The following is a 72089-nucleotide window of genomic DNA, read 5'->3' on the forward strand; positions in this document are numbered from 1 at the left end:
AAACAAGAACTAGTGGGTAGATAGGTCTTAGGCCCAGAGGTTAGAGCACCTCTCAACTCTCATCAGAGACTAGATAACTAGATAGTTACTAACACAGACACCTATATGTAACTGGTTAAGGGTCAGAGACTAAGAGACTATGGCCTGCTCAATCCTAATGAGACATCTCTATCACACCCTCCTGACAAGGCTCAGGGACAACTGCAGAAGAGAGAATAGAAAATTTCTAATACTGGACAACCACAAGAAAACTACTGTGTTTTCTGACACAGTAGGGCAATTGCACAAACAAACTCACATCTGTTGTGACAGCAAGGATAAGATCTGAACAAGTTCAAACAAGATGGAGTCCCAACATAGAATGGGGAGATGAGCCTAGCATCCATCCCTGACTGAGGAGCCACTGACAATTGATAGCTTCCTGTAGCAGGAGAGTCAATTTTCTGTAAAGGTGTGACTCCTCATAGGACAAACACACTCCAGGGGCTGGGTCCATTTGCGAGAGTGTTTGAACAGCACAGATTAGACTCACTAAGAGGAGGAGAAGAAGAAGAGGAAGAAGAGGAGGAGGAGGAGGCAGAAAGATAAAAAAAATGTAGGGAGATAGGAGAGGACATAGGAAAAGGAGGGAAAGAAATTAATATGATCAAATATACATCCTTTTTCTTTCTCTCCCTTCTCTCCTTCTTATCTCCTCCCCTCCCTTCCTCTTTCCTTTCTTCCATTTTTCCTCTTCCCTTCCTTTCCCCCACCTCTCTATCTCCATCTCTTTCTATCTCTGTCTGTCTCTATCTGTCTCTGTCTGTGTTTGTCTCTCCCCATCTCTCTCTCTCTCTCTCTCTCTCTCTCTCTCTCTCTCTCTCTCTCTCTCTCTCTCTCAGTACATACCTCCATTTCAATTTACTAATGTAGCATTTTTACATTTGTAGCTTTAGTTATTTTTGTGTTGTCTAAGAATTTCCTTCCTGTCTCAAAATTATACATTCTTTTATATTTTCACATGCTTGTGATATTTTTTTGGATGCTGTTTGTATTATTGCCTGTAGATGTGCTGAATGCAAGTCTACCTGGTTTTATGTTCATTTTAATGTTCATTTTTCATTTCACATAACTGCCATCAGAATCCTTATGTGTTTAATTTAATGCTGTTTCCTCACCAGATTTCTCTTATGTCTTAAATATGGTAAATGTTTATTTTAAAAGTTAAATATGGGCTTGAAAGGATCTAGTTTCTATGAGTTAGTTAATATAAGTCAGTGTATACAAGTTGTATATTTGTAACATTTGCAGTTTAATATGTACATTAATGTAAACATACTTTATGTTATGCATTACCCATATGCCTCATATATTATTCACATGAATATGAGCAACCATAAATCTAAAGTTATATCTACATATCAACAGCAAATTATTCACATTTTTGTTTTTCTAATAATTTTTCTTTACTTGATCCATTGTGTGTGTGTGTCTATATCTGTCTGTCTGTCTGTCTGTCTGTCTGTATGTATGTATGTATGCATGTTTCTGTGAGTACACATGCGTGCCTATGTGTTAGGAGGTCAGTGGTCACCTTCATGTGCTATACCTCAGGTGGCACCCATCGTGGCTTATGAAATAAGCTCTCTCACTTTCCTAGAACTCACCAAGCAGGCTAGACTGCCTGGCCAGCCAGAACCATGGATCTGCCCATCAGGGCTGAGAATGTAAGTACACATCACTATGTGCAATTTTTCTACCTTATCAACTTAGTTGATCTATTCACACATTTCTAATAGGTGTTGTGTGGAATGTTCACATGAGACTGTAGATTTGATGCTTTGGCCTTATAAGTCTGTCAGATTTTTATTCTTATTGCTTTTTCTAAGCTTCATCTTAGAGGCATGCGATTCTGTATTTTCTTTGACTCTGGGAGTCATTCTTCTGTTCTGCTATGAAGTATCCACACTTACATTTCTTAATGATCAAAATATTGTCTCTAATATTGCTCAGCCAACCTTTTTACATAGATAAATGCTTTGTATATACTCTCAAAACTAACTTTTAACTACTATTTTATATCAAGTGAGTCTTTTGCCAGTAGTACAAAGAATTGACTTGGATCATACCTTGTTACTCCTTACAATTAGTTTAGCCCCATCTTTTTTTAATTCTCTCTCAAATGCCATCATTGAATCAACTCTGATTTCATGCATAGTAGTTGATAGCTAATTTTCATTTCACTTTTGCATAGTCATCTGTGGTGACTGTCCTTTGAGAGCACACATGCCATTGTTATTGTTTCGTTGTTTCCCTCACTGTGCTGCAGGTTTTACTACGTTAAGAAGACAGTGCTCATCACTTCCTGCTTGTCCTGTTAGCCTACTAACCTTGAGGAGGGATCTGTATCCTTAGCTTTGAATCTGAGCCAACAATTCTATGGGTGTCCTTAAATCAAGTGTGTGTGTGTGTGTGTGTGTGTGTGTGTGTGTGTGTAAGATATTAGATGTCATTGTAGCCTTAATTCAGAACTCACATATGCTTTTAATGCTAGCCTAGAGCACACTAATTCTATCTGGGCCATGGGATGTAAGTGGGCTGCTTTTTCTTCAAGGATAGTGAAAGTCCACTACCTACCTCAAGCTGTATCCTACTCTCCTCCACAACGTCCAACCTTTCCCCACAAGTATTCACAGTCCTCCATAGTCCTACACCCCTCCCGTTGCACAACACCTCTCACTATCCATCACCAGTCACCATTTCCCATCATCCCTCCCATCATCCCCCACCTGCTATGGACCTTTGCCTTCCATGATTTCCCCTAGGTGTCTTCTAGTGACACAGTGACACCTTCCTTCTTAACCTAAAATCTCTCCGGGAATGTGTCTGTTAATAGGGTGACTCTAAACAAAAATCAAATGTGAGAGTCCTGTGTCATCTTGCAATTGGAGAGATGATTTTGACGCTCCCACCACTATTCCCTGCATTCTCCACAGGATCCATGAAACCGAAGACGTACTTCTTGGAGGTGGCAGAAACACCTTATTATATCACAGTGGCGCGTGGTTCTCTAAAGAGCATTATTATATGCAAAGCGCATCTGTGCTATTAAACTTTCACAAGGCGGTACTTAGGAGGAAATTCCTTGAGAGTCTCCTTGAGGGTTTATAGTAATGAATAAAAGTGATTCAAGTTCTTAAAAAAAAAATAGGCCTCTTCACCCTCAATGATGGGGAATGAGAAGAAAGAGCAGTGTGGTAGGATAATGTGGCCTCAAAGGCATGTTAGGCAAATGGCATCCTGGGCTTTCAAGAATGCAGGTTCTCCATTCAGATTAGTCTGTCTTGAGAGCAGAGTTCCAGGAGTCCACGACAAGCAAAAAGCTTGGGGAAGGACTCAACTCTACTGGGGCATCTCTCAGAACAGATGGGACTGGTTGCATTTTATACCAAGATATGTCCTGACAAGAACCAGCATTGTCAGCAGGTCTGTCTGCCAAAGCTTTTCTGCTTGACTTTTGACTTCTTCCTTTGATACTGGCCAGTCCAGTGTAGATTAAACTTTGGGACGCGCCTAGCAAAGGGCTAGCCTTTCTGTTCCTGGTGGTTCACGTTCTTCAATGCTTCTAAGCCACGCTCTTTCTTTTACCTTCTTTGTAAGATTACAGCAACAACAGTTGTCAATTATCCAGTGTTCCCCAGGACAGAAGATTTTCAGTGTTAACATGGGGTATCCTTAAGAAAGGCTGGAAACTGGACCAGCCTACGTGAAGCCAATGTTCTATCTCTTTGATCTTCCACAGGTATGATAAACTGAGAGCCGTGAATCTTGCTCTTCATGACCACTACTCAGCTATTTATATGACTGACTTATCGCTGCTTGAAGTAGAGCATCTCCGCCCTGTCCTAGAGGACACACCCCAGCTGCAGAACTTTCGTGAAGGTTCCTGCTTTAGCAACACTCTTCAGTGACTGCATCAAAGCCTCTTAGAGCAGGAACAGGCACCCATATTTTTTATGCTACAATAGACATATATAGCCAAGGTGAAAAGTACTGGCTTAGAGCAACAGTGGTGCTTAGCAATCGGTCGTCATTTACTGATCCTAACTTAGAGGCACTGTAATTATATAACTCTATTTTTGTCTCTGTATTTTTAATTATTTATTTATTTATTAATTTATTCATATTACATCTCGATTGTTAGCCCTTCCCTTGTGGTTCAAAACATAGGCTCCAATAATAGGGCTGTGATTTCTACCTTCTGTCATTATTTTGTTAAACAGAGCCAGTAAGCCAAATTAAAATTTAAGGGATATTAAACATAAAAAGCTCTTCTTCTTCCTAGTGTCTAGAAGCCTGAGGTGCTGTCTTTTTTTTTCATTTAGTCCTTTAGACAGAATCATGGGAATAGGGATATATGGTTTGCAGTTGATTGAGTCAAGTTAGCATCTTGATTTAAGTCAACTCGTTATACCCACAAGGAAGAGTTGAGCAATATTCACATCTGGTAGAGCCTTCTGGGGCTGTGTGAGTAATCTCTAGTCATTTCCTCTTTACCTTCTCCTGTGGGTGGGATGCTGATCATGTGCAACTCCTGACACATGAAATATGTCTTAGAAAAGAATTAGTTTACAGCTGAAGTGCAGATGCATGAAAACATACTGATTCTGACAGTGGCTACAAAGACACCACTTGAGCATTTCACTGAAGCCAATTGCATAGTCTGAGCATCTTCCATAAAAATTAACCTTCTTAATAAATTTACTATAGTTTTTGTTATATAATAATTACTATTATTACGTAGTGACAGCCTAAAACAAATTAAAATGAAGTAACTTCAGCTCTCTAGTGTTGAAACACATGGGGAAGCTTCAGGTAGGGGACATTTTCAAATGCTTTAATTAAAGTCAATATACCAATGGGCTTTACATGGAAAAAATGATTTGTTTGCCTTCTTTGTTATATTTTTTTATTTTATTGAAAATATTTTTTCACACAATTCATATGTTCTTGCTATAGGTTTCCCTTCCCCTACTACTCCCAGTTCTGCTCTGCCTCCCCTCCCTTCCATATCCACAACTTTCAGTGTCTCATTAGAAAACAAACAAGAATCTAAGGAATAATAAAAAAAAATAACATAAAACAAGAACCAACAAATTGGAATAGAATAAAACAAACAAACAGAAGAAATAAAGCTAAAGGAAAATTCACATACACAGGAATCCCATTTTAAAAATTCCCAAACTGGAAGCCATAATATATATGCAAATGACATAGAAGACTAAAATAAAAAATGCCCTGACTCAACATTATAAAACTAGAAACTTCCAAAAATGCTATTAAGCTTATTTTATGTAAGCCATCTATTGCTGGGCATGGGGGCCTACCCTTAAACATGGCAGAGGCAGGTGGATCCATGTGAGTTCGAGGCCAGCCTGGTCTACAAAGGGAGTCCAGGACAGCCAAATTTTGTTTCAAAAAGAAAAAAAAGTGGTTTGTTTCCTTAGTGTCACTCCCTTGGAGGAAACTAATTTTTTATTTGCAAGTGGTTATCTACTGGCAGTAGATTATGGGTTAGGAATATTGGCATGTGTCCACTTTTCCTTTCAGCCCTAGGACCCTATTTGGTACAGACCCATGCAAGACCAGTGCATGTTCTTAAAGTCTCTGAGTACATATGTATGCCAGCCATGTTGTAGCTAGAAAGCCTTGTTTTCTTGGTGTTTTCCACTGCCCCTGAATCTTAACACTCTTTTTGCCTCCTCTTCCATAGATTCCCTGAGCTTTAAGGGGAGGGAATCAAAGGAAACATCCCATTTAGGGTTTAGTGTTCCAAGGCCTCTCATTCTCTGCATATTTTCTGGCTGTGGGTCTCTATTTCTTCCCATCTGATGCAGAAGGAAGCTTCTCTGATGATGGCTGAACGAAGCTGCTACCAGCATAGCACCATGTTAGGGATACATTTATTGCTACATTTGTTTAGCAAATTAGTAGTATTTGGTTTTCCCCTAAGTCTCTACTCTGTCTAGTCTTAGGTTCTTGGCCACAGCAGCAGGATTGGGTATTGACTCCATTTCATGTAGCGGGCCTTAAATCAAATCAGATATCGATTGGTTACTCCCACAAACTTTGTACCGTCATTGCACCATCATATCTTGAAAGCAGGCCACCATTGTAGACAGAAAGATTATATCTGGGCTTGTGTCCTAGTTAGGGTTACTATTGCAGTGATAAAACACCATGGCTAAAAGCAACTTGCAGAGGAAAAGTTTTATTTAGCTTACACTTCCATACTGCTATTCATCATCAAAGGAAGTTAGAGTAGGAACTAAAACACAGCACAAACCTGGAGGCAGGAGCTGATGCAGAGGCCATGGAGGGGTGCTGATTTTGGATTCTCATCATGCTTTGTTCAATTTGCTTTCCTATAGAACCCAGGACCACCAGCCCAGGGAGGTCACCACCCACAGTAGGCTGGCCTCTCCAAAATCAATCAATTAACAATTTAGAAATGTTTTAGGGGCCTGGTTACAACCTGATCTTATGTTGATATTTCTCAATTAAGATTTTCTTCTTTCAGCTTATGTCAAGTCAATATAAAATTAGTCAGAACAATTCAACTTAACACATACACACACACACACACATACCACTGTGAAGTCCCAACCTTTCTTGTCTTATCTTATCCCCAATATCACTTATTACTATAGATATCACAACATAAAACATTTTACAAACTGAAAAAAAACCCTTAAAAATTCAAGCAATTTATTTTATTTTTTTTAATTATTAATTCATTCATATTACATCTCAATTATTATCCCATCCCTTGTATCCTCCCATTGCTCCCTCGGTCCCACTCCAAGCACTTTAAAGGTATCTCTTTTTTTTTTAATCATCTCTTTCAAAATCCAAAGTCTCTGTAAAACTCAAAAAATCTCATTTTAAAAAATTTAAAGTCTCTCAGCTGTGCTTGCTTTCCCTCCTGTGATGAGATTCCACTTGAGAGATATTCAACCACTTAACTTCATTCTGGGATTTATCTCCAGTTTTCTGCTTGGTCTTATTTGATATGGACCAAAGGACTGGTCCTTTTATTTCAGAATCCTCATCTGTAACAATAAAGGAGAGAATATCTAAGTACAATGAAAGAAAGAAGTATACATCCAACTTCTGCTGATCAAGGACCATGAGAAAAATAGTCTAAGGTGAGGCAGAGGTGCCCTGTGTTGTCTCACCCTTAGCTAGGCCAGCATCCTGAAGAGAGTCAGAGCTAGTGAGGGCCTGAGCATAGCATAGCAGCAGTGTATAGCCTCTAGAAACTCAGGGCCACTATCCACTCAAGGGCCCAATTACACCTGTCAGCTGTGGAAGCAAAGGAGTGGGGTTAGATGAAGTGACCATTCAGTCGTGGTTTATGTAATTTTCCTCACAGAAATGGTTAGTTCTGTCAGTAGAAGCCATGTTGCCAATTGTAAGGTTGTGTTAAGCCTGTCCTATGACATCTCTTTACCATCAGAGCACACTAATTCTAGACTAAGATCAAGAACATCAAAGACAATGGAATGTGAACCCAGACTCTCTTTCACATGAGATATGCACAGGTAGGTGACGGGATAGTCTGCTAAAATATCAGAGGTGACACATAAAGATAATCAGGCTCAATGTCAACAGGAGCACTATACCCTAGAACAGAAACATGCCTCCAATTTCTCCTTAGAGGAGAAATCTGTATATTCACATACTACAAGGTCATTCTGGGCAGATGAGTGGAAAGGGGGTATATTTGAAAAGCCAAGAGATTATCTGAAAGAAAACAGAGACAGCTTCTTGACAGTTCTCCCAGGAATAGTTGAGAGATAGCATGGTCAGGTTAATGCACGTGACACAAAGTCTACCCCACACCAAGATCACTTTCATTCAAAACCCAGAGAGCTATGAGTAAAGCTAGGCCAGTCAGAAGAAACAGAATCTGCATCTTTCACAGCCCATGCAGAGAAGAAGTTCTCTACCTGTGTGACTTTCAGCAAATCGCTCTTATAATTCACAGATAGCCTGTTCCAACTACCACAGTGGAGTCGAGGGGATGAAGCACCTTAGACAGGGCTCTGATAGTCTTATGTCCCACAATTTCAAGCTTCTCCTCCAAATGCAGAGTCTTTGATTCATACATGTTTCTTGCTCCTTCTCTGCCTCAAAAATCACTTTTACTATCTAAGAAATGCAATGTTATGAAACACTGTGACTTTGAATATAGCAGCCCTTGGCCTCGAAATCAGAGCAGCTGTAACTACTCACCAGAGACCCTTAAGATGGGGCCCGCTGAGTCCTCAAGGTGGAAAGGGACTATTAAAATCTCACCTGAGGTTTCATCTACTCCCTGCTATCAGATGAACACTTGTTGCAGGAAAGATTGAAGTATGGCATAGTCAGGCACTGGGGGCAGGGGGCGGGTAGACACTCGCTCATGTCTCTGCAAGAAAAGCTCATGCAACATATATTACAACATTATGATAGAAAATGAGTGCAAGAATGTACATGACTAGAGCTGGCTAGGAATGGCTTTGGCCTAGAGGGAAAGCACATAAGATATATTTGTAGAAAGCAACCCTGAGCGAAGAGACCAATGTTGAGGGGGTTACCGCTCCAGACTTGAGGGTATAGGACAGAACCACAGTAATACAAACAGCATGGTGCTGGCACAAAAACAGAAACATAGCCCAGTGGAACATCCTATTATTTAACAAAGAACCTAAAAATATACACGAGAAAAGAGATAGCATCTTCTTGACAACTTGTGCCGGGAAAAACTGGATGTCCATATGTAGAAGAATGACACTAAACTCATGTCTATCACCTTTCACAGAAGCAAACTCTAAATGGATCAAATACCTAAACTTGAAACCTGAAACACTTAAACTGCTAGAGGAAAATATATCCAGCACCCTTCATAATATAAATCTAGAAATAAACCTTCTATACAGGGCTTCATTGTCTGAGAATTAAGGCCAACAATTGACAAATGGAAACTCATAAAACTAAAAAGCTTCTGCACAGCTAAAGAAACAATCAATTGAGTGTAGAAGAAGCTAATAAAATAGGAGAGGCTCTTTGCCAGCTATACATCTGACAGAAAATATCGTGAAAATATAAAGAACTCAAAAGGCAGTCAAAACTCAAAGCAACCAATTCAAGAAGGGGAGAGGGGAGCTACAAATTTTAACAGATTTCTTCAAAAGAAGAAATAAAACTAAGAAGTATCTTTAAAAATGTTTTTCATTCCTAACATTTAAGAAAAAGCAAGTCAAAACAACTTTGAGAATTCATCTTATGCAAGTCAGATGGCTAAGATCAACAAACAACCAATAACAAATGCTAGTGAGGTTATGGTGGGCAGTTGGTGGAATTGCAAAGTGGTCCAGCAACTCTGGAAATGAGTGTGGCAAACTCTCAAGAACCTAAAAATAAATTACTTCTTGTGCCCAAACAACCAGACAACCTCCTCCACAGATATTTGTTCAGCCACATTCACTGCTGCTCTATTCACAATGGGTAAGAAGTGGAAGCAATTTAAATGTCCTCCACCTGGCCAATGGATAGTACACATGCAGTACACATACACCACGCATTACTATCCAGCTATAAAGAACATACAACCAAGAAAACTGCAAGTTAATGCACGGAACCAGAAAATATTATATTGACTGAAGTAACCCAGACCAAGAAAGACAAATATTGCATGTTCTGGCTCATCTGTAAATCAGGAAAGTAAAAGAGCCACCACCGCAGGAAGCCCCAGAGGGAAACAGCGGAATACAGATGATATGAAGAGGAAAGTCGACAAAGTGTAGTGTGTGTTGTCTGGGGGTGGTGGTGATGTGCTTCAAATAGTGAGGAGGATGGAAGTCAATGCAGAAGGATAAGGAGAAAGAAAGCTAAAATACAGCTAAGGATATCTAAAAACATATAAGAAATCATATTATTAATTATTTGTTAAAACTACATATAATATGTAGATGCCTAGGTGTAATACATATACATGTAGAGTTTAAATGAAGTTATTCTACTTGGGCTGAAAATGCTCCCCCACAAGAGCCATAGACTGTCTAATAAAACAAAAAACAAAAATCTAATACCAGGAAGAAGAAGCCCCCTTTCAAGCTTCTCGTCAGGGGAGTCCAAAAAACTCCCAACTGAAGACATAGACAATGACCCAGGGTTAGCAAGGTCATGGCTCTTAGAAGAGTACCTAATGCTCTTACTTGAACTATCACAACGCTTAACTGTATCCTAAATACTTACACACATGTGTAAGTGCAGTTCTCAACCTTCATCAAAGCAACTTCTTTGCAACAGATGGAGACTATTACAAAAAATATCTCAATCAGCCAAAATGCAGAAATAAAGCAGTTTATACATCGCAAACACAACTCCTGCACCTAAGGCTCGGGGAACAGTGCAGAAAAGGGGCCAGAGAAACAGGAAGCCTTCTGTAAAACTGTCTCCCAAGATGATAAGCATACTCACGGTTCCTCAACAATATGGTTAGGTTACCTAAACAACACCTGAACAAAGACAATACCAACAGGCGTACAAACATAGAAGGGGGAAATGCCATGGGGTCGTACCAATAGAAAAAGTACCACAGACCAAAAGAGGAAGGGGATGCTGAGAGAGAGAATTGGTCTTCCCCAGGAATAATTTGTTATTCCACATCCAGTGGTCAGCCATGAAATTATATACACATGAGCCACACTAAACAAACTCATCAGGTTGAACAAGTTGTACTTATATATTTAGGCATGTTTGTGTGTGCATGTGTGTGTGTCTGTGTGTCTGTGTGTCTGTGTGTGTGTGACAACAATTTTTAAAAGTTCATGATTTTTAAAAAATTATTTAAGGGCTGGGAATTGAACTCAGGACCTCTGGAAGAGCAGACAGTGCTCTTAACCACCAAGCCATCTCTCCAGTCCCCAAGTATATGATTTCTAAAGAGACTAAAGTGGGGCACGTAGGACGTTTTGGAGGAAGGAAAAGAAAGCAAAACAAAAAACAAAACAAAAAAAAAACACAAAAAACCAATGTAATTGTATTTTAATTTTAAGAAGAATATTTTAAAAATAATAAAAAACCTAAATGCCTCAGATGATGAACTCAGACGCCAGCATGTCCATTCTCCAGAGAGTGATTTGCTCTTACTCCCTGGGACTGGAGTGTTTGCAACCTCCTCAGCACTGCTTGGCTGGCCTCACCCACCTTATGGGGTCTCTGTATTGTGAGCTGTTGTTTACATAATTGCTGTAAGACTCTTTAACTGCAAATGATTAGCAGTGCAAAGGTGAAGGCGCTGTGGTGTTTGCTTTCTGGAAGGCTGTGCCATCTCTCAGCTCCAGCTCCCCTTCTCTGCGTAAAATCTATGTGCACTGTCCCTCCAAAGGAGAACTGTGAACTAAATCCTAACTAGCATATTTCTTCACTCTCTATGGGAAAGTTCCATAGTCTGTTTGTCAATAGGGTGGTTTGTTGTTGTTTTTGTAGTTTTCAGGATCTATTCCATAATCCCAATCAGAAAATACAGAGAACTGAGATAGCCTCAAATACATTCCCTAAGTTGTGACTGACTGAACAAGCCTCATGTCCATCATGGGGCAAGCACAAGATCTCAAGTGCAGCAGCTCTCCAGGAAGGCTTTCATGTTGAGGTTAACTCTCACTTCCTGCTGTAGTGTGCAGGCATGTTTCTCCTGTTCCTCCTCTGTGGGTTCTTTCAGCTCCCTCCATTTCTATGAAGCATACATACCAGCACACCACTGTGTGCAGATACCAGTAAGTTCTTTGTAATTCTGGAAACACGCAGATCTGTGGGTACACTTCCTTTGTCAGGACAGACACTACTTAATGAGTCCAATCTAACAGATAAGAGGTTAAAAGCTTTACTGTCAGGCTAGAAAAAAGAAACCATGTCTTTAAAAATGACCATTTTGGGCATCTTACCAAAAGCAATCTAACAGATTCGGTGCAATCTCTGTCAAAATACCCACATGATTCTTGACAGACCTTGAAAGATCAATTCTCAACTTCATATGGAAAAACAAACAACAACCAAATAAACAGAATAGCTAAAATAATCCTGTACAATAAAAGATATGTCAAAGGAATCTCTATCCCAGATCTCAAGTTGTACTGTAGAGCAACAGTAATAAAAATGGCGTAGTACTGGCATAGAAATAGGCTGGATGAATAATGGAATCAAATTGAAGACCTAGAAATAAACCCACAACTACAGACACTTGAGTTTTGAAAAAGAAGTCAAGACCATACAATGGAAAAAAGACAAATGGTGCTGGTCTAACAGGATGTGTACATGTAGTAGATCCATATTTATCACTCTGCACTAAATTCAAGTCCAACTATCAAAGACCTCAACATAAAACTAGAAATACTGAATCTATTAGAAGAGAAAGCAAAAATCAGCCTTAAACTCATGGGTATAGGAGACAATTTCCTGAACAGAACACCAACATCTCAGGTTCTAAGATCAACAATTAATAAATGGGACCTATTAAAACTGAAGAGATTCTGTAAGGCAAAGGACATGGTCAACAGAACAAAATGTCAGCCTACAGACTGGGAAAAGATCTTCACCAACTCTACATCCTAAAGAGGGCTAATATCCAAAATATATAAAGAACTCAAGAAACTAAACACCAAAACCCCCAAATAATCCAATTTACAAACTGGGTACACAGCTAAACAGAATTCTCAACAGAGGAATATCAAATGGCTAAGAAATACTTAAAGAAATGCTCAAAGTCCCTAGTCATCAGGGAAATGCAAATCAACACAACTCTGATTCCATCTTACATTTGTAAGAATGGCTGAAATAAAACACAAATAACAGCATGTGATGGCAAGAATGTGGGGAAAAGGGGGAACACTCTTCCATTGATGGTGGGAAAGTAAATTTTTACTACTACTTTGGAAATCAATCTGGTGCTTTCTCAGAAAAATTGAGAATGGCTCTACTTCAAGATGCAGCTATAGTACTTTTGGGCATATACCCAAAAAATGCTTCACCATACAACAATGACACTGCTCAACTGTGTTCATAGCAGCTTTTTTCATAACAGACAGAATCTAGAAACAACCTAGATGTTCCTCAATCGAAGAATGGATAAAAAAAAAAACAACTGTGGTACATTTATACAATGGAATACTACTCAGCTATTAAAAACAAAGAAACCATGAAATTTTCAGGCAAGTAGAAGGAACTAGAAAAGATAATACTGAGTGAGGTAACAGACCCAGAAAGACACACATGGTATATAGTCACTAATAAGGAGATATTAGCCATATCGTAGAGGATAACCATGCTACATTTCACAGACCCAAAGAAGCTAAGTAACAAGGAAAGCCCATACAAGGATGTTTGAATCTCACTCGGAAGGGGAAGGCATCAGAAGCAGAAGCGGTTGAATAGAGAAAACAGAATAGGAAAGGGAGTGCTGAAGAAAATGAAGGTGGAGATCAGATGAGGGTAGAGCAGGGTTGGGAGGACAGAGATAAGAGAAACCATTGACAAGGGCATCGCTGAGGCAAACTGGTGGCCTATGACTTGGTAAGCTTCTGGGAAGATATGGGGTGACTCTAGCTGAGACCTCTAGTAGTGGGTGATACAGAGACTGAATAGGAACAGGACTCCTAATGGAAAGAGGGGTACTCCAACATACCCACAAAACCTTCGACCCAAAATTTACCGTGCCCACAAGATGTGCAGTGATAAAAACAGAGCAGAGATTAAGGGAATATCCAACCAACGCCTGGCCCAATCTAAGACACACTCCATGGGAGAGACCAACCCTGAAACTATTAAGGACACTCTGCTATGTTTGTTGACAGGAACCTCGCATAGCTGTCCTCTGAGAGCCTCCACCCAGCAGCAGATTGAAACAGATTCTGAGACTCACAGTCAAACACTGGATTGAGTGCAAGGGGGCCTTCTGGAAGTGTGGGGGGAAGGATAGAAGGCCTGGAGGGGACAGGAGCCCCACAAGACCAACAGAGTCATATAACCTGAGCCCAGTGGGGCTTGCAGAGACTGAAGCACCAACCAAGGACCATGCATGGAAGGTACATAGATCCCCTACACAGATGTAGCAGATGGGCAGCTCAGGCCTCGTATGGGTCACCTAATAAGGGGAATGAGGGCTGTCTTTGACAAGGACTCAGTTGCATGCTTTTCAATCACTTCCCCCTGGCTGGGCTGCTTTCCCAGGATACCGAGGAAAAGGATATACTCGGTTGTTATGTGATTCTGAAACAGCTGAAAGGAAGGCACAGCAGCCAGCCAGCCAAGCAATGAGACTTTTTTTAGCAGTGTTTTTTCTCACTTGTCTGAGATATGTTCTAGAAGAGACTCTTTCACAGTCTATAACCATGAAAATTCACAAAAATGAGCAGCAAATGTCTCTGAGATTGACATCTACCTGTGTAGGAGGGTACCCCAGGGGAAAGGGTCGGGAGGGGGGGCATCAGGCTGCATCCTGACTTGTGAACCTGCCATTCTGAAAGCCAAGCAAGATATTTGGTCCATGAAATTATTAGTTGAAGTTTACTTCCTAGGGGCCTAGGAACCCCACATGATATTGTACTGAATATATATCTTGTTGAAATCACAACAAGATTTGTTCTGAAAAGTCAGGAAAGATGGACCCTAATTGTCACATGATGTCCTAAGGAAAACCTTATGTATATTCTATGGAAAGATGTTTGTTAAGCTGATAAATTAGATAATAGTCTTGTATTCAGACAGGGAAAGAAAGTGTGAACATTAGTTCCTAGTAGCCTCTAGTGAGCTGGTCACCATGACCTCCAACTGTATTTGTGCCATAAAATCTTGAATTGCAGTGTTCTTGGGAAGCTCTAGTGTGTTACCTAAACTGGCCATTTAGTGCCTGAAGCCACGTGGTCTTTCTTGGAGTAACCGTTGTTCATTTTGTTGAAGATGGCAGGGGGAATCAGGAAAAGCCATCAGCCCAGTGCATATGGAAGCCATCCCAGGCACTACAGAGCCTATTGCTCACAGCACGAGTTCACTTCCCTTAATCATACTTTATGCTCTCCAAAAATAATGTGGGGGAAACATACATTATGTACTTAAAGATAGACCATCTGTTTTCTTTCTCTGCCAGGAGAGGAATTTCTTATTAAAATGAAAGCCTCGGGTCATCACAGGAAGCAGAAAGCTAAGATAAATGTCTTTCCCTTTCACCCTCCCCGCCAAAACCCCCATATGTACAGAATGTTTCCCATGGCCACTCAGTAGAACAGGTGGATACACTTAAAGTTCACACACAGGCCATTGACTGAATGCAAACCCACAACCAGGGAGTCCCTACCAGCAAGGTTGTATATCTGATGTAATGCTTACAACAAATGCTGAGATTTAGAAATCTCTGCCTTGGAGTATTGAATCCACAAGGACAAGAGGTAGGCTGTGTTCACCTCTGTTATCTCCTGAACTTCTCACTTCAGTCACAGACTGCTGCAATAAAGGCATCAAGCAGATGCAGCACTTACAAGGAACTATGTCTTCTCTGCAAAAACTTGGGGCAGTGGTGTCCACCGTTGCACCCTAAAGTCATCTAAGTGTGCTAAAAACATAAAGGTGCCCAGGATTCGCCCCTGATGCAAACCATTAGCTCCTGATAAAGTACCTTTCTGCATATTTAGCTCATATTGAAGATGGGTGTTTAAGAGTTAGAATTTTTAATAATCCATGCCTGTCTTAGTCCATTCATACAGCTATAGCGAAATAAAAATAGAGATCGAGTCATTTGTATATACAGTGGGTTGTATTTATTACAAATTCTGAGGGCAGGAGGCTCAGGGCCAGTCTCCAGCAGGCTCTGAGCCTGGTACAGGATCAATTTCTGTTTCCAAGATCTTGTGGCTGAGTCCTCCAAAGAATACTAGTGCTGGCACCTCACATGGTACACAACAGATGGGCAAAATGTCAGAGGCCAAATAGCACCTCCACACCTGTCTATGAGTATGCTGACCATGGTCCATTCACCCATCTTAAGGATACCCTGTTGGCGATGCAGCTTATAAGCTTATGAAGTGTATAAGGCACATTAAAACTACAATGATAGCTCTTCTAGTCTCTAGAATCCATACTAAGGAAGATTCTTGGTCAGGTAATAAAAATAAGACTCAATTGAAATCAATATCAAAATGGATGACAAATTTGGAAAATGGTTTTTTGAAGTTTAGGATTTTAAAACATTCTTTCCTAAATTAATTTTGTCAAAAGATTTCACAAAATGAATGAATGATCGGAATAATTGATTTATTTACAGCCCTTGCTGATTAGCAAACCCCAAGAAGAGATTGATATATCTATATACATACAGATAGATTATAGAAGATGGATAGATATAGATAGAGAGATCAATAGATAGATAGATAGATAGATAGATAGACAGACAGACAGACAGACAGACAGATAGAAAATGTGTGTAAGGTTTTCAGAACAAGCATGTTCTTAGAGATATTGTAGGCCTCCATATCAGCGGGCTCCATTCTGCTTCAAAATCAGTCTTTTAATGATACCACTAAGAGCAAGTGCTGGCTGGATACAAGACACAAAACATGCATATGTCAGAGCATCTCCTTTTCCCTTAGAATAACTGCGACTCCTGGCCATTGGTGCTACACCATGAGATGCACCAACTGAATGAGAACCTGCATTTTAACAAGATCCCAAGTCTTCCACATGCAGGCCAGCTCCGGAACCTGCAGCCATGGACCTGCACACCAGGAGGAATTGCAGCCTTGTTGAAGCCCAAGACAGCACTCAACTTGAAGCCCTTCAAAAACTCTTCGCACTTACAACACATATGGTTAGGAGTAAGTTTGCTAGAAGTGATTTCTAATCCCCCAAATACATCATATCTCTTTTTTAGAGAACAACAAAACAACAACAACAACAACAAAAAACCAACCCATCATATTTGACTTAGGAATGCTGGGATGGGTAAAGATGTAGCATGGTGAGTCAAGCTGAGTGACAGGCTGTGCTCCCAGATAGAGCATTGCAGAGAGTTTTGACTCTGACATGAATAGAGAGAGAACTCAATGCCTGGAGCCCTGTGGACAAAGAACAAGGAGGCTGGGGAAGAACTGACAAGTGCCAGGCATGGAAACATTTATCCATCTTGTTTAAACTGCACACTTGACTCCTGCAGATAGCTTCTCCCAGCATAGGCAGCCCAATCAAGAAGCAATTCCCCAGAGTTATCAAGTCAATAGGCACATCTATTCTTCTCCTCCTTGCCTTCAGTCCCACTCTATTTGCAGATTCAGAATGACCTCTCCTGCATAAACCACTTTCTCACCCACCTCCAAAACTCACTATAAAATTTTTAACAGCTCTCTGATACTTACAGAGCACGTGGTCAGCCCAGTTTTAGAATGTAGCCTGCAAGACATGTTATCATCTCACTGGCTTTGCTAAGGAACAGCTCGGAGCTAACAATAGGAACAGAACACTGGGAAAGTTCTATATTCCCAAATAGAAGATGAATTCATCCTTGCAATACACCCAATGGATCTCAAGAATGAATTCTTTCTGCTTATCTAGCTGTCCAGGTACTTGAAAGATGATTTCCTTAGCAATTCAGCCAGAGCAGAGAGAATCAGAAAACACACTCTGAATCTATAATATGTGGTTGTCTGTCACCCAGAAAAAGAATGTGTCTGTGCCTTAGAAAGTAAGCACCTTCATCTTAAGATACTTCAGTTCTGGAGAAAACTTTTCTTCCACTCTCCCTCTGATGTCTATTGGTTAATATCTGAGGAGAATTAATTAAGCCAGTGTCTTCTCTGGTCAAATCAATAGATGGATCCTCTTCTCCACCCTGCTCCCATATCAAATATGGAGGACTGAGAAGTTCCTCTAGGAAGGTGTTTTTAATAGACTGTGGAAAGAAAGAAGGGTTTGTGACTTTACAGAAGTAGTGGATGGCAGGATTCCAGGCTGAGTTGAGAAGAAGCAATTTCGAATAGCTATGGAAGTAAACAGAGATCAGGGAGAAACTATGTGGCTGAATGCACATAGAAACTTGCTAATACATTAGTCTTATGTGAAAAGAACATGTCTTTCTGAAGAAATCAAGCTATGCGGTACAACAAGGAATACCAGTGGATATTTCAAGCAATATATGAACTATTCTGAGTCTTTGTTTACACTGTGATATTTTGTGCTTGGAGATTTCCACTCCTTAAGGAAGTGGAGACCTTTCATCATCGCTGATCTGATGTTTACCACAGCAGATTTTCAGGTCATCTGGCTCGGAGCTTAAGACTTGGAAGTTCCAGGAATGATTGTTTCATCCAGCAGGTGTTCTTCACAAAGCCAGTCACCACTGTGGACAGCTGAAAACACAGTATGGAATAGAGCAAATACTGGGCCATCAGAGAGTAAGATCTTTCCCCGGGAGCGAGCCACTTAGAAACTTCTGATCTAAGTGTCCTGGCCCACCCCTATTGCAAACTGAGAAAGTCTGTGAGCAGTGTTTTTCTATTTTACATAGACATATACATGCATGTGTGTGTAATCTATATGTACATATAATAAGTCACATATATAATAAGCCTGAGGTCCCTCATTTGACAAAGATAAAAACACAGGATTATAGTCTACTTGACAGGGATGTCGGAGGACCCTTGGCTGAAATATTAAGATGGTGATTGCTGGCCAGTGTTAGGCTGTAGAGGGGGGAAACAGGGAATGTGGTCCCCCCGAAGCCAACTGTGCACGGCCCACTACTCCAACTGCATCCAATTGCCCACTAAGGATTCTGCCGTAATAGCTATTTTAAATAATGTTTCTCATACCTACCTCTGGACACTTTTAGAACTGATTTATTTCTATCAAAATCCATTTTTCTCACATCCTTTGGAGAAGGGAAACAAGAGGAAAGTAACAAATCCGTGCACTCACAGCGTCTCTCTCTCTCTGTCAGGAAGAGTCTCGCCTGTGGTTTCTATGTGCTCATCTGCAAATGGGTATTATAGGCAAGGAGGATGCTCATCTTCAGACAATGTTGCTGTTGAGAATACTTGATAGCTTCTGTCTTACTTCAGACCCTGAAACTTCCCTGAGTAGAAATGATAAATGCTTAGCATAGCAGTAGCTCTCTATGTTTTTGCAAACTATGTTCTCTCTTTTAGATAATCTTTCCATCCCCACTTGTTGTTGTTTTTTTTATAAAGACAGTGACACTCAGGGGAATACCCCAAACCACATAGGAGATGAGTAAGAAGGAAGGGGGTCGATATTCTAATCAGGATCGTTCTTTCACTATCAAATGTGCCTTCAAATGAACATCCTGGTATCATTGTTCAGGGGTCTTTCACAATGAGAAAGCTGAGGTTTTAAGTCTGGATCTTGTTTGGGGTTTTGTTGTTATTGTTGTTGTTATTGTTTTGGGGGGGTTGTGTGTGCGTGTGTGTGTCTGTGTTTGTCGTTGTTTACATTTTTAATAGATTTGCTATAGCACATTTTCTTTCAATGGGACAGCTGTCATTTCTTGTAGCTAGCAAAATGCTTCCTGTAAGCATCTACTGTCTCTTTGGTGGGTGTGTATGTATGTGGTGTGTGTTCATGTTCGCAGGTCAAAGGAAGATGTTGGGTTTCATCACCTTATGCCTTTAAGGCATGGTCTCTCACTGAACTTCAAGCAGGACTAGTGTTCCTAAAGCTCCAGCAAACCTGCTGTCTTCATCTGCCAATGTTGGGGTTACAGGCTCACATAGTCACATCTATCTGACTTATGTATGTGCTGGAGATTCGAACTCAAGTCCTCCTGTTTGCAGAGCAAGCACTCTTCTTTTTCAGAGCCATAGCCTTAGGCCCCAGTTCACTCTCACTAAAGTTATTTTTAAATCCCCGTGATTTAAAAACCTGTTCCACGGCAATTTTCAGAAATGTATAAAGAGTGACAGAGCTGAGGAGATGGAGCAGTGAGCTGAGGTTTCTGTTTAAATAAAGAGCACAGATAGGGGCTTTCTCTGGTGTCTTTTGGGAATGCTCGGGGTCTGTTTTCATCCCTTGGTGCTCAGAATAAATTAAACTACCAGATGGAAGAATCCCTCTGACCGGCTTGCCTTTGTTCCTGACACTTCTCTTTGAGAATCACTGGCTTAAGCATGGGCAGCATGTGTGGGTCACACATCAGTCTCCCTCGTGCCCGGCTAAGGATGCACCAGCTGCTAGTTCTTTCATTGATCCATTCATCACACATGTTTGAAGGTCTCTCTATATGTCAGGAATTATTTAAGATATAAAAATGGCAGAGATTCAGAAGAGACCCAGACCCTGACTGGCATCAAGTTACTGACAATTTGGAGGGGCTGTGAATATAACAACAAACTACAAAATCATAGGACGTGGTGCACTCCAGATCCTTCCAAAGGATGCTGTGATGCTTGCCTTCTCCTGCATCAGCCATAGTGGTTTTCAGGAACAAAGTGTCTGAGATAAGGCTCCAGCAGGAGCTGTCATACAAACAGACTGGAGGCAGCAGGGGGAACAGGGCCACGCCTGGGGAACGTCATTGCTGTAGAGAGCCCCATTAACACTGACTGCTGTGTTTGCAGATGCCTGAGGTGCAAATCCTAACACACTGGCCAATTTCAAGGTGTAAAGTTTTGAAGACACCACCTTGCCAAATTCCAGAATGCTAGCATCACCTCTTGAAAGTGGTTCCAGGCAATGATAGGAAAACAGTCACTGTCCTATGAGAACGGGATAGCATCCCAAACCTGCCATCTAACCTCCCGTGGGAAGCTGGGTTATCTGCCCTGACATGGGCTTTTCGCAGGACACCTTCTTTATAACACTATTCTTGGTTTCCCTCAAATAACGGGGTTACAGTGTTTGTGTTGGAGATTGGGGCATTCACAACACAAGAAAAGCGAAGAACCCAGAGTTAGACATTTTACCTTGTTCTATGCAAGTCCGTCCATCAGCCATGCTGTGTGGTGAAGGGAGCACGTACTTAGGTCATAGCCTCCAGGTTCCAGCCCCCAGGCCTGCCCTGATCTGAGCCCTTTTTGTTTCTCTGCTTAGACCCCATCTCTCAGGTCTATTCTTGTCCTGGCTCCTTGTCCGTCTGCTTTGACCCCATCCTTTGGGGCTGCCCAGTTTGCTTCTATCACCTTCCCGGAGATTGCACCATCTCCCTTACTCCAGCCAGGGCAGCATCTTACCCCACCACCTACTAGGTACCTCCTGGCTTGCTTTGAAGACTCAGGAACCCAAATGGGGTTTTTGCTAAGCAGGAGGTGTCCTTTTGAATCTCCACCAATAGTTTGGATAATGTACTCTTCCATTCCGAATACCTTAGCCAGTCTCTATACAGGGAAGGGTAGGTTTATTTTAAAGCAGTTTCCACTGGTAAAGCAATGCCTTACATCCCACCTTAGAAGTCTAGTTCTTTGCTCAGAAGAAATTTTTAGGCATCACTGCAAAGGTAAGCTTGATAATATTGAAAACAACTATAGGAAAGACTGTATTTTACTGTCTGTCACAGAGCATAGTGCTGATAGATAATAATGTAATTTCAAAATTGCTAAAAGACTATATTATAAATATTCTTACTAAGCACAAATAATGATAAGAAGGTGGGTTGTGGATGTGTCAAATCACTTCTTCCACAATATATTCATACATACAACATCACCTTGTGCTTCACGTAATTGTACCAAATGATATTTCATACATGCCAGTAATAATTGTTATCTATTTCTGTGAGACTGAGCCGAGTCTCAGCATGTGACTCTGGCTGGCTTGTAACTTGCTATGTAGATAAAGCTGGCCTTGAACTCAGAGACCTGCCTACTTCTGTCCTCAAGTGCTGTAATCAAAGGCGTGTGCCACCACATCTGGCTTATTCGGGGCTTGGAAATATGCAAAATAATCCGACATGGGAAGCCACATAAAAGTGTGAGAGGAAGCAGGATGCCCGCTTTAGTAATGGCTGAATATATCACCCATTGCTGATTCCCAGAGAAGCTCATTTGTGTAAGAAGGATAGTCTCTTCCCCGTCCTTGCGGCATGAATACATGAACACGTTTTCCAGTTTGTGTGTTGTTTTCTTCTGTTCTGGACTCTATCTGAAGGTATAAGAGACAGATAATTTAAAAGGAACACTTTAAAAGTCGTTCACAAGCTAGAACCAGTTCTCTGGTCAATAAAATCATTCTTTTTGATTGCCTGCTTTGGAAAATGTTTTCCTGACATGAAAGTGTCCCATCCCCCCCAGGAGGACATCAGTGCAGCCAACAGCTGTACAACTTGATTAAAAGGGTATCTCTAAGTGTCTTTAACATGAGAGCACTCTGAGGGCTTAGGGTATGCATTTGCACTTGGCTCACAGAGAGAAAATTGGGATGTGATTGAAGAGGAAGAGCATTCTGTGGCAAGAAGACCTTTGCTGAAACACCTCATGATCTGAATTTGAAATGTAACTCAACTGTGGGTTCATGCTTCGGGGGGTAGTTTCTCAGCCAGAGGTGCTAGTTCAGGGGCTAGAGAGCCGGTCGAGGGTGAATCACTAGGGCAGCTGCTTATCTGATCATATGCTCCCTGCTTCCTGGTCGGCAGGAATGCGAGCATCCTCTGAGATAGTTCCTGCTCCCATGGACCACGCGCTCTCAAACCATGAACCAAAATAAGTCTTTCCCCTTGTAAGATATTTTGTTCAGCATCGTGGGCATACCAAAGCAAAAGTGACTAAGCACAAACCCTAACATAGTGACCAATAACTTGCCACCATGGCTTTGCACAACCATTCTGGCTCCCAGGCAAAAAGAAAGAATGATTCTCCATGACCTTTCATGCTTTGCGAACATGAAGTGGAAGGGCTCTTTGCAGCACTCCCGGTACGCAGTTGAGTGCTGCACTGTAGGGTCTGAAGACTGCTAGGGAGCTTTCTAAGACAAGAACAATGCTTAGGATCCGAGCCAGGTCTACCTCAGTCTCTCTTGTGTGACCTATGTTTGGTACAGGCCCCGCAGAGATGGCTGTGGAGATGCATACATCTCAACACACTCACATACATATGCACGCGCGCGCACACACACACACACACACACACACACATACACACACACACACACACACACACACACACACACACACACACACACCGAGTGTGCACCGAAGCATAAAAACAGAACACATCAGCCTTCCCTTTGTCTCTCTGCTTGCTCTGGGAGCTCTGACGTGCAGCCAGGACTCAGAGTGGGTCACATGGCTTTCCTGTCAGCTAGAGAAAAAATCCTTTCTAAATTAGAGGCCAGGTGTGAAGGCAGTTTCCTTCTTTGTGCCCCTCTGCTGTGAGTATACAGAAATCCGTGCATAATTCACCGGGCTTCACTCTCCAGATGTGCAGTCAGTCCTGGCTTCCCATGACAGCTGGGCTTTGTTTTCTTGAGACATAATATTGGCCACAGCCAGATCTGACTCCAGCATCCCAGCCTGCCTTGCAGCATGGCTGGGGCTGTCTGTCTCTTGTCTCCTGGCCCTGTCCGGCAAGTCCCCCACTCCCATCTCCTCTTTTGTTGCTGTCTGGATGCCTCTGACCTTTGGCTTACAGTGACTTTGCATACTTCACTCATCATACTTTAAAGATGAAATTGAATTTACCTTTACAAAGTAAACATTTCTTTTCCAGTGTGGAGGATTTATGATTTCCTTCCTCTTGCCTGTGAGGGGCCTTTTCCAAGGCTGAGAAGTAACTTCTGGGGGGATTTAAGATCATGATTTGTTTTAAAGGGAGAGGGCATGTCCCAACGAACAGGTATTGCAGCTATAACATTGTGTCCCCATCCACCTCCCTGTGTTTGTACCTACTGTGTGCAGCCAGCACAGCAGATGTCACACACAGCCTTAAAAGAAGACAAACAGGAAGTGAGTATTCAGGGCTCGTCTATGTTCTGCCGATCTCCAGAAAATATGCCACAGGAAAAACCTGTGTTAATGCAATTTACTGGAAGCTGCTTTCTCTATATTGCTGTCCCAGGATCTAGATGCTCTCTAACCTTAGGAGGTCAGCTGAGCTGATTTTATTTTTGTATTGTGTATTGTGTTTTGTGATTTATGTGGGGTGTGTGTGTGTGTGTGTGTGTGTGTGTGTGTGTGTGTGTGTGTGTTCTCTCATTGGAACAGACTTTCTAGGGTAGTTATGAGAATCAAATCAATATGTCATAAAGTGCCAAACTTAGTATCAGGCAACATTAAATATTCTCTGGTGCTACATTTTATTATTTATTTGGCACTGCAGTTGCTGCCTGAGTCCTTATTTTTAGCTATAAAAACACTGAAGCCTGGACTCATCCCATGTCGTAAAGTAGGGGCGCAGGAGCCCAGCTAAATTTATAGGCAAAATATCTAAATTCAAACTCCCAGACTCCAAGCCAGTCTACAGCACCCTTGTCTCTTGTTTTTCCCATTGTAAATTCACCTTTGGATCCTGGAGTTCCAACCTCAAAGTGAAGCAATAACAGGAGCTATGTTTGTGATACACTTGCCACCACTGTAACATCTGTCCATCCATGGGGACAGACCTGCCAGGGTTCCTCTAAGGTCTCGACTGTTCAAAGTTTGTTTGAAGAAATCACCACCACCACCCCCCATGCTTTTTCCAAAGCAAGGTCAACCCTTGTCCAATTTAATAGTCTGTCTGGCCACACTGCTCTTCATGCCAGCTGTGTATCTATATGCCACTGCTAAGGGACGGTCAGCTCAGAATTGGTCATTTCATCCATTCTGATACCATTAATAGACATTGCCTTGTTATTACTCTCTAGATGGCTATTGGTAATCTTTGGTGTCCCTTCTCCCAAGCTGCAGCAAGCTTGGCAGTCAGCAGCTCCACGCTATTTGTTCCAGGTTTATCCTTGGATTTCTCCAGCTTCCAGCCTGTGAAAAGATGTCGCTTACAGTAAAGAAAACAATGGTGCCCCACCTCTCGGCCTGTGGTTGACGTGTTCTGTCATCTGAATCTGAGTTCATGTTTCTTCTGAGACCTAGAGCTTTCTGAACTCTCAGCTCCTTGGTTCTCCCTGTCTTACCAAATGCTCACAGTCAAAGCTGTTGCCCTTCGCTCATGCTTTATCAAGGCCTTGTCTTGACTAGATTTCGGGTAGGTTCGCCATCTAATGCTGCAGACCAATTAAGAAGATGTCTTTTTTCTGTCCCCTGGGCCTTCGCCTTTCTCATTACCTCCCAGTACTTGCTAGAGTTGTTTCCAGGGACCCTCTCTTTGTCTCCAGAGCAGCTAATTCATCGCCTTGATATTAGCGTTGCCCTTGACATAAAACTTCAAGGGGAGAAAACGAAGGACGAGGATGGGCAAAGGCATGACACGGCAAACTACGTGCGGCTCTCTTCTTGTTGGAAAGATGTCTCTAGGGGGAGATTTTAGATAGAAATCTATATGGTCTGGCATCACTGTGAGCATACATCATTTTGTAATTAATTTGGAGAGTTGAGAAGAAACATTAACTATTGATTCCAATTAGCTTTGGGCTGTAAATTAATTGTTTTCTTGCTTGGAAATTCTCAAGTTAATGGCTGGGAGCATGGAGGGACAGCAATGTTACAAGGCTGTATACCTGCAGGATAGAATTATAAGAACAGATGGGAGGATTTCTCGGTTTAATTTTGCTTCTACCTTCCGACTCTAACGCTATTTCTTCAAAAAGTACAAAAGCTTCAGGGAACTTAGGCCATGGTTCAGTCATAATCTGAGTCAAAGGCCACATTTTCAAATTCCTTTAGAGTTTGTTAGTTACAGAAAATTAACAGTGAAGATCAGTAATGGTCACAATTAGGTGTTTATAAAATACTCCTTATTGCTTCATTGCCTAGTGTCATCATCTAGGCTTCTGGTATCTTTTTTTTAGAAGATTTATTATATAACAGCACTTTGCCCACATATGCAACTGCCTGCCACAAAAAGGCACCAGATCTCATTAAAGATGGTTGTGAGCCACCATGTGGTTGCTGGGAATTGAACTCGGGGACCTTTGAAGAGCAGACAGTGTTTTTAACCTCTGAGTCATCTCTCCAGCCTGGCATCTGGTATCTTGAGTCTTGTGTTCTCGGGTTGTTCTCTTTGTTCCAAGCATGACATTGACCCTGCTCTTTGAACACTCTACAGTTTTCCTCATCAACATCCGTACGTACTTATTAAGCTTGTGAACTTAATGCTGACCTTTGACCTCTAAGCCTCTACCAATATATTTGTTTCTCTTCCCCCTGTATGCCAGGTCTTTGTGGTGCACATAATAAGTGGACACAAGAAATAAAAATAACCATATACTAACAATTTTTTTTCCAGATACTTGGCTTTGTTGAAGGAAAACAGGGTCATCTTAGGGCTTCTAAGGCTGGACTTTTCATGTCAAACCCTGAGCCTAGCAAAGTAGAACAAAGGGGTTTGTTATCTCCAGTGGTCAGCCTTCTTCTACATTGGAAAAGAGCCTTCATGGTGCCTAATGGATGACTTGGGGTTGGGAAAGGAGGGAGCAGGGCAATGGTTCTGCTTTGGCTTCTCCTTTAGCAAGAAGAACTTTATTTACTTGACCATAGGCTGCCAGGGAAAATAGAAAGACTTCCAGAAAAGGTTCAGATGAACTTCAGGTAGGATGTACCTTAGAATTATAACGATGGCTGGTGAAGTTTCTTGGGGTGATGGCCCTGAGGCAGTTGACACAAAATACTTTATTATAGAAAATAAGGCCTATGATTACTGAAAGCCAATGAAAACAGCCCTGAAATCTGGGCAGGCTATGGTCTGGAAGGGAACTGAGATTGGCTCCAAAGGGCATTCAGAATGGCGACCTCACCCAGAGCCAGTTCCCAGAGCAACAAGAACAGTTGGCATCGTTAAAACATGTCCACATGAGGCCCAGCTGGGTAGCAGCAGAGAACACAGGACAATAGTTAGGAAGAGAAATAAAGATGGGGTAAAGCTTGCTATTTTTCATGGTAACTAGCAATTTGAGGGACCACAAAAGTAAAGAGCATTAAAAACTGAGAAATACCTGGGAAAGTATTTCTTTAAAACAACCCAAAAATAAACCTAGAGAAGCTAATTGATGTATTTAAATTTTCTAAAGACTCCGACTCGTCCTGGATGGTGAGGTGCTAGGCATGTGGCTGAAATCCCGGCACTCAGAAGAGGGCTGAGGCAGAAGGATTGCCATGTTGAAGGCCATCTTGGGTAGTAGTGAGTAGGGGGAAGGAGGAGGAAGAAGAAAGAGATGATGAGGAACAGGAACAGCAGCTAAAGGATGGGGAGGAGTATGAAGAGGAAGAAAAGGAAAACAAGAAAAAGGATGAGGAGAAAAGTGATTAGGAAAAATAATCATCTCACCACCATAGCCAGAACATACAGATGAATTTGTCTTATTGAAGAACAGACATTTGGGGATGCAGTGCAAAGTGCTTCTCAGGCACCTGGAGATTTCCCAGGAAGCCATTGAAGGCAAGCTTTGGCTCTCTTTCTTTCATGCTCATCAATTTGTATTGTTCTTACTCTACTAAGAGATGCCCACAAAATTAAGATGACACTCTTTGCTTGGATTTATACAGAGTAAGAGCGAGGGTAAAGAAAAGCACCCAGGTTGGGAGGGATTCCCACTAGGATTCCCCTTTCCTCCCATCTAAATATGGCTGCTAGGAGTTTGAAGTTGTCTTTATTCCTGAACCACATCTTCATGGAGTCAGAAATGTTTATCTACATATCCCTCTGTTATTCCTGGCCCAGTCCACAGTTCTCAACTAATAGTAGGAGCTCAGATGAGTTTTAAAGGGGAATCTATTTTGAACAGAGTAGTTGCCCATGGCTTCCCAGCCCAGAATATCTTCAATCAGTGCTTATAATGGCATTCAGATATGGGAGAAGTAGCATAAACCATACCAGGTCAAGGGACTAAAGAATTCCAGGGAAGACCTAAGTGTTAATCAAATGACCAGGGTGGAAGGTTAAGAAGCTAAGGCACTCTTGTCTACACCAATAGGCCCTAAACAGTGCCCCCCCACTAACCATAAGAGGTGGCGCTCCTCATCTCTCTCATCCTAGAATTCATGTGGCCAGAAGAGAGAATAATCTAGACACCAGCCACAAAAGCCACAGCATATATCATCTTAACAATTGTGTAAGTGGGCATTAAGATAATATAGAGAAAAGTCTTAAAAATCCCTCTATACATCTCTGTTTACATACATTACTTGGCTTCCAAGAAAGTTACCATTTATTTCCTGTAGAAGTAAATTTTAAAAGACAAATAAATGGCTTAAAAATGTGTTTCCAAGGTGAATTACATTTTCTTAGGGAAACAGTTGATGTATCTAAAAACTGACAAAAACACATGAATAAGTCACAGGTGTGTATGCCTTCCCGGGTTATAACACAGAAAAGGATGTTACATATTTCAAAATACAATTACTTGATTTTGATGAGGGATAATGTACTGAGATTCATCACATGGACAGAAGAACTGGACACGTACCTCAAAACCCCATGAATTCAGGTTTGCCACATTTATCAGTGTCAGAGCCATTCTCTCTGGAGAAGCCCAGCTGTCATTGCACGTAGCTGCATAGTGTTCATATCCTGACCGTGACATGAGAAGATGCAAATAATAGGAAAGTCTGGTCCTCAGGTGGATTGTCTCCAAAAAGGGAACAGGAATTCTTGCTCAGCATTTGCACTAACGGGGGGCTGAGCGTTTACTTCTGTGCAACTACTGGGAGATTTGGAAAGGCTCCTCCATGCCTCCCAGTAGAGTCCGTCTCAGGAGTGTTGCTGTAGCTGCCACTACACTAGGGAATCATTTCCATCACTGCAAGTGGGAAACTAGTGTGACCACACTTGAAGTCTACATGCCACAGCCGAGACGCCTGTCCTAGTTTTGCTCTGACAACCCAGGACAGTCATTTCTTATTCTAGAAGGAAAAGAGTAAGTTATTCTGTAAGCCCTGTCCTCAGTGTTACCCACGATCTCATGTGACAGAAGCCTTAAAATCCTCCATCCAGAACTTGGCTTTTCCATTTCATGTTTCTGTCGTCTTAGCGTTGCTACTAATTAAAACAAAGTATTATTACTGAGCATTTCTTGTTATATCTATAAAAAGCAAACTATTTCAGAAGTGACAGCATGAATTGAAACCAGGGAATTTCTTGGCAACTCGTTTGGTCACATCAGTATCTGGTGACAAGAAACAGTGTTTGCAGAGCAGCTGAGAAGTGTCTAAGTTAATGGACAAAGAGAGGTTTACACCTGAGATGAACAAGTGCAGCAGGGTCACACCAACTGAGAGCCCCCAAAAAGAAAACCTTCACTGCTTCCCATAACCCTGAATTCTCTTACAAAACTATTTTTATTCCTAACGTTTGCCGTGCTGCAGCCTGAAGATACATACTGTTTAGTGCATAAGTACAATATTTGTGGGAGAAAACTACTGGGTTTTTCCTCAGACAGACAAATATTAATATTACTCAGAAGCCTTGATTTTTTTTTCATGTCTTGCCTTTTTAATATCAAGTTGCACCATTTATCAGAAATCAGATGGCGGCTTCCCTTCTTGCCTGAATGTTGTCCTGTCTTCCTTTGACATGCCGCAGCTGAAGACTCAGTCTTTAGATAACCATTTAATGGCTAAGCAGAACTCTAGCCATTCTCTGTTTTCTAAAACAAGTTCAGATGACATTATTCTTTTTTTTTTTACTCTTCTAATTACAGACATAATTCATATGCATTTTTAAATTGTAGGCTAAAAACTCTAAAACCTATAAATCACCTACTACAAACACCATATGAATTTAGCAAGTCTGTAAGGATGAACTATTGCATGGCACTCAGATATTTACTCTTACGGTATATAGTGTCTCAATTTGCACACGTGGCGTTGTTCTTATACTACCATTTTCCCCAAAAAAGAGTTATTATTTTTATATGTATAAATATTTCCCCAAATGTACACATGTGTACCACATGCTTCCCTGGTACCCAGAGACAGCAGAGAAGTGTGTCATACCCCTGGAACAAGAGTTCTCGGTGATTGGGAGCTGCATGTGGGTGCGAAGAACTGAACCTGGCTTGATCACAAAAAGAGCAACTGCTCTTAACTGCTGAGCCATGCCTCCATTTCCCAAGAATGCCTTTTTAAAAATTAAATACTTGGGTATAGAATTGCCCAAAGTTGAACCATTAGAATCACTCATGGTTTCACATTTTCTAAGCTTGGAGTCTGTACAAATATTTTTAACTTACGAAATACTATTTATCCTGTCATTTTCATTATGAGCACCTGAAATTTCTTTTTCACAGTTGTATGGAAACCATCTAAGTACATTGGTTCTGACAGGAACTGTTTGTTTCTTCGTTTTTGCTCTTTGACACAGGGTTTCTCTGTGTAGCCTTGCCTGTCCTGGACTCACTTTGTAGACCAGGCTGGCCTTGAACTCGCAGAGAGCCACCTGTCTCTGCCTTCCTGATGCTGGGATTACAGGCATGCACCACCACACCCAGCTCTGACATGTACTTTTTGATGCTAATATTTTTAAGCACAATGGAAACATTTAAATGCATATTCACATTATCTATACTTCTACTGAAACAGATACATTCTCACACATTAGTTCCTGATGTAAGCATTAAAAATATTAATTTCTTAGTAGTCAAATTTTATTCTTTCACACAGCCTTGAAGTATCCCAACATTTTTACAGTTTTTACCAAAAAAAATTAAAATGAAATATCTGCCAGTAAATACATTGTCACTGTGACTACCTTTTAAGGAAATAATTGGTTTTAGGAATGGAAGGTTTAATCAAAGACACATGTGTGAATTTGTCGGCTGTTCTTTCCCGCTGTGTCTGCCAACTGCCACTTGCATGCTAGCTCTGACATGCAGGAGGCCACGTGTATATTATGTGTGTAAATACACAAATCATAGTCACGGCAATGCCTAACCAATCCTGAATTTCACGTCCCCCCCGGATGCAGCTTTGCAGCCAGGGTCCATATTTGTGTTAAAGGTCAAGCAAGTTATGGGATTGAGTAATAAATATTAACTCAATTTCCTGGTCACCTTACTTGTACTAAAGGCCTGTTGATAGCTGGGCTCTGCAGTGGCATCTCGAAGCGCTAGTATTTCAGTGAGGTGTGGTTCCTGCTTACTTACCTCCCTCGAACACATGCAGGCCTCCCTTAGAATGCACCAGATGTGGAGCACATAGCCAGGGGCTGGAGGCAGAGAGGCTGGGCGACCTCTAGGTTCACCTCATAAAGGGTCCCACAGTATTGGAAGAGGTCGATTAATTTCCTCATAGTAGCATGCAAATGCTGTGAAACTCCAGGGCCAATGTATGCTTCTCTTCCCACGGTATCCTATCCACACATTTTTTTTTTAATGTCAACACAGCAAGAAGTCAAGAAAGCCACCCACAGTCCACATCCATTGGCAGCCCAGGCTCAAAGCAAGGGTGGCTTGTGGTGTAGAACCACAGATGTGTGCAGAAGCAGGCAAGGAGGGGGAAGCCACAGAATCCTGGTTTGCACACTGGTACTCGGATCTATTTCATGGTTCCTTGTTTTCCTAAAAAAGTAAATCAGGCCATAAATTAAGATATAAGAAGAAGCAAAGAGTTCAATTGAGAAATGACACGAGTACGAATGCCACAGGTTAATTAACCAGAGCATTCCTATTTTGAAAACTGGGAATTTTTATGCCAAGTGACAATTTTTTAAACTGTGTTTACTGAGCTTTTGATATGGAGTAAGTTCCTCCTAGATTTTTAAAACCTTTGCTTTCTGAGAGGGATTAATAAATATTATTTCTTATTCCTAATACTATCTTATTCCTTTTTGGAGTATTTTTATATACAATTGATATATCAAATTTTTGCAAATATTTTGGGTCTCCAGCATGATGTTTTTATTTCAATCTCCGGGTGTGAGGATTCCCACAACAGAGCCTGTTAACACAGCATCATCTGGCACAGTTAGCTGTGTGTGCATGTAGGAATACCCTCAATATGGATGAACTTAGAGGTCATTATGCTAAATAAAATAAAGCAGATAAGAAGAGACAAATACTGCCTGATATTGTTTCTATATAAAAACTGGAAACAGCAAACATAGCGGGAAGTAGAAAACAATAATGTTTACCAGTCATTGAGAGACAAGAGAAATGGGAAGATACTGGTCAAAGCATACAGACTTTCCTAATACAGTACGAACAAATTCTAGGCTTCTAATGTGCCACATGGTACCTAGGGTTATACATCACATGCTTCTTGTTAAGGTATTTAGACTGACACCCAGATGCTCCGCGAGGGAATCCCTAAATGTTTGCAGAACGGTCTCATCCTACCATCGATCATGCACCTCTCCTGACCACACTGGAGACGCGCCCCCCCACCCCCGACCCCATACACTCATTTCCTTGTTTCTGCATGGTGGATTAGAAAGCTACTCCTCTAGAACATTCTGAAGCTTGACCTGGCAGGAGCCCGGGCTGCTCCTGCTGCCTGCACTTCACTATTGATTGGATGCATGACCTTCCCCCAGGTCAGAATTCAGGTGCTTTCAGTTGCTGGGGGGGGGGGGGGAGGCGCGAGGCGAGGGGGCGGTCCTTCATCCGCAGCGCACTCCCGCCCCTGCCCTCCAGTGTGCAGTAGAGGTTTCTGATGGTCTAGACGTTCTCTTGTTGGAGATTCCGCCTTTCTAACTGAAGTCTGTGTGTGACAAGGAACACAGCTTCTCTATTACACCCAGGCCCAGGCCTCCCATGGCAGCCCTCTGGGAAGCTGACTGTTGGAAGCTCTGCTTCGTGTCTCAGGGTACTGCAATCCATTGTTTGCATGCTTCTACGGACCAGAAAAGTGATCCTAGCAAGTGACTGCCATCCTGGTATGTCCAGTACCAAACACATAGGTAAAAGATGAGGCAAAAGTATCTCTGCGATCTTCCTGGAATCCTGTAACCTAAATTATTCTATTCCTGAGCTGGGGCCGAGACATAGTTTGAAAATGTTTAAACATGTTTATTTATTTAATGTGTGTGTGCGCGTGCGTGCATGCGTGCGTGCGTGCGTGTGTGTGTGTGCCCATACCACGATACACTTTGTTGTCAGAGAAGAGGGTTCTCTCTCTCCACTATGCGGTTTCTGGGCATGAAACTTAGGTCATCAGGTCTGGTGGGGGGTCTTCACCCACTGAGTCTGCTTATCAGCCCAACTTTGAAACTCTTAATAGTCTCTCCATATCTGCCTTATAGTAGACTTTCTTGTAAGCATGCCGGTGAAGAGACAGCAAAGTCACCTTTATAAAGCACACACGGTGCCTTGCTTCACTTGTATTAGGTAAAGGCGCACTCATAAAGTCATCAGCGAAACCAAACAGTGCAACATCAAATGACAGCATTCATAGTGAGGGTACAATGAGTAAGCGGACACATTAAATAGTAATTACAGTGTTGATTAATTAAATAATTGATGAATGGTGAGACTGTTAATTAGTCTTCAGAGAATCTCTATAAGTCACCAATTGGAGCAGTTACTGTGCTTTCGGGGATTATTTCGATTTTTTTTTTTTCAAACAGGAATACTGAAGATTCATAGTATCATTTATTTGTTCAAAAGTTTCCCTTTCTCCAGTTTTTTTTTCCACTTAGGGACCAGGCTCCCTGGCACAGATTGGTTAACAGCAGTGCATGCTTCACAGGGAGCCCTGCTCCTGGGTTGGAGGAGTCTAGTTTGAAAACTGGGGCATTATAATAAAGTATAGCTAGATGACAACAGAGAAAAACGCTGGACTTGGGTGAGCAGGAAGAACAGCATCCGTGCAGAAGTGGCATCGGTAGCATAAAAATGTGAATCTTGTATTTAAAAAAATAAAATCCAGGCCAGAGAGATGTCCCACTGGGTAAAGGCACTTGCCAACAAGCTTGATGCTGTGAGTTCAGTTCCCTGGACTCACATAGTAGAAAGAGCATGCCAACATGCCCAAATTGTCCTCAACTTCTACACACAAACCCAATGGCATTAACACACACACACACACACACACACACACACACACACACCACATAAGCAAATATATAAATGTAATATAATGTTTTAAGTTTCAAAAGATTTTTAAATGCTATATTATGCATATGGATGTTTCGCCTACATGTATGACTTAGAACACCACAAGTGTTTCTGGTGCTCATGGATCCCGGAGGAAGGCATCAGAGCCTTTAGAACTGAATTTACAGATGCTTATGAGCAGCCATGTAGGTGCTAAGAACTGAACCTGGGTCATTAGGAAGGGTAGCTGATGCTCTAAACCACCCATACAGTTCTTTGTAACTCCAACTTTGTGCTAACCCTAGTGTCCTGACTGGGGAGCTGACCTGTATCTGCCTCCTTGCAACTATACAGTATTTACTGAAAGGGGATCAGAGCAAATGCTCAATAGAAAGGAGCTGTTCTCACATAGCTTGGCTCCAGGTGTCCTCTGGCTATGTGGTAGCATGGTTACACTTTGAAGAAATGAAAAGCAAATGATAATCTTAAGAAGAGCCGTCTGTGTGGGATTGCTATGAGAGTGCAGTAATGAAAGACTAAAAGCATGAAGTACTTTTGCTTGTGTTGGCTCACCTGAGTACCAAGGTGTGTGCTCTCTCTCTCTCTCTCTCTCTCTCTCTCTCTCTCTCTCTCTCTCTCTCTCTCTCTCTCTCTCTCTCCATGGTAACCTTGTATTACACCATAGCATTGGTGACAGCTGAACAAACCTGTACCTAGGCCTGGCTGATATAAAGACAATGTCTCTCGTTTACACATCACTGCCTCCTAGCTAATGGTAATCAAGACGTGTTGGCTTACATTGAATGCATACTCCAGGATCACGTTGCTTCTGCTTCCTGGGATCCTTGCAGGAAGGAGGATCCTCAAAGCACCTCTGAATCTGTCTACCCACAACTGCAGTATTATAAGAGTACGGAGTGGCTCTCCTGCTTAGTAGTTCACAAAAATCTTGACTTGCCTGGCTCCATCCGCACCACCTTCATAGAGAAGCTGTCCCTCGCAGCTTCCCTCCCCTCACCTGGGTTGCCTCTGTAGGAGACAGCTATCCTGGTTCTGCCCCAGAGACTCACTGTAATCCTCCTAACTATAACCACTGTCAGCTGCCGACCTGCCTCTGCTGCAGAGTGCTAGTCACCGACGCTGACTTTAGTAGAAAGAAAGGGGATTCTAAAAACAAATCTCTAAGTTTCCTGTTTTACTCTTCAATGTATGTTGGACTCAGGCATAAAACTGAGATTTTTTTTTTAAACTGGGTCCTTTTTTTTTTTTTAGAAACCCCAAGCATCTTAACTTCTCCAAATAAAAGTATTTTACCTCATTATACTGCAGCAACTGAAGAGCCCTGGCTTCTTATTATTAAAGAATGCATTCTTTGAGGTCATCAGAGCAAATTTGATTTCAAGTTTGGTGGCCTCGGCCAAGGAGTATGAACTTGGCAAGTCTCGGATAGTCACCTTAGAATAAGATAATACCTGCTGCTGCATGTCATACCTGTTTAGCACAGTTCCTTGCATTTAATACATGTTCTTTATAAGAGTTAACATATTAAAAATTAACTTTTCAGATTGAAGTTTCTAACTTTTCAAAGCAGTCTCTCAAATTATATCTCTTGCATCCTTTCCATTATTCTTTCACTATAGCCATTTATACTTATAGTTTTTAAATTATCTATTGAACATCATCTAGGTGTTCTGTGTTAAAAATGTGAGAATCTAAAGTAGATCATACAATTTCTGCTCTAAACACTGTGCTTTGTTTGGTCAAGAGAAATATATACACGGAAACAATAGTGTTAGATAAAGCATTATTTACACTTTATAAACATACATGTATTGTGTATGTACTTTTATGGTGGGTGTATATTGTGAGTAGCTTTTCAATGTACAAATAGAAGTACCATGATTTTGAATTTGTAGGAAAGTTTTAGGAAGGGTGCAGTCTGTATTGACTCCGGATGAGGAAAAGGCATAATATTTGATCCTGAACTGCACCATAATTCCAGGTGTGATAATTATACCTAATTATAAGTATAATTTATATACAATTTGATGTAAACATGTTCAGTTTTCAGGAGCTATTCATATATGTATCTACCACTTACTGAAGCTTTAGACTATTTCTTGTATAGCAGGAGACTGAAGCTTTAGACTATTTCTGTTATAGCAGGAGCTCTTAATGGTCACTGCATTTTTAACCGCCATGACAGAGGTGCCACTATACCATATGTCAGAGATGTTTATAGAAAAGAAAAACTAAGGTTGCAAGTGTAGCTGAGACAAGAGCTTTGGGCCTTGTATGCCCAGCTGATGAATTCTTGACTAGATTTCAAAAAGAATTCTTCCATTAGGCTCCAAAAAAGGACTATTTTCTAAAGGCAAAAGATTTATACGATCTGAAGAGAAACCAGAGTATAGAATTTTGTATATTGATACAAAATAAATTTAATTTTGTTGTAGAATTCAATTTTAAGATTATTCTTCACACACATATATTTCTACTCTAATATGAAGTATTGTACTCATACAACTCAATTATAATACAAGGATTACTTCCAATACTTTCAAAGTGATATTGCAGGCTGCTTAGGAAAATTAAGTAATACAAGTTATTTGTTAGTTCATCAAATCATGGTTATGTCAAGTACTAGTTTATTTTTATCACAATCATACACATCCTAGGTTTAACAGATATACATGATTCTATACATAGATAAGGTAAAATAGACAAAGTCCTCAAAAACCTCAGAGACCTACAGAATATGGCATTTAAATGTTTTTTATTATTTTAAAGATTCTTTGACAATAGGACAGGTTAACTCCTGGCAACACTCAGCCTACCTCAAAGAAGATGGTAAGCATCAATGAACCTCCTTATGGAGATGACTTCAAGTGTGGCAAACCAGCCACTGGGAGAAATGTCCTTGTTTTGGCCACATACAGAATTCTGCCTAAAAAAAAGGGCAAGCTTGGATGTAGGTAAAGTCGATGGCCAAACTCTGGCAAGACAGGATAAGCAAGTCTTTAATAGTTCCTGCCTCGCAAATACGTCTGTAAGATATTGGGCTAGAAGGCCCAAGATGATGCTCCAACGTTATAGTTTTGGGTGACTATTCAGGCAGCAAACTGTCTGCTAACCAGCACTTCCTGTTTACTCAGGTAATTAAGTTTTATTCCTTCTCAAGCTTCTAATGGGGTTGAAGAGCAGATAGTTTAGTGTTACAATTAAGCTTAATTGTTTAGGGGTTATGATATTTTTGAATCTAGATAGATGTTTTAAGTTGATAAAGATGAGATATGATAGATATTGATTTACATTCAGAATTTTAGACTTACCATGATAGGAAAGATGTTCTCTTCAAGGTTGCCAAACACAAATAGCCAAAACACTATGAATGTAACATTTATATAATCCCTGATTGTTTTGTGGTTTTCTTGTCGTAGGCAATTTATTGTATATATGTGTAATAATATAACTGTATATGTAAAAAAGAAAAATAATGAAAAAAGAAAATAAATAAATATTTCAATATAAATATGGTTTAGGTATACAGGAAAAAATGGACTGTTTTCTTATTTTTTAAATATTTTATTTATTTATTTTATGTATATGAGTGCTCTATCTGCATGCACACCTGTCCACCGGAAGAAGGCTTTAGAGGGTATAGATGGTTGTGAGCCACCACGTGGCCGCCAGGAATCGAACTCAGGGCCTCTGGAAGAGCAGACGGTGCTCTTAACCACTGAGCCATCTCTCCAGCCCCTGTTTTCTTACTTTTATCTTTAGCTACCCTCCTCTAGCATCCATCCCTACCATGTTTCTTCAGCATGGAGCACTATCTGCTCCACCCACCTCTGTTTTTATTGTCCAAATGTAAACATGTTATCTATGTACAAAAACTTATATGAATGGTAGATTTTCAATATGAAGCAAAAGGGGAAGGAACATGAAAAAAGATTAACAGAAAAGCATGTATCCTTAATTCTAAGGGAATCACATCTACAGAGAATAATACAAATTAAAACTATATTAAGATCCACTTGCCATCTAACAGGTCAAATCATTAAAAATTTAGAAACTTGGCAGCATGCCTCTTAGCATGCCTGTGGGGAAACAAGAACTCTTACATGTGGCTGACAGGAGTGTCAGGCCTTATAGCCCCTACGGGTGGCAATTGGGTTACGTTTAACCCTCTTATGTTAGTGAGATGTTCGACACATGAACGCTTTGACACAGCTTTCCACATTCTGGGATTATATTCCAAAAGTGCACTGCCAAAACTACAAAAAAGATATATGCACATGGGTATTCAACCTAGTGTATTTATAGTAACAAAACTGGAACCTTCTTCAGTGTGTGTCCACAGGGAGCCATAAACCACGCTGCAATCACACAGAGGATGCTATGTCACCATAAAAAGGAAAGAAGATGGTCTTGACATCTTTAAAGAAAGGAGCTTCCAGGATATTCTGCTAAGCAGAAAAGCAAGAGGAAGAAACATTGTTGTACTATCAAACTTTTCATATGAAAAAGGAAAGGCTAAAAATGTGTGCCCACGGGTTGGGAAAGAGGGCTCGGCAAGTAAGGATGCTTGCTGCTCTTGCGAAGGACCTAAGCTCGGTTCCCAGAACCCACACAGGAAATCTCACAGCTGACTTTAACTCCAGCTCCAGGAGCTGTGACTTTCTTGTCTGACCTCTTTTAGCACCCACATGCACATGCCCATACATACACACACTTCCAAATAAAAATAAAAGCTAAATCTTAAAATAATGCATGCACAGACATTGTCTCCTATTGGCATGACTTGCAACATAGAGTTTCCCACAGTAAACATAAAATGTACATGTTTTCCAGATGTTAATATGAAACATATTCTCTGATATTAAACATTTAAAAAGCAAACAGATCCAAATATTGACAAAGCATCACTCTGAGGAAGGTAGAAACACATGAAGGGGCCAGGAGAGAAGGAAGGAAGGAAGAAGCTGAATGTCTCTGAATATAGCTTGCCTCATACATCTGGCTTTGGAATCATTCTTCTTCTGTGTGTATTTTGTATGTTTACAGAAATAGGAAACAAGAAAGCAACATGGGCAGCGGTGCTGATGTTGTGTTTTTTTAGAGCACTGTTGTTTTTCTTTACATAAATAGACATGCAATCATGCCGATTTGTCTAGTAGTGGGGGCGTCTTGAGCACTCCTCACCGGATCGCAGAGAAAGCATGTGGTTCTGACTCTGAATGGCAAGCACGCTCAGCACTTGGTTAGGAGAAGTGACTGCTAATATTTAATTCCAGAGTGACTATGGCTGACAATTAATTATATGTTTCCAAATGACTACTAGAAGGATTGCGAGCCCACTTGGGAAATGTTAAAGTTCTGACTGTTTTTCTTCATTTGGATCTCGATTGCCCACCAAAGGCCCATTTATTAAAAGCCTAGTGCCCAGAGCCACTGCTGGGAGATAGTGAAATCTTTAGGAAGTATGTCCTAACAGAAGGAATTAGCTTGTGGGAAACATGTCCTTAAGTGACTCAACATTGCCTCTATTTCTCTTTCTTTCCCTTCCTGGGCTCCTGGCTATCACAGATCAAACAGGTTGTTCTACTGTGCAATCCCAGCCAAAGCCATGGCTCCATCTGACCAAGGACTAAAGGCTGCAAAATTGTTAGCAAAAAAAATGTACCCTTCTACTTTATATTTTACTTCAGGTATTTAGTACATAAATAGAAAGAAATGGCAAATGTTTGAACACACACACACACACACACACACACACACACATTGGCCCCCTTGTCTGATCACTACATAGTATTCATATATATTGATGTCACCTTATAAATATGAATTATTTTATGCATTCACTAAAATGTCTTCAAGATCATTTTACTATAAAGGGGGAAATGGCCAAGTAACAAAGCTTAGCTTATCAAATGGCTCTTGCTTGTTTGCGTTGAGACAGGGTCTCACATGGCCCAAGCTATTCTCCAGTTTCCTAGGTAGCTGAGAATGATCTTGACCTCCTAAATCTCCTGCCTCTACCTCCCAAGTGTTGAGATTACAAGGGGCCTATCAAATGGAGTCTTTCGGTAAGACACCAGTGCTCCCTGAATAAGCATTTCACTAGGAATAATAAAGTCAAAGAGAGGAAAATATGTAAGCACACACCATAGGAGAAAGAGGCAAAGGTCATAACTACATATAAAGGGATAGAAATATAACTGCATATGAAGAGATATACATATAAAGGTTAAGTGCACTCACCTGGAGGCTCACACCCATCTGTGATTCCAGTTTCAGGAAAAGAGTTTCTTGGGCACCAGCCACAAATGCAGTGCACTCATGTACATAGAGGCAAAGCACTCACATACATAAAATAAAAAATAAACACATCTTTTAAAGATCAGGATAAAATACCTTTAAGAATAATTTGGCAAAGTCAATTTAATTAAAGAACAATATGGCGGCTGGAGAGACAGCAAAGTGGATGAGGACACATGTTGCTCTTTTAAAGGACACTAATTCAATTCTAGCACTTAGATAAGGAAGCACGCAGCATCCTGTAACTCCAGCTCCAGAGAATCTGATGTGAGTTTTGAGCTACCACCAGCACTTACACACATACACACATGTGTACATATGCAGAGAGAGAGAGAGAGAGAGAGAGAGAGAGAGAGAGAGAGAGAGAGAGAGTGTGTGTAAAACAAATCTTGTAAAAAGAAAGCATGCCAAAAAAAAGTGTAGTCAAAATCTAGCAAATTAATTTAAACTCATGATTATCTCTTAACATTTAGATTATTAACCTATATACTGTATGTGATTTTTAGATTTTTGCTTTTCTTTAGAAGCATTATTCTAATTCTTGAGTATACATATAGTCAGAAATAAGCAGAGTAAGGGCTGGGAAGATATAGCTCAATGGGCAATATGCTCAACGTGAAATAGTGAGAATCAGAGTTAGGATCCCTTGCACACAAATAAAATCTGGGTGTAGGGGCACACACCCAGCACTTCAGCACCAGGAGACAGATGGATCTTTGGGACCTTCTAGTGATATAGCTCCCCAACCAGTAAGTCCCAAGTTCATTGAGAGATAAGATGCTGTCTCAAAAGATAATGTGAAGAGCATTAGTGGAAGACACTCACTGTTGACCACTGGCCTCAATATGTGCATGGGCACACATACATACATGCATTTAACACCACACACACACACACACACACACACACACACACACTTAGGTGTAAGTCATTTTTTAAAGACTTGATCCTAGCCTTAATTTTAGTCCATTTGTTCTCAGCTTCCATTCATGGAAGTTATAGAGTTCTGTAAGGCATAAGAAAAATTTTTCATCCCTTAGCCTCAAATACACTTCAAGTCCTCACTGACAAGATGACCCTGCTTCACCCAAGAAACCGGGGGCTCTTCTTGCCTTGGGCACAAGCCTACGTATGTGGCCAGACCTCTGCATTGCTGGTCACCACCATCATTACCACAGTGCTGCTCACAAGGGAGGGCTGTTCTTCCACATCCTGATGAAAAGCAACCCTCTCTACTCAGTCTTAGCACGGGATCTCAGCCCAGTGGCTTACATGTCTGAACCCTAATTTCTACATGTTCAAAAAGCTAGCACAACCCACTGTGACGGTTCATAGGAATTCTCTTAATAGATATTGAATGCAGCATACAGAAATCCTCCTTTGTCTGTATTGTCTTATGGAGTTTCGATTACATAAGGTTAGCCATGATCCAAAAATATTAACTTGAAATATACAGACATAAATAATCTGTAAGCTTTAAATAATTGATACCTCAGTACAGTCAAATAATTGTATTGCTAGATATTGCTGTAGGTTTCTTATAGTGCCTCACTTATGGGCTAAGTGTATCCATAGGTGTGTTCACGCAGGAAAACACACAGAACATACAGGGTTGCTACCATGCAAAACTTTAGATATCCATTGGAAATCTCAGAACACAAACCCCAGGAACAAGAGGGCTCTACTGTATTGGGGTTCATCACATTCCGGCCCAGCAGGGCTTTCTGGGTAGCCCCTTTCACCAGGCAGCAAAAGCAAGGGTCACAAGCATGAAACTAAAGGTCAGTGAGATATCTCAGAGCTGGGGAGGCCTTGCTTGTCTTTTTTGTTTGTTTGTTTGTTGTTTGTTTGTTTGGATGGTTGGTTTTGGTTTTGGTTTTTTTGTTTTGTTTTGTTTTGTTTTGTTTTTTGAGAAAGAGTTTCTCTCTGTAGCCTTGGCTATCCTGAACTTGCTTTGTAGACCAGGCTGGCCTCAAACTCATAACGATCCACCTGCCTCTGCCTCCCTGAGTGCTGGGATTGCGGGCATGTAGCACTGTGTCGGGTTTCCTTGTCTTTTCTAAAGACGATGGAGGAACCTCACTCGATTATTAGCAGTGTGAGTGTCTCTGCATGTGAGTGCATGTATGTCTAGATGCAGTGTTCTCCTCTGTCTAAAACTATTTCCACATCTACCATCAGTTTTGGGCTAACACATAGAGAAAACAGTGAAGGCTTTCATTAAGAAAAATCTTCATCTGCATCAGAACCATTTGACCCCATCACTGAATGGGGTCAAATCACAGTACAAAGAGGAAGAACCACCCCTTGGGGCCTTCCATCTGGATCACCCGCCAATCTGAGTGGGGCAGCACAGCAGGATAAAAACTTGACAACATGTTTCCTAGTAATGATTGCCCAGAGAAGCCATTCCTTCATAATAATCTTATTAAGGCAAGGGAGTATATGTTTTTGTCTCCCCTTTGTGGAGAGCAATTTATTTTTATGGATGGTGAAGGAAATAAATTTCCCTGAAATGGTTCCTTGGTGGATCGAGGTCCGTGCAGCTCATTCTGTGTTTATAGATAAGCTAAAGGTCAATTGAATGTTATGTGTTTATGGCGCGGGCATGCGTGGGCTTGCACAGCACCGTGTCAGAGGGATCAGGCTGGCTCGTTCATCTGTTCTTCTAGCTGCCTCTGGAGACTGGTGTGAGGGGAGATTTCTGTGCCAGAGGCTGTCAGGGGAAATAGCTATCAATCATCTGTCATGAGGCATTTGCTTTGCTGGTGGGGCTTAATGCACTGTAGGAGACTCAAATGTGTAGCTTTTGTCACTGTGGTAAGCACGCAGATTTTTTAGATGCAGATTTGACAGCTTCTAAAGGAATGGCATATGCGTCTCTGAATATTTTGGGCTTAGGCTTACTCTTCTCTTCTTGATGCTGTGTTTGTGTGTGTGTGTGTGTGTATGTGAGAGAGAGAGAGACAGAGACAGAGACAGAGACAGAGACAGAGACAGAGACAGAGACAGAGACAGAGACAGAGACAGAGAGAGTAGTGTGTTTGTGTGCAGGTCCACATGTGTGTGCACATCTGTGAAACCCAGAGAGCAAACTCAATTGGCCTTTCTTTGTTGCTACCTACCTCTTTTTTAAACTCTTTTTTCCATTTATTCTTTTGTTCATGTTTGTATGTGCTTATTTTCTATGTGTCCTCTCATGCACACATGTCACAGCACACATGTGGAAGTCAGATGGATGACTTCTGGCAGTTGTGTTTCTCCTTTGACCATGGGTTTCCTGAGGGCATAAATCTCAGGTCATTGGGTTTGGTGACAAATAACTCTTACCTGCTCAGTCATCTCACTGCCCCAGCTCCAACTTCCTTGAGTGCACTAAGCAGGCTAGACTGCCTGGCCAGACAGCCGAGGGATCAGAGTGCTTCTGCCCTCCCACCCCCACCCCAACACTGGGATAACAAGTGTAGGCCACTAGGCTCAGGCTCTTTTTTTTTTTTTTTTTTTTTAACATGAGTTCTGAGGACTGAACTCAGATCCTTATGAATTTCCCTCTCTAGTCACACATGGGGTACAACCATAGTTGGCTCTCTGTTGGGTGAGCCTTTATGTCCCTACCACATTTTTATTTATTCAACAAGTATGAATTAACAGACACTGTACACATGTCAGAGCCAGAGAGGACCTGCTGCTAAAAATGACAGCGGAGAGAACTAAAAAAGAAAGTATCAGTTGCAGGCCTACTTGCTTGTCTTTGAGTCTAGTAGCAGAAAAAAACAGAAAGATCTGTTTGACTAAGTGAGCACCCATGACAGCCCAGGCACTGTGTGTCTGAACAAGATTTTTCTCACTTTATTCTTGGCAATATCCTTTCTGCTGAGAAAGCCAACACCCAGAGAGATCTTGTCAATGAGATGTCGGTCACTGGGAACTAAGAAGTCATATGCATGTGTTGACTTGCCCAGTGCTCTAAACTAAGGGCATATCCTCCTTCCCTCAGTCTAAGTCCTCTGACTGCAGAAATAAATGGAGACAATCCCTCAGAAGCCATTCTATCTGATAATGGGAGTCCTTTCAGAACCATATCTTGTCCTGAGCGTCTTCTTTCTAGTTATGTTACCAAGGAAAATGAACTTGTGGGGAGAATTAAGGCCACACTCAGAATCTGAGAAACTTTGTCCTGGCCAATTGTCTAGGTTTTCCCTCCATTTATCTTCCCCTTCACAAGTCACTGATTCTTAGCCTGCATTGCCACCAGGAAGAGGGGACACAAGCAGGGTAATAGGTACTTGACCCATTTTCATTCCTGATGCCATCCATGCTTCTCTGTCCTTTCTACAATGAGTTTGTGTTCCCTTCATCTGGTTGATCTATTGTCAGTGGTTTCAGCAAAACTTGAATTTATAACTTTCAGAGAGTAGAAAAGAACTCCATTCTCCTCCTTATGAAGTGACAATGGAATCCCTTCAGAGCATTGGATTCCAAACTCTGGGAAATGTTCAACTGCCACATTCTACATCAACATGGAAGTAGAAAACAGTAAAAAGGATGCTGCATGACCAAAGCTCTGCACACCGAACATTACGGAGAGAGGTAAGGGGGTTACATAGGCTATATTAGGAGACACCTATTGAGTGAGGCAGCTAAGGCGGGGCGGGATGGAAGTGGGAAACTGGGTGGGAGCTAGAGATGGGAAGATGAAGAATGACATCACAGTGTGTGGAGGGATAGGGAGAGAACAGGCTGGAATGGGATAAGATGGGATGTGTGGATAGGATGGAGTGGGATGGAGGTGGGTGTTGACAGAGATTTTTCTCAGAGGAAACTAGGGTACCAAAGGGAAAGGCTATCAAAGCAGGCAAAGGTAGGTTGGATCTAAGAAAAATGAAGGGCATCTGGGCATCACCATGAACCCTGTGTGCCCCGGACTGTTCTCTTTGGTGAAGTAAGAAAGTAGTGAGGATGTAAGTTTCTCCTTCCATCATCCCATCATAGAGGAGGAAGGCACAAAGCTATAGCATTTGCCTTGCTCACTGACATGCATTATTCTCCACTGACTCACCCTCTCCTGACCCCTCTCCTTGGTCTCTATGTTTGCCACATTTCCCTCTGCTCATCTCCATCCTTGACCCTTCTGCCTTTGCTCTCCCTCAGGGCATCTAACTACTATTTTTGCTATCTCAGCAATTTCACCTCTCCTCTCCTCTCCTCTCCTGGACTTTATTCCACAACTTTCCCTGTCTATCTTTTTACCAAAATGATCACTGCTAGGAATTTTTCTTTGTTCCTTCTAGTTTTGTCTTGTTCCTAGCTGAGTTCTAGTCCAGATCCCACACAGCCTGGCCTGTAATGGTCTCAGTAGGTGTTCCCTCTCATATATTCTTGATGCTTATGCCACAGGTAGTGAGCCTTTCCATATACTTTGCTTGGTGCTTATGAATTCCTGTAGACAAGAGCCCAGCTTGACTCACATCTGCATTCCAAGACTCTGGTTCTTCAAACCTAGATGAATGGAAAAAAGAAATAAAAGGAGGACATGACTGCTTCTATGTATGGGTTGAGGTGAAGGTGTACCAGATGAGTGAAAGAAAGACAGACAGAAAGAAAAAAACAACATGACTACTCCTAAGTTATGTGGACAAGGTTTATTATACATAAAAAGAAGCTCATGGCCAGACTGAGCAGAGCTGTGTGAGAAAAGAAGGGTAAGGAGAGAAAGAGAGGAGCTGCCCACCAAGAGAGGCATCCTGGGCCAAGACACTGGTGTAGCCAAAATGGCTGAGTAATATAGAGGCCAGAAGAGCTGGATAAAGGGGCAGCCTAGCCCCTGGGCTGCAGAGTTCCAGGTAGAGGTGAGGTGTGCCAGCCAGAGTGACCCTATAACATGTACAGATGCTGATAGAACCTAGCAGCCAGAGTCAGCTTTGACACGCTAATAGGCATGCCAGCCAGTTTGCTGGGGTTTGAGACTTAACATTAGATGATGTTTGTAGGATGAACAACTGATAGACCACCCCCCCCCCACTCCCAGTGTACCCAGCACACAAATATAAACTCATTTCCTAACATTCTGCTCAATATGTGCATATCCATCAGTTATGAAGAGAGGGAGCCTTCCATGTGAACACTCACAAACTAGTCCTGGCTCACCCTTCCGGTCTCTCTCCTACCACTCCCCAGCAGTAATTCATTACTCTAGACAGTTCAGCTCCAGACCTGCCCTATCACACCAATGCTCTCCTGTCCGCTTTCACTGTCCTTTATCTTCTCCTCTTTCTTCTTCTTGGTCAAGTCCTCTTAAGTAAAACTCCAATCTCATCACATTCACAGGGTCTTCTAGATCTCCTGAGCTTCAAATCTCTGCAACCCCGTGACCACTGAAGGACTAAAGTACCCATGCATTCTTTTTGCCAGCTTCTTGAGAGACACTGTCTCCAGAATTCATGTTTTTTCTTTCTCTCACCAGCTTATAAACTCAGTGAGAATCAGGTCCTTAGTCCACAGGATGTTTGGATCTATTTCCAATGTGCTCTGTCTGTCCTATAAAGCAATTTTACAATCGCCTTCCAGAACCAAAAAGAAAAAAAGAAGAGAGAAAGAGCGAGAGACAGAGACAGAGACAGAGACAGAGAGACAGAGAGACAGACAGAGACAGAGACAGAGACAGAGACAGAGAGACAGAGAGACAGACAGAGACAGAGACAGAGACAGAGACAGAGAGACAGAGAGACAGAGACAGAGACAGAGAGACAGAGACAGAGACAGAGACAGAGACAGAGACAGAGACAGAGAGACAGAGAAAACTCTAAATACACCCTGTCTTTGTGGCATGAATCAGATCCTACTCATTATTTACAAGGCAGGCTCAATGCAAGTCACCTCAGATCCCGCACACCAAGTCTTTTATGAGACTCCTTCCCAGGTGGCCCTGACTGCAGGGCGGATACCTGCCCTGACTGGCAAAAAGGCTACTCTATGACATTGCAATTGTAGGTTCAGTTAGGGACTGTGATTCAATTACAGTGTTCAATACCTGTAATAGGAGCTGCTTGTTCTTTTGAGAGAATTTTGAAAAATTGCCTTTTTGTTATCAGAAAGTGTTGCTGAGTCAGCCAGCAGCCCATTTTCCATTTCTGCCAATTCCTCTTCACCCACAAACTCATTTCATACTTCTGATACTTGATGGCCCAGATAGTAAATGGTGTAAGCTAGGACAGGCTGCCTTTCTTGGCTTAACTAAATATCTACCTTGAGGGATTACAATCAACCACTCACCAAAGCCTGAAATCCTACCCACTTGCCCATGCATACTTCGCGCACCTGAATGGCTCCACTCAAATACCCCAAAGAAATGAGGCTGTTGTGAGCAGGGGTTACATTACCTGCCCATCCAGTGGGATGGATTTCCATCATGCTGAGAATCTTAAAGTGAGAAAGACCCAAAAACTCTTGTAAGGGGAGAGAGGTGTGTGGGAAGTTCTGGCCAGCTTTGCAAACTCAAGCCTGTCCTGAACTCTAATATGGGGCAAGTTTTCTCCTTCTTCACTGTCCTAAAAAGACATCCAGAGATTACAAAAGAGGGTGGGGTTTCAATCTTAACTCTTTTAACTCCTTGAGTGACTGCATGATTCCCTCCAGATGATCCCTTTGTGTTTTAAAACCTCATGTTAGCACAACTTGCTCTTAACCAGATAACTATAAAGGATGACTAATGCTATAAATTACTCAGAGTTTCTCCAGAAGTGAGACTACAATAGGGGGAAGAGACTACTGAGCACCCTAGGCATCCATTATACATGTAATCTGCCGAATTGTGCACTAGAAACTTCTCTTTCATAGTCTGCCTTCCTTGGCAATAACATGCTATCAATAGACTTCTAAGAAAGGAATTTGTACACAGGAACATCAAAACCGACCATCCCTTATTTGGAGAATTAGGAGATTTCTGATAGTATATATCCCATCATATGCATCATCGTCTCCTCTGGATGCCAAACCGTTGGCATGTTTTCTAATCATGGTTCAATCTTTTGTGTCCACAAATCCCTTGACTGGGTATTCTCTATGAAGCATAATAAAGCCTACTGACCCCTTAGTTTCTCCTAGTGTTTCACACACAGTAGGTGTTGAATATAGATGTTGGATGGATGGACATATGGATGGATGGATGGATGGATGGATGGATGGATGGATGGATGATTATAACTGAATTGGACAAGAGTTAAGATACGGATTGTGTGACACACTTGTTCTTTTACAATGTTCAAATACGTTGATGACTTGGTCTGCAAAACATACCCAACTATTTTAAATAGTTCACCCTAATTTGTTTATTGGCAATAATCAATTAGCATTTGGAGATAAATGTTAATATGTGAGACTGCTATTTGTATATGTCAAAATGATGACATGCTGACAATTTCATGTGGTGGAGTCTGAATAACTTAGAAGTTCTTTTTGCCCTGTAGATTTTAAGCTAGTGGATCGGGCATGAGGTACAGGAATTGACTCTGAGGTATAGAGGTCATGAAAGATCTGATCAGAACTCATGTTAGAGAGAATTTACACAGTTGATGTCCAAGAAATAAGCACTGAGGTCAGTGTTTCCTCACCAAGATGTGAAAAGGACCGCTCTTCCCAGGAGCAACTGAAGCTACCAGGAAACAGTGGGAGCTGATGAAGTCATTGCCTGGGAGAATTTGTGTGGCTTTTCAAAGATTCAGGTCATTCCTTGCAAAAATGAAACTAGAAAGCCCACTCCAGGGACAATGAAGATGGAGAAGGCAGCACGTGGACCCAATGCCTCACATGTGGTAAGTGCTCATTTATACCTCCAGTAGGGGACATTCTGGGTTGCTCCCTGTGACTAAGCCCTTATTTCCTGTAGATCATTGCTGGGAGAACAATGGGGTACTTTGCTACTCCAGTGTGAGAGTTGCCCCACTTACCCACCCCTATCCATTTACACCATGCCTACCTGTCCATGGGCTGCCTCACTTAGCACTCTCCCACTTTAACTTCATCCTTCGGCTCTCACTGACCTCTCATCCCCACCACTGGTCTAAACCCTTTGTCTGGAAATGTGGTTAAGATCCTTTTTGTCTGTCTTTTCTATTTTTAAAAATTTAGCACTCATTCAAAGGTATGGCTCCTATCTTCCTTTACCATGAGTGATGGGTAATGTCTCCATTTAGGTTCATTGGCCTTGCTGGTCAACCAATCCTGTTATCATACTCTCCTTCCCATGGACAAACTGCAATCCCGTCTATGGGCTATGACTTCATAGTAAATGTGAGCATCTTGTTCAGGTGCGTACCACAGAAAATTCTCTGGACTCAGATGGAAAAGACAGAGAAAAACAATCCAGCAGACAGAGATATAGAAGCTTTACATCTATGTTGGTTCAGAGGTTCAGTTCTCAACACCGTGAGAAGAAGAAAAAAAGAAAAGAAAAGAGGAAGAGAATAAGAGGAAGGGAAGAGGGAGGGGGAGAAAGAGCTGGTCTTTACTATCATCAGCATCATTTAAATCTTCTTAGCCACCAATGGATCTTTCTTTTCATAATTTAATAAACCCAAATCATAAAAAAACAGTTGATTGGATAGATCTCCCAGTGTTAACCTACTCACTTATATCCACATGGAGAGAGAAGAGCTGTTTACAGCCATTTCTACCGAGTCAATATCTAGAGTCATGTGGAGGGTGGAAGGCAAGAGAATGCTATATGTAGACTGCCCGGGTTCTTATGCTGGCAGCTTCTACAGTGTCTGCATGACTTGGGAAGGCTTACCTTCTTTCTGTTCCTTCATCTGAAACAAGGGATTAATAACTATTTTCATCTTATAAGATTGTTGTGATAAAACACCGTGACCAAAAATACCTTAGGGAGGAAGGAATTTATTTCGTGTTAAAGGAAGTCAGGGCAGAAATTCAAGACAGGAAACCGGAAGCAGGAACTGAAGTAGAGGCCAGGGAGCAGTGCTGATTACTGGGTTGCTCCTCGTGGCTTGCTCAGCCTGCTATCATATAGCATTTAGAAGCTCAGAGACACCACTGTCAATGGTTTGGGCCCTCCCATATCTATTATTAATGAGAAAATACCCCAATGGTTGTCCAAGGGCCAATCTGGTATTGAAATTTTCTCAGTTAAGGTTTTCTCTTCCCAGATGACTAGCTTGTGAAAGGTGACATAAAACTAGACAGCACAGCATGTTCCTCTTGAAGGCTTGCACTTGAAGGCTTTCTCCCTGCTTCTCTACAAAACCTTTCTGCTACAATCATCTTACAGACTCTGTCTGTCTTTTCATGTCCCAGAAGTTCCCGCTCCAATAGTCTTGGAATAACCATGCTATTTGTCATCCTGTCATGACAGTGGTCCTGCTGAGACAACATTATTTTACCTTCAATTGATGCCCTAAAATGCTTTCCCTTGGAGAATGCTGTTTCTTTGGTCAGTCCACCAGTTGCAGTTGCAATGACTTTTCTTATTAGGATAAGAAGTTGTATATGAAAGGATTCTACCATCCCCAAATCAATCTACACAGCAAATGTTTTCTCTGTTGTACAGCCTTTTCTTCTCCTGGGAGAGGAGACTATAGCCTTTCAATCTGGGAAGTTGAACATCTTGATTAGGAACATTCAACATGGTGACTGGACTAACCTCAACCATGCCATCATCTCCCATTAAGCAAGCTCTCCTGAGTATCCAGGGTGATTTGTACAATGCCAAGGGCAGTCTGCCTTTGCCTTATAAGAAGCCACATCCTAAATGAGACAGGCAACATTGCTATGGTGACATTCTAGGAACCTGCCATGTTAAGGCGTTTCAGTTAAGTTTAGTATGAACGTCTATTTGTGTAACAATGGTATTATTTCTAAAAGAAAACAATTTCCCTTCAAATCACTAATACCAGTGTGCAGGTCTGTAAGAAACGTATTCGTGTCCCACGTCTAACATTTCTGATAACTCATTAGTAACTTTGACAATGCCTGTGAGACTCACAGTCAAATGAACTTGAGTTCAAGTCCCACACATGAGACTTTGGGGATGCCTCTTAACTTTTTGGAGACTCTTTTTTTTATCTTCTATATAATAGGAAGAGAGTAATGGGCCCTGAAGGGTAGCAATAATTTAGGAAGACAATTGTACCAAAGGGCTTTGCACACAGTACGCATTGAATAAATGGTACTTGCTTCCCTTCCTTCTCCAGGAGGGAATTAGGTGGTGTCCACATCACGCATAAGGGATTGCTTACTACGGTTTGTGAACATTGGAAGAAGATACTATGGGTATTTAACAGTGCCTCTTATGGTATCCAATGCAAGTGATTTAGAGTATGATCAAAGCACCAATTCCTGGTTGAGGCTTCTGTATCAAGACGCAGTCATCCCACATTTGCTAAGCAAATGTGAAGGGTTGGCAAGATGGCTCAGCAGGTAAAGGTTCTTGCCACCAATCATGAGGACCTGAGCTCAATCCCTGGGGCTCACACGGTAGAAGAAATAAGCCAGCTAGCTACTCAGGTTCTCCTGTGACCTCCACGTATGCAGCATAGCACATACAGATATGTGCACACACATACATACAAATAAATAAGCAAGGGGGTAAAACAAATACAGGATGAAGAGGTAAGAGGGGTCACTAAAGTTTTTAAGATGTGTATGATATTTAATTTCAAGAAAAAATTTTCACCATGATAGCAAACAACAAATGTAATGAAAGAGACATTAAATTTCATTCCCTGGTACATGGAAATTTATAAATGCCATCCATATTTATATACCATGTTAGGAGAAAGTCAGCACCTATAAATGAAGGAACAGACTGAAGTGAAAATTTCCACACAGAATTGTGCACAAAGGGTCCCTCCATGGAAGGTAGGGCTTGTTTTTTCATGCTTAGAAAAGAGGAAAATATTCTGTGATGTCTCTACAATATGAAATATTCACCAACTTGTTTGTAAGCTTAAATCTAATACACCTTAATTTTTCCCCTTACCTTCTTGCTTTTATTTTTCTTCTTGAAATTAGGCTGGTTTAGTCAAAATCTGTGGTAAAATAAGTGCGGCAATATCAAAGCCAGGATGGGGAAGGAGTTGGAGTGAAGATTAAGGCTTCTTCTGGAGAGTATTCAGTTGTGACCACAATGTAGAAAACATCAAGTAGAAAAGAGAGGTTAATCCTCTTGAGTCAAAAGTTGATAGAGTCTCTTTTTTCCATAATACATATTTAGATGCAGCCTTGCTGGCATGAAACAGAATCTTTGAGATCATTGATGAAGGAGGAAATGGGCTATTTTGTTGTTGCTGCAGGCAAGAAAGGGGAAGCTCTCCTTCCCTCTTGCTACCCTACTGCAAGGCTGGTAGGAGGTAGGGCCAGCTCAGCAGTGCAGAGACATGGGCACCAGGAAGATGCTCCCCAGATTCTCAATGCCTGCAGGAGGCAGAAGAGCCCCCCTTGCCTGGGAAGCTCTGGAGGGCAGTGCTGGAGAGATGGCCCAGGTACCATGAGCACCAGAGAGCAAGTCCTGCCATTTGCAGGCTGCAACAAGGAAAAACATTGGTCCTGCCCCTCACCTGGGCAAAGCAGAAGTGGCCCTGGTGGTATGGATGCAGAAGAGCTGGTGGGCTGAACAGCACAGTCGCCATCCAGGCCTAGATCCAGGGTTTTGGGTTGGCCTACCCCAACATCTACCTCATCTATGAACTGCTGGGGTGCATGAAGTGGCTGATCCTGCAGATCCAAAGATGCAGGATCTCCATGACACAGGACAACAATAAGATATGCAAGAGAAAGCAGAAATGAGAGGCCTGAACCACACCAATGATTCATTGTAATGAAGATTTGCAAATAAAGCTGTCTGGGCAAAATAAAGCTGATACACTGTGACACACCACAGCATCTTCCACAGTGAGAATGGTTTTTTTAGTGTTATTACTTCTGCTGTTTCTATTTTTTTTTTTTTTGTTTCCTTTGGGGTAGGAAGGTTGCAATAGCAGAGGGTACCAAGCTCCCTAAAAGAACATTTCCTCCGAGAAGAGAAATGGCAGGAAGCACTGCCCACCGACAGCCTTTATGACCTCAGAACTAACACCTCAGTTTCAGTAGTTGCCAAAACAAGAAGTAAAAATACATGAAAACCAGATGGACCCAGTGGGAAAGGTCACCCTTAGCACTGCCAGGAGCTGAGTTAGCAGTGATCAACAGCCTGAATTGCTTTTACCTCCTCTTCACAGCTGGGTCATCCCACCTAGTAACGTTCCCATCCCCAAGTGTGTTGATTTCCCCCATTGCACTGTAGAGCTCACAATTTATCACAGATGGAATTTAGTTCCAAGGGTCACCACTCTCCCAGATCAGCATTGCTCTCAGGGCCGAGCAAATGAGGCATGACCCAGCAAGCGTGTCCCCCATGCTTTTCTCAATCCCTAACGTGCTGTTAAATCAATACCAGCCCCATGGGTTGCAGCAAAGGTGAGTGTGCTCACTTTGGGATGGTGCACTCCCAGCCTGAGGCCAACAATGGCTGAACACCCTTGAATGGACGTGCGGAAACACACGTCACTCACACACACACAACTCACACAACGAAAATGCTCTCCTTTTGGAAGTGACATAAACCCAGGGAAGACAAGGTGAAGAACCTACATTTATAAACCATTTCCCTTCCAAGTTTTTCATGGGCCCTTGAAAATATTTCTGAACAACCTGACTGCGCAGTGACAATTCAAAACGGGAAGCAAGGTGAAATTTTGTGAGGCAAATAAAAGTGTACTGCATCAAAACAGATGTTATCTTGAGTCTAGGGGGCCACCCATAACAGCACCAAAAATGTCAACAGTACAAATAGCCTATTAGAGTTTATTAATTGTATCAAAAGTCTACCGACAATGAGGCCCATGTTTTGTCTTCTTAGGTGAATTACAAACTTTCAAGCGCTGCATTTTTCGAAGAAGTATTTTGTAAACATCATCATTATGAACTGGAGATGGATATATCTATCGCTCCATAATAATGCTGACACTGTAACCATTGCTATAATAATATTTGTGGCTACTGTTTTGAGGGAATAATTAGGGTAAGAGTGGGTCCTAAGAGAGGTGCCCACTTTGTGCTACTTGAAAGAAAGGCCACACTAGTATATAGCAACACAACTGCAGGTGAAAGAATTCAACCATCACCAAAAGCCCATCGGCTGTGACCTTGATCTCAGACTTTTGGCATCTCCATCTCCCAGCACTGAAGTTACAAGCACATGCTAGCACACCCAGATTTTATGCAGATGAGAGAGGTTTGAATCCAGGCCCTCATCCATGTTCATGCAACAAGCAATTTACCCATTGAGCCATCTCCCAAGTTCTGAACTATTTGTTCAGGGCCTTTAAATGTATACTTTTCTCATTAAATTTTCCTATGTAGAAATTTCGTAGATAAATATATGTGTGTAGTTGTATGCATGTGCACATGTTTGTGAATACAAACATATAAATGCATATCTAGGTACATGTTTATGTGTATGCACAAACACAGCCACATGTTTGTGTATATTCATGTGTCTATATATAGACGCACACATGAAGAGAGGCATGCAGGCTATTTATTACGTCCCTTCCCCACGGGTATCCTTCTCCAGTGGAGGAAGCAGCCACGAACCAGAGAGGTCAGTTTGGGCATGCACGGAGCTGGCTCTGTGGGGACAGAGACGAGGCAGGAAAATAAGGCACCCAGGGAATGTCATCCATGCTAAGTGAATGGAAACTGGGTCTTCGGGCTTTTAAAGATAGCAAGACCTTACAAATGGCTGGGCTCCCTCACTGGCCGCAGGGGTTATCGCCCTTTGTCAGAAGGCATCATCTGACTGGCTAGGCTCATTCTTAAAGAAACATTTATAGTCTGGAAAATAGGTTTGAAGCAACCTGGATCCCTGGACCCCTAGACCCCACACCGTACCTGGCCCTGCTCCACCCTAGCCTTACTCTTCCCAGGCACCTTCTGCCAGGTCCTGTACAATCTATCCTCTTCTGGTTAGCTGTTAGCACGTATGGCCATTACACCTACTCGGGAAGTAATAGCACTCTGTTGAGAGACAAACGATCCTGGCTGAGTTAGCCCCGTGTTGTGGTTAAACTTCACAGTTCTTCAGCCCTCACATTCCGAACAAATCCTGTGAAACGTGTTCTATGTCTGATGTGGCATCGCATTACAGCTCCATAGTCGGTGTCCCCTAAATTGAGCAAAGCTCTGAAACTGTGAATGTGACTAAGCAGCATGTCCTTGATCACATAAACTTGGTGTTTGTGTGTTGGTGCTGTTTCCCCCGTGACTGAGTTCCAGCACCACCGGTGACACTTCACACGTACTGATGAAGGTTTGTGGAACGAATGATCGACACAAAGCCCTCGTGCCTTTCGGTTCACGGTCTTTTCCTGGGCCTTTTCCTTCTTCTCTGGCTGGGGTTGATCTTCCCGCGGTCCTAACTCTTCCCTGCTCCCTCACTGAAACGCAGCTCCCGTTTTCTCCAGTTCTCCCACAGACTCCAGGTTCAATGCCCCTCCCTCTGCACGTCTATAAAATCTGACAAATGTATATAAATAGAAACCCACGGACGCATCTGAAATCCCCTTCCGTGTTTGCGCATAATGCCACATATCCCATAATGCCTCCAAGAACAGTTTCTGATGATTTCTTGTCTCAGTTCACTGTGTCATTACATTTTTAATCTCCGGTAAGGATTCAGCCGATGGAGGAGGGGGCCTATAAGATGGCAAAGGCCTCAGAACGGTTGTGAGGCTCTCCCTGTGTGACTGCCCACAACACCTGAATCCCCCGGTAAGCGGCTAAGCCTTTATCAATTGCTTTTTCAGGTTCTTGCAGTGAGAGCATAATCCCTTTGGAATGTTTTCAGCCTTACCCTCCACACGACCTTGTAAGGAACCAGAGTATGTAAAAATGAAATGCCGGGAGTACTCCGAGACCAGTTTCAAAGCCGTAAGTAGATGGGTGTGGGGATTAAAGAGAACGGGTGAGTCAATATAACTCCGGACCTCTGAAACCGGTACAATGAACGCATCTCACTTATTTTGCCAAAAAAGGAAATCAAAGTCCAAGAAAAAAACCTGCCCAAACTCTCTTGCTCTTTATCTACCCCCCCCCCCCTTAAAACTAAGCTACATAAGCTTTCATGCCAGAGGAGATAACATGGCCCCGCAGCCGGCACACCTCCTCAGCTTTCTCATTGGTAAGCAGAGTTAAGGGCATCACTCATACTATAGACGATCAGGACTCACCAAGGAGACTTTGGCACCTTTGGGCCTACAAATGGCACCCAGTAGGCCTTCAGCATATACAAGTATTTGTATAAACAACAATGAAAACCTTTCCTCTTCTCACAGAGACCCTGAGCAAGGCTTCGGATAAGGAAACAAAAGGGTTTTTATGAGGAAACTAATCCGGATGTTGGATGCGATTAGAAGTCTGAAAGCAATGATGCGGCACTGAAGTCGTTCATTCGGGCTAGGTGTCGAATGGGCTGGGTTTGGTACCGCCTGGGAATCCCGTGAATGCTATGACTTAGGCTGATCAAATATTTCCGGGGTACCTAGCATTTGCCAGGTACTGAGGACTCACTCGGAGTCCATTATAGCCCTGTCCCCATTCTGCAGACGTTTCCTGACTTGTAGAAGGGGACACGGTGTGACCATAGGACATACACAGGAAACAGGTACAGGAAGGGAAATAACCTGTATGGTGAAGGAAAGCTTTGCAGAGGTATTTTCAGACTGAGGCTAGGAGACAGAAACTTGGATATACTAAATAGGTGGGGGTGGTCAGGCGGATTAGTACCTCAGAATAAACTGAGCTGGGTGAGGTGGGTTTGTGTGCGTGTGTGTGTGTGTGTGTGTGTGTGTGTGTGTGTGTGTGTGTGTGTCTTAGCCCTCAGTTTCCCCTTCTGCAACGCATTTATGCAGTTGTATTCGGAGGAGGATTAGGACTGAGGCAATGTTATGCCCCCAAGGAGGGTTCATTCCTGTGTGTGTGTGGAGGGTCTGGCACGCAGTAGAAGCCCAGCTGTGTAGCCATGCCTTCTGTAGCCACAGTCAGCCCTCCTGCTCTTAGCTGCTCTGCATCAGACCCAAAAGAATGTATGTTGTCACCTCCTGCTGTGGCTTTCGAGGCTGCCATGAACTTTACTGGAACTGAGAGTTTAATGTGGAAACTTTCACGAACAGCTAGCTGTTGGTTCAGGTAGAGTGCCTGTATTTCTACCTTTCACCAGCTCTTTTTTTTTTTTTTTCTGAGAGGGCAAGGCGAAGGCCAGTCATTCAGTCTGACTTGTCCTCCTGTCTCATTTCTGGGAGATGTTACTGTAACTGAGCAATTATCATCAATCCTATTCTTTCATTGCTAGTGGGCAAGACAGCTGGCCAGCACTCTAAACCCAAAATGAAAACATCTCTGGAAGGAAAATTCTTAAGTCTCTCACTCTACCCAAACCAAAAAAAAAGAAAAAAAAAAAAAAGACACCCTTCCCTGGATGGAAAACCCAAATTCACAACTGAAATCTTACTCACACATTCTTACCAGGGTGAAAAAGGCAACTGCATTACAGAAATGAATCCACGGCCTACCAACATAAAGCTGTACAGGAAGAAAGGAAGCCCAGAAATCCTTTGATTCTTGTTATCCTTACAAATGTAGGAACCCACACTACCGGAGGATCAGTGACTCACCACAGCCTGAGGCTAGCTGTGTGTTGCCAAACAATCACCATGTTGATGTGCCCACAACACCCCCAAAGCAACCAACCTGTCTAGACCTCCAATTTGAACATTTCAGAATCTTGATGCCAGGTCTACAGCTCTAGCACTCAGGAGACTGCACATGCCTGTAATTCGAGCAATCAGGAGATAGAGACAGGAAGGTGGCAAGGACGAAGCCTGCAGAGTCACATGGAGAAGCCATGTCAATAAATAAGTAAAATGTGGAAAGAGAAGAAAACCGATGACCTCGAAATTCCTGAAAAGACGACATAAGGAGGGGCTAAGGTTTAGTGGCCAGTGTCTGTCACATGAAATAAGGACCTGACTTATGGATGTTTTAGGGAAAAACACAGACGTAAAAGCCGTGCTCACCTCACTGTGTTAAGGGAGCTTACTGTCAAGATACCTCACTTCTATCGACACTGACATCACTTACAGGTTGTGTGTCAGATGTCTGCTCTGTGAAATCATCTCTTTCCCACGTTTTCTACAGAGGACTTTTTTTTTTTTCAAAAAGTAGCTATACGTAAAGCCCACTTAAGGAGTGAGAAGTCTGCTAGACACCTTGGAGAGCAGACTATCTATGTAAGTTATTTGGAATTCTATACAATAGTCTTTTTTATTAGCTATTTATTAATGCAAGCCTTGCCAGGATTAAGTTAGAGATACTTGTTTTACCATTTGGCCTATAATGGATACTGCTCTAATGTGGTGCTTAGGTCTTTGAAACGTTTGTCATGTGGAGCATGGACAGTTAAGTTGCAAGTTATATTCTCACATGAGCCCTAAATTGTGTTTCTCCCTCTTCAGTGTGTTCTTAGCTCCTGGAGTTATTGGAGGCGGGCCTGGAGGTTTGAAAAGGCACACACCATTTCCAGTTTGCTCTCTCTGCTTCCTGCTTGTGGTTTAAGATGCAAGCTCAGGGCTCCAGCTACCTTGCCTGCCCGCTCCAGGCTCCCATGCTGTGATGGTGGCTGACCGTTAGCCCTCTGGAACCATAAGCCCAAATAAAGTCTTGCCTTGGCTCTTGTGCTTACTCACCTGGGCAACAGAGAAGTGGCAGTGCACCACCTGTATGCAGATAAGGCTAAACGTGAGCTCGTACTGGTGCGCCAACTCTAATTCAATGTAACGGTCTTGTTCTAGGCTGTTTCCCTTGCTCCTCTGTGAACGCTCACCTGAAAGGTGAGAAAGGGGGCTCCCACCACCCACTCCTGACTGACTTCATTGTTTGATTCCAGGAATTCTGGGTATTGATATCAGACTTATCAACACCTACTCCTGTGAATTTCTTTTACAAACTTGGTGTTTTATTTGCCTTTTGTTTCAATGGCTTCACTTGTTCCCAGTTTTACTTCAGTCCATACTTTCTAGCCCATGGCTTTGACATGCCTTGGAGGGATGCTGTCGAAACACTTTCTACTTTCTGAGTTTCATTCTGTGGTCCACAGTGCATGTGTTTGACTTGTATACATAAAGGTTCACCCACCCTTGTACCCTAAAAGTCTATAGTCGGGACCAAATGTTTTGATCTTTGATTTATTGACCCAACAAAACTCTGTTTCATCGATTCACTGTTCTACTTTACTCTGGTGAACTATCAAAAGCACCAGCCTAAAAGTCACAGAGATCTTTTGTTTTCCAAATGATATACCATTGGATCATATAATACTGAGCTTTTCATGCTGCCATCTCTGGAAATGGGCATTTTGTTCTCCTCATGGGGTCCTTTTGGAATTGAGAACTTATTTCTTTTACCGATGAGTAATATTCCATTACAATAATGTTATTCAGTTTGTTTATTCGTTCATTTATCAAGGACAAATTCTCCTGGTTCCAGTTTTGGTGACAGTTAAAAAATAATGCTGCTATAAATATTCATAAAAAAGTGTCTGTGTTAGCACATGTCTTCACATCAGTTGTACAGGCATGAGGGAACAAGACACTAGACTATAGTTATCAAACTACAAATCACCTTAATAAGCAGCATGCCATTTCATATGCCCATAGTAATGAACGCTACCTTCTTTGCTTTGTCGTTGTAATAGCAGTAGGCCTTTTCAGGTCCTTGGGATTTAGCCCATTAATTTATGCAATGCTTGTCATGGCTGAGTCATAAGCATTTGTTGTACAGTCGGAGCTGTACAATCTGCTTTCTTTTGCTGCTTAGGTTATCTATTCCAGCTTTTGTCATGTGAAGCACACAGAGTCTACTCACATGTTTTTCTCACATGATCCTAAAATTGTGTGGCTAAGTTTCTTTTATTTCTTCTGCCTAGCTCACCACTGCTATTTCCTGCTGCTGAGTGATGGCTTGGGTACAGCTTCCTACTATGATTTTATTCTGAGAATTTTGCAAGATTACTTTTATTAAAGAACACTACCATCTGGTTTTTTTTTTGTTTGGTTGGTTTTTTGTTTGTTTTTGTAGAACTGGGTCTATGTGGTGAGTGCGCCGTGTAAGAGCAGAAGAATAGACCGTACATCTTGTCATTAGATGAAATAGCCTATGGATGTTGATGACGTTGATAGATAGTTCATCTCAAGCTAATTTTATCCTTATTGATTTTCTGCCTGTTTCGTATACCAGTTGATGAGAGAGGAATGTTTAGATCTTCAATTATACTCACGAACTTGTCCTCCCAGTTTTAGTTGTACACATTTAGAAGCTTTGGCAGCAACCTATTTAGGATTACTTTGTAACCTAAAAGACTTAGACTTTTATCTTTTTCTTTTTCTTTTTTCTTTTTTCTTTTCTTTTTTTTTTTTTTTTAAAGACAGGGTTTCTCCATGTATCTGTGTAGCCTTGGCGTCCTGGGTTCTCTTTGTAGACCAGGCTGGCCTTGAACCCATAGAGAGCCACCTGCCTCTGCCTCCCTGAATGCTAGGATTCAGGAGTGTGCCACCACATGTGGCTTTGATAACTTTCTTGATTCTGAAATTCATTTTCATAGATTAATATAGCGTTCCTGGCTTTCTTTTGATTCATGTTATCATGATACATGTCATTTAGAGACATGTTTTATTTTTATTTTTAATGTAATATCGGTGTCTTTACCACTATGGCAGGTTTCTTGTAGACAATTGTTGGAGATTTGTTTTGGGCACTGTGTATTCAGATGCTGATTTATGTGCCAAGAGATCCGATTGCAGTCCAGATGTGAGCATTGTCATTTCTATAAAGAAACTCTTGTCTCAATGTTGTGTAAAAATTGTTCTCTATCATCTCTGATTGGTTGATAAAGAGCTAAACAGCCAATAGCTGGTCAGGAGAGTTGGGGCTGGACTTCTGATCCCAGGGACTGGGTTCTGGATGGAGCAGAGAAAGTTGAGGAGAAGGGGAAAGTTGTCAGGATCTATGAAGGAGTCGTCACAAGGACAAAGATGGAGCAGGAATAGCCAGGGCAAGACTTGATGACAGGTAATGGGGCACATGACTGGGAAATAGTCCAGACCAGCATAGATCAGGTTAGAATAGGTGAGCGTCTGCCCAGCTTAGTGCTTTAAGGCTTAGTGATAGACGTAATAGGTCTCATGCCATTATTTTGGAGCTACAACAGGGGTAGAAAAACTATACTATGATTTTTACAAACAATATATTGCTTGATTTTGTTTATAATTCTCTGTGAAAATCTGTCTAATGGGTATATTTAGACAATTGACTTTTTGTGTGTGAGCAATGTGTATGTACAGATGTGGAGGCCAAATGACAGCCTCAAATTTTGTTCCTAGCCTTCCATCTTGCTTGAGACAGGGTCTTTTTTTGCCACTAAATATATATGTATACCAGGCTGATAATTAGCCAACAAGCTTCACATCTCACCATAGGAGTGCCTGGGCTGTAGGCCTGCTGAAGAGGAAGTTTCTGGGTTCATCAAAAACTCAGTTGTGTCATGTGATGTTTTTCTGGAAGCTGTCCATGTGATATTTTGCTGAAAACAGACCTGTGACAAGGCACATGATGCTTAGAAAAAATGTAAATAGAATCCCACAGACAGTGAGACAAAGCTTTTGCACTTCTATGACTTTCGACAGTTTACTTCGCTTCACTGGTCTTTGATGGTCTTCACTTCACAGAGAGAAATGCTCCAGAAGCCTCTCTTGGTGCTCTGACTGAATCTGGCTGCTTCTGCTGACTCGGGCCAATTCAGTGGAATCCTGTACTGATACATGTTGCTACTTGCTACTTGCTATTGGACTGGACTCCTGGTATTCTGACAATGCAGAGTGGAATCGGCCCAAAGAATTACTTCTAAACAGTCCACAACCTCCTCTCCTATTAACCTTCATTCTTTCCTACCTCTGGTTGGTGGGTTGGAAGGGAGATTGAAGTGTTTAAGAACCCTAAGTAAAGTAGGTTTTTGATAACTAGAAGCCTATGGCCTCCACTACAACATCTTGCTCTGCACCGGTTATGGGAATCTGAACTCAGGTCCTCAAGCTTTTATAAGCACTTTACAACTGTCCTCAATCCCTCTCGCTCTTAAAACCATCATTTATATACTTGCAAGAACACCTCCCATGTCTATACCTTTCCATTAATTACTTTCATTTGTTATGCTCTTTCTTTTAGTTTCCTGCTTTCTTTGGTATTACTTGAGTTCTTAGGGTTTCACTTTTATTCTTCCCTTAACATAACAATTACAGTTTTGAAAAATAGTAGTATTCCAGAACTTGTAGTATATATTTTATGCTAACATAACTCCATCTTTTAATAATACTATTTTATTTTCCTTGTAATATGTATTTTTTATTATAATGAATTCTCAGTTCCTTCCTACCATCCCTTGTAACATCGCTAACATTGTTATGATTAGTTTCACATTGAAGTGTGTATGCATATGTGTGTGTGTGAAAATTAAAGAAATGACTTTGAAATAATTGGGGAGGGGTACATGGGAGGGTTTAGAAGGAGAAATGGAAAAGGGGGACTCATGTGATTATATTATGATCTCAAAAATACATTAAAAATATTTAGATGAACATGATCACCAGAGAGACAAAAAATCTTTAAGCTGCTACTTAGAGTCAAAGTAAAATAAGAAAAAAAAGTCCTGAGTTCACCCATGCACTGTATAGAAGCCCTGTGACAATCACAGTTCAGCTTCCTTCTGCACTGAACATGGGATCCATGGTCACAAAACATCAGGAGTATCGTATGCCTTAGAGCTATTAGCAGGTCAGTAAAATTTAGGGTTGGAAACCATTTTGATGCTTGATGGCAAAGGGAACACTAGGTTTCTCCAGTGGATTCTCACTTCAGAGCAACCACACTTCATGGCAGGGCCCATGCCTAGGAACAGTTAACCAACACAAAACAAACGCATAAGGACCTGAAGAAGAACGTGTGCTTAGATACTGGAAAAATACAACTTAACAACAGTGAGACGCGGAGATGGAGCTTAATGGGTATAATATGAGCCCAGCATGCACAACGCCTTGAATTTGGTTTCAAGCATTATAAAACCCAGGAGTTGGGACTTGGGATATGGAAGCAGGAGGACCGGAAGTTCATGGTCGTTCTTAGTTACAAAGCAAGTTTGGGACACATGAGACCTTGTCTCATCCGCAAACAAACAAACAAAGGAACAACAACAACCGCCATAACAATCAGAAACCAGGAGTGAGACCGACTCCCTGGCAGGCAGATCCGGAAAGGAGTCACAGCTAGGAAATAAAGGTGGTGAATTTCCAAGATGGATGACTTCTTCCTCACCCTCCTGACTTGAGTGAGACAAAAGCCTGACAACTTAAAACAAAGGCCTCATAAGCTTCAGTTTCCTATCAGTAGGGCTCCTATTACTGGACTGGCTCAACAGGTTCAGGGCTGGGTCAGGACATGTCACACAACTGTGGCAGACCAGTCAGCTCTCCTGCCTTTATTCGAACTGACCAACCCTGAATTGGGAGAGGAAACTTATTCAGAGACTTTAAAATCCCATCTTTGAGAAGAGACTAGACTTTTCGGCTTTTAAAGTCACGTCCCTGTGCCCAGTCATCCATCTTCTCACCCCCCACCCTACCCGCTCCCCACCCATTTGCTTTGCAGAGAGCCCTTTTCTGTGTCTTTCTGCTATTGGCATGTGTCTACTCGCCCCAGAATAAACAACTTTCTTTCACTGCTGATTCTGTCTGCAGTGTTTGAAATCTCTCTGCTGCCACCTGCTCCAGCTTTTTCCTACTTTGTAATTCTCTGACAAGGAAAAGAAATGTGATCAAGACCCATATACTGTATCATTTTGGTGGCTCATCTCAGGATTTCTTCTGAAGACCATATCAATAAGATGCCTTTTAAAATGTTTGAATTTAAAACATTCCTAATATCACCATCCTCAGTAGTGTGTTTTAAAAAATCAACACTTGAAATCCTCTTGGGGAAATACAAAAAGTATAGCCTTTGGGGGAGATACTTTGAGTGTTCCTTAGGCAGTTAGGCAAAGGACATAAAATGAGCAAGCAATTTCACTCAAGAGAAAGAGACATGTATATCTATCTATTCAAAGTCCTGGACATGATTGTTCATAGAAGCTTTAGTCATGAAAGCCAAACACTGGAGATATTGCAAATGTCTGTTCATTGCAGAAGGCACAAACAGGCATAGCATTTCCTGCACTATAACTCAGTAACAAAAGAGGACAAACTAAAGTTGCATAAAGCAAGATGGCTGAATTTTAAAATGTTACTGAAATGAAAAGACAATGGACCCAAAAGCCTATATTCAATATTATCCTATTTATGTGACCTTCTGGAGGAGGCAAAGCCTGAAAAGATGGTGATTTGCTACTTTAAAGGGATACAAGTATTTGATGCTTGAGAATCTAGTTATAGGGAGATAACTGTGTGTGTATTTCAAAACATCCTGAACTGTACATCATAAAAGGGTAAATTACACTGAATGTAAACCAAGATTCAAAAATCCAGAAAACTCGCAGTTTGTTTGTTTGTTTTTTTACTTTATTAATTTATTCTTGTTACATCTCAATGGTTATCCTATCCCTTGTATCCTCCCATTCTTCCCTCCCTCTCATTTTCCCCTTACTCTCCTCCCCTATGACTGTTCCTGAGGGGGATTACCTCCCCCTGTATATGCTCATAGGGTATCAAGTCTCTTCTTGGTAACCTGCTGTCCTTCTTCTGAGTGCCACCAGGTCTCCCCGTCCAGGGGACATGGTCAAAGGTGAGGCACCAGAGTATGTGAGAAAGTAATATCCCACTCTCCACTCTACTGTGGAGAATGTTCTGTCCATTGGCTAGATCTGGGTAGGGGTTTAAGGTTTACCACCTGTATTGTCCTTGGCTGGTGCCTTAGTTTGAGCGGGACCCCTGAGCCCAAATCTGCCTATCATAATGTTCTACTTGTAGGCTTCTAGGACCCTCTGGATCCTTCTACTTTGCCATTCTCCCATGCTTCTATCATTTAGAGTCCCACTAGAATGTCCTCCCCTCTGTCTCGGTTTCCTGGTAAATAAAGGCTTTCGTGGGACATGCCCCTTGGGCTAATATGCAGATATAAGTGAGTATATACCATTTGAGTCTTTCTGCTTCTGGGTTAACTCACTCATTATGATCATTTCTAGCTCAATCCATTTATCCACAAATTTCGGGAATTCCTTGTTTTTAATAGCTGAATAGTATTCCATAGTGTATATGTACCACAGTTTCTTTATCCATTCTTCTATTGAGGGACACTTAGGCTGTTTCCATGTTCTGGCTATTATGAATAAGGCTGCTATGAACATGGTTGAGCAAATTTTCTTGCTGTGTGCTGGAGCATCTTCTGGGTATATTCCAAGGAGTGGAATAGCTGGGTCTTGAGGAAGCCCTATTCCCATTTTTCTGAGATAGCACCAGATAGATTTCCAAAGTGGTTGTACTAGTTTGCATTCCCACCAGCAATGAAGGAGTGTTCCTCTCTCCTCACATCTTCGCCAGCATGTGGTGTCACTTGAATTTTTGATAAAAGCCGCATAGGTGAGTTGAATATAATGAATATAAAATAGATTTCAGATAAACCTGTGTAGGATTTTTTTCCTGCTTTCTTAATGTTCACTGGGATTTAACCATCCACCTACTCATCGTATATCCATCCAGGAAAATGAAAAATGAATATATTCTACATGCTAAGAATAATTAATTAGGTGGGAGGGCAGAGGAAATCAAGTATATTTGATTTCCTCTGGGCATTGACTATAGGAGAAAAGATCAGAGGAGGCAGTCACCACATGCTATGGTTTGAATGATTAGCACCCCCATGTCATATGCTAGACACTTTGAGTGATACTATCAGGAGGTAATAGAACCTCTCAAAGAGTGGGATCCTATGGGAGGACTATAGGTCACTGACAATATCCTGTACTGTTAGAGAGAATTATAGTGCCCCAGACATGTTCTTTCCTCCTTTTGCTTCCTGGAAATGAATACGCAGTTTTAATGTATAATGTGTTTCCAATGATACACTGTTATCACAAGCACCAAAATCATGGAGCTGACCATGTGCTAAGCCCTCCAAAACTGTAAGCTGAAATGAGCCTTTTCTTGTCTTACAAGCTAGTTGTCTCAGATATTTTGTTATAGTGATAGAAAGCTAAATAAAACAACAGATGGTGGACAAGGACTTGAGCTTTATTTTGAGAGTAATGGAAGGCCACTGAAAACTTTAAACATGACAATCATTTTCAGGTTTATGTGTCTGAATGAACAATGCAGCAGATGTATGCAGAATAGCCTGTGGTGGGTGAGCAGAAAATGGAAATTGATGAATGAGATATGAAAAGAAAGAAAGATGGAAAGAAGGGAGGGAGGGAGGGAAGGAGGGAGAGAGAGAGGGAGGGAGAGAGAGAGGGAGGTAAGAGTGAGAGAAGGAGGGAAAAAGGAAAAAGAAAAAGAAAAACAAACAAAGGAAGACACAAAGAAACAAAAACAGCTAGTTTAAGCTTCCTTATGGAACTTACCAGAATTTTGTCTCTTTTCCTTAAAGTGGGACTAATAATACACATTTCAGAATCTGTTGAGATTACTGTAACAACATAAGAGAGCTGATGCATACTCTGATCCAGATAAACTACTTAGATATTATTGGCTGATTCTTCCTTACCAGCATGTTATTGATGAGAATACAAGCACACTCCTCTGTCTCTTGGAAAGCAATAGCTCCCCACTGTTTTCATCTCTTTCCTTATTGCTCACAGGATTATACATCACCTGAACTGAAACCAGCAAATAAAAGTTGCGTGGGGCTTCAGGACTGACTGTGGGTGGTCTTTGGGAGTAAACTATCATAAATTTAGGTTCAGAGGACAAAGTGTGGTTTCAAGAGTAGTTGATTCATGTACCCCACTTTTTACATGGAGCTTATCAAACTGAAAGCATAGCTCTAATATGTAAATATTACACAAAGTGGTGAATTAAATTTGATATATGGCAAAATTAGAAATTAAATTCCATCAGTGTATTATAAAACAAATTTTTCCCACAAAAATATTCAGGTTTCAAAGAACCCTTACTTTTTCTTTTTAATACTCAATTTAACTCCATAGAACCTAATCAAGCTCTGGTAATTTTGTTTTCTGTGTAATAGCCTCATATTTATGATGGGGGGCATCCCAATTTCTCTCAGACATGCTTGATTTACTTCCTAAATTCTCTGAAGCAACAGATGTCTTCAGTGATTTTCTACACATTTATTCACTCAATGCTGTAATCCTGGTTCCACTTATGGATTAGTTCTAGGGTCAGAAAAATGATCCAAAGGATGTTGGGAGCAGTAAACCCTAGGGTAGCAAATGAATAGAATAAAAGCTATATTGTCTGAGTGGATTAGGGGGAAAATTGAATTTATTTAAATATATATTTAACATATATTTACAAAGATTATACCATATTAAAAGTAGGAAGAAAAAATAAACAATGGTGACTCAAAAAAAATAGAATAAACTGAGGTATGACATAGCATCTGCAAAGGGAATTATAGAAAAAAAACTATATTTGAAGAAATCACAGCCAAATCTAAAGATATATGTTCAACCACATGCTCAAGGTGCTCAACAAACTCCAAGTAAGATAAATACCTTGACACTTTAAAGTGTTGAAGTCAAAGCCAATGATACAACCTTAAGAACAGTAGGATAAAAATAATCACACACAAATGAATTCCAATAAAATTAATGCCTAGCATTCACTAAGAAGTAGAGACTTCAGAAAGCAGAGGGACTGCATACCCAAAGAGCTAAAGAAGGTGAGAGTTCCCCACCAATATAATTTCCAAGAACATAATACTACTAAAATTAAGTTTAGATAAAGATAGTCTTTAAGTAGTTAAAACCGGGGGAAATTCACAAATAACTCATCGATCCTACATGAAATAACTAAAAAGAAAAAAATCATTCTAGTACAAACAAACCTGGTATGAGCAGTCTGTATGAAGAAAATGAAATCTACATGAGGAAAAAAACAGTACATTAACTACACTATCTACTTGATAACTGTTAAATATGCCACAGTTTTCTTTTATCTTATCTGATGTAATTAATAATTATGTTTGACAATATCCGTGATTGTACTTTCGACCTCATATATAACTAATACATTAACAAAAGTACAAGTTTGTTTGGACATCTATATGCATGCGCACACACATATACTGTGGAGTCCAGAGGACAAGCTCAGTTGGGGCTCTGCCCTTCAGCATTGCTGACACCTGGTCTCTCTGTTGTTACACTGCTTCGCAGCATGTCAGCCAAGCCATGGGCTTGATGGGTTCTCCTGAATCTGCCGCCCACTTCTCTACCAGCACCCTGGATTACAGGCACACCACTGCACAGGCCTCTTAAGGCTTCTAGGGATCCAATTTTTTTTTCATGGCAGGCCCTTAGAGACTGAGCCAGCTTCTCAGCCTTCTACTTTTTATTTTTCCAAGCTGTCTTTAAATTGTTATTTTCCAGAATGAAAAGTTGAGACAAACATAGATTTTGAAAAGTTAGAAAATACATTTCCATAATAACTCAAATTATAAATCACAAAGGGAATTAGAAAAACGCTTGGAAGAATGATTTGTCTCATTCAGGCAGCTAACGGCCCAGAACACTGGCTGGTCTGTGGGAGACGTCAAGAAAACCTGTGAAGACTGACCACGTGGGAGAAGGCAGAGTTTGGATCTAAGTCCCTTGATTGGGTCTAGGAGAGGCTGGTATTCCCATGGAACCTGGAAGAATAAAAACAGGACTGAAAAATGGGACCTGTCACATTGCACAGAAGTTGTTTCCCTGTCCCTAGTACCAAGAGGGAAAGAACCAAGGCTGGGCCCCAAGGCTTACAGCTGCCCTTCTAGACTGTCAGGAGTAGGCTTAGAGGCAGGAGGGCTCGGGTGGTGGCGAGCAGCAGCTCAGAGGGGCCTACATCCCCGCCCAGGGGTTTCTATGACTTTTTCCAGATGTGTGTGTTACCTGCAGCCTGATGTATATGTTGTTTGCCCAATAATTACATGACAAATATGTATTTAAACTCTGTGAGATTAGAGTGAATCCAATATTTAAAGGAAAATCTATCACTTGGACAGGCTGTATTAAAATAAAGCAAAATAAATGATTTAGACAAAGCAGATAAAAATCAGAAAAAAAATAAATGTAAATAGTATACAAAAGGAAATGAGAGAAAAAATTAAGTAAAATACAATATAGAGGATTGCCAATAATAGAATTACTTTGGGGAGAAATAATATAAATAAAACAATGACATAGAGCAAAGTATGTAAAGGTGACAAATAAAACTGGAGGAGCTGGGTGTGGGATGAGGCTCAATGCTACAGACTATGCTTACGTGTGAAGGGACCTGGCTCTGCATGTAACATAAAAAAAGATACAGAAATAAAAATAAAATAGGTAAAAATATTCATAGATGTATAGAAATTATTAACATGAGAACATTTTTTTTAAAACTCCGTAGTGATAAGGTTCACTTGACTACTGCTATAAACAGAAAGTTCCCTTGAGAACTAACTTTTATCAAAATCACTTCATTAGCTCCTTTCCGATTGCTACTATGATAAACTACCATGACTAAGGCGGGTTATGCAAGGAGGTGTTTATGTGGGGCTCACAGTTTCGGAGGACTAAAGCCCATGAGGGTGAAATGGAGGCAGCAGGCAATAGACATGATAGCTGGAGATGGAAGCTGAGAGCTGAGGGATCCATAGCGCCCCACAAACAGGAATCAGAGGAAGCAAAGCTGGAATGAAATCTCCACCTCCAGCAAGGCCATGCCTCCTCAAACAATTGCGAGCAACTAGGGCCAAGTATTCATATGCACAAACCCATGGCAGTAGGATGGGGTAGGGGGTGGGGGTGGGGAGGGGACGGGGAATCACCTTACAATTAAAAAATATATTTAAAAGAAGAATGTCATTATAGCTATTAAGTAAGTGTTACTATCTGTTGTAGATTTTCTGTAATAGACCAAGAGCAAGACTTTTGAGAATTCATTAGAAAGAAAAGAGTTTTCAAAGAATTCTGCTAAATACCCGAGATAAATTGTATAAACACTGTATGAAATCCTTCAGGAAAAGTTAAAACAGAAAAAGATGGCTTAACCTCAGGTGCAGAAATAGTATTTGTTCACATCCAAAACCACTAAAGACAATTCTTTGAACAAACAGGGATAGAAGAGGCTGGTGATAATTTCACAGCAAATGCAACTGAGCCAGGAACAAACTCCTTTCCCTTCATATGAAAGCAGTGGTTGAGAGCACTCCTTGTGCCCCACAGAACCCTGGGAACTCTAGATGATGCAATAGGACAAGAAACAGGAAAGCAGCCAGACGGAAACACAGAAAGCAGAGGTGTGGTTAGGAAAACAGCTATGATCGCTTAAGTAGGAAAGCCCCCACTGAAAAGATGGAAGTCCAAAGCATTAAAATTCTCCAGGCAGGCTGCATGATATGAAATCAGTTGCGTTTATATAGCAAAGAATAATTGACAGGTATTCTCCATGGTCAAAACGAGTGAGTTCAAGCCAAATTAAAGTATAAAGGGACATTTATTGGGATCAGCTCTCCACTGGATTCACCAATGAAGCAGCCAAGCAGAGGGAGATGGAGAGAAAGTGGGGAGTTAAAATGGGAGCACACACACACACAGAGACAGAGAGAGAGAGAGAGAGAGAGAGAGAGAGAGAGAGAGAGAGAGAGAGACAGATAGACAGACAGACAGACAGACAGACAGACAGACAGACAGACAGAGACAAACAGAGACAGAGAAGAGAGGAAACGCAGGAGGGGGAACCAAAATGTCTGGGTTATACAGTAAAAATCCTCTAGGAGAGAGGAGGCCCTGGCCCTGGGCTGGGAAGTTCAAGAAGGGACTGAGAGATGCTAAGAGAACCCAGAAGCCAGGTGCACTTTGGTTAAACAGGCGCCTCAGCTGCTTGTCATGGGTCTAAACCCAACAGTAATCATCAAATTGAATTTTAAGTAAAGCAGTGAGTGTCAGGGTGACACAAAACAAGGAAATGAAGAATCAGTCTTATGTGCAAAGCCTTCTGAGGAAAATTGCAAATGTTATTTAAATGACAACTACAATACATATAAACAGACAGAGATGCTCAGTTTATGGTAGTAAGCCTCATTGCCATAGAGATGTCAGTTCCCTGCTATCGAATTTAATGTAATCCTAATTTATATGCTGCTTTTCTTCGTGTGTCTTGATAATTTTCAAATATTTATCAGCAAGTAGAGAGGCAGGATTAGCATAATATGCGTAGATATGTGGGGGTGTATACAATATATATGTATCTCCACAGAAGGTAGAGAAATTTTATTATCATAATCAAGACTTCTCATCAAAGAATAAATATACAGAAATGTATTCTTTATGCAGAAATACAGAA

At 41.5% G+C, this 72089-nt stretch overlaps 3 long non-coding RNA genes across 4 annotated transcripts; 1 reads left to right on the top strand and 2 right to left on the bottom strand.

Annotated features, from left to right (window-relative positions):
- Positions 1-16480: 16480 nt before the first annotated feature.
- On the top strand, positions 16481-50079 carry LOC311580395. Of its 2 annotated transcripts, none has more exons than XR_014773446.1 (4): positions 16481-18461; positions 44867-45045; positions 49094-49265; positions 49647-50079. It is a non-coding gene; the product is annotated as an uncharacterized lncRNA (long non-coding RNA). The 2 variants fall into 2 exon arrangements; XR_014773447.1 differs by having other exon boundaries at positions 49761-50079.
- On the bottom strand, positions 20645-41020 carry LOC311580397. The gene is made up of 5 exons (XR_014773451.1): positions 40399-41020; positions 31246-31659; positions 23903-23937; positions 23696-23790; positions 20645-22161 (listed from the first exon to the last, which is right to left on the bottom strand). It is a non-coding gene; the product is annotated as an uncharacterized lncRNA (long non-coding RNA).
- Positions 50080-68278: 18199 nt separating the features above from the next.
- Positions 68279-69414, bottom strand: LOC311580401. Its single transcript, XR_014773452.1, has 3 exons — positions 69339-69414; positions 68611-68644; positions 68279-68320 (listed from the first exon to the last, which is right to left on the bottom strand). It is a non-coding gene; the product is annotated as an uncharacterized lncRNA (long non-coding RNA).
- Between the last annotated feature and the right edge of the window lie 2675 nt (positions 69415-72089).

This window comes from Acomys minous (assembly GCF_964271855.1).
Source record: "Acomys minous genome assembly, chromosome: 2".
Taxonomy (NCBI): Eukaryota; Metazoa; Chordata; class Mammalia; order Rodentia; family Muridae; genus Acomys; species Acomys minous.